We start from the raw sequence: 71,287 nt of genomic DNA, 5'->3' as shown, positions 1-71,287 counted from the left end.
ACTCTCATCAGTGATCATTGTTCATTTTTGCAACAATGGAGATGTGTGAGAAACACACTGATTTGTGGGCTCACCAGTAATGAAGCCAGGGCGTTTGTCCAGGCTCTGCAAGAGGAATGGGTTGCTTGGGAGCAGCAGGCCCAAGGCAGGGGACCCCATTGATAACAAATGTCAAACAGCTTTGTGAATTTATCTGCACCCTGTATGATCAATAAAATGTCATTGCAGCCGTTACCAAAAAGATTACTCAATAATTTTGTGAAGGTGGTGCTGTTACAGTGGTTTCTTGTGATGCTGCGTAAATAATGTGACATTTAAGGCAATGCCTTCACCACCCCCCCCCCCCCGCTCCCCCCAACCACCAGCGGTTATATGTGATCTGGCATTTCTCTCAGCTGTTCTGAAAGCCCCAGGAGTGACTGATTCAAATGCAGGAGAAATCAAAAAAGACAGGAGGCAGGCAGACGCAGGCCCACAGCACGCAATGTTAAACTGAGGTTTATTAAAGTCAAACCTGAGGTTTCTCACCCGGTGCTGTCATGCATGCAGAGAGTGAGGAGGCTGGTGGGAGATGGTGTGGAGGGAGGAGGAGGAGGGGGCAGAGAGGGCCAGAGCTTAACTGGCTGTGATAACATCAGCGTCTCGGCCTCGGCCCCGCTCGCTCGCTCGACTGCCGCCCCCTCCGCACCTCCGAGCGCCTTTGGAGACAAGCGGGTCCTGATTGCCGACTCTCACGTCAAATTACATTAATTTCTGTTTCCAGCGTACACAAAAGCGCTCAAGAGCCTGGCACTGCTGGCTGGGGTGTTGTTTTCACAATTAGGAAATAAAACGGCGGATTGGAGGTCTGGGTCTGCAGCATCTGGTGAATGATAAATACTGTGTTATAATAATAAAGGAAAATTGAGCCAAATCAATGGTGCTCTTGAAGCCCTTGGTCATTAGTTTTATTTCCATTTGGGCTGCTTGGATGCTGTGTCCAGGCGACCCATTCTGAGAGAGCGCATGCAAATTTTCTTTTTCATGACAAGCAAATTCCCACAAGGAAATTGCCAGAGTGCTCAAGCTATAACCCAGCACTGTGTTCTTACACCCATCATAGATAGTGAAAGCCAGGAGACTCGCACAGGACCCCAGCACTTTTTTGTGCAAAGACATTAAGGTTCTCCTCCATTCCATCGCCCACAATTGCCTCCTCCTGCAATATAGAACATTTCATATTTGTCTGTACACACACACACAGCTTTATGTACAGTTATATCTATCTCTTATTTACAGTGGAAGGTAAAATCACAGAACTAGAATAGTAATTATTGCCATTTTGCGCAAAGCACAGCAGGGCTCGCTGCCTTGTTACAAGAGAGAAAAAAAAACTATAAAAGCCTTCTGTTCCTCTCAGGGATTCAGAGTAACTATACAGCAGTAATTAAGTACTCCACAGAACAACAACTATATGGGACATTAGAGGGCGCTGTGGAGCACAGGCAACTTACATTCACCCCTCCACTGTCACCACAGTGCCACTGAGCAGCATCCATATACAACTATCATTTCCAATTTTATATAATCCCATTTAAACATTCAACGTTCTAGTCCTGGAGATCCAGTCCTGTAGAATCCCTACTTTCCTAACCCCTCTATTGTTAAATGCCACACTTTGCTAAAAACCATGCACCTGTTCCTTTGGAAAAATTACATTTAGAAACTGTGAGCTCAGACAACACAAATCTCAGACCCCCCCCGCCCCCCATCCCCTCATCATCAATTCGGGGGTCCTGCACAGCTCTCTCAGGCTCGTACTGGAAAATTGCACGCTGCAGGATTGATTGCAGCAATCTTGTGTTTTTTCTTCACCCTGTCTGAACATTTGAGGAGTTCTGGAGAAACAGAAAGATCACAGCGCGAGAAGGGCAGTAGACTAGTAGTCTTCAAGCTTTAGAGTGGGTCTTGTTTGAGCGGGGGGGGAGGAAGAGGTATTGGGATACTTTAGATCAATACTTTTGATTTTCTGTAAGGGCTGCCATGCTGCTCAGAAGATAGAGATGCTCTGCAGAGAATCTTATTGTGTTTTTGATGCTGGGGGGAGGTTGGTAGGTGCATGGAAATCCAGCAAAAACGACTTCTGCAGACAACAGGCGAAGTTGTGATCCCTTCCACTCTCCTAACCCTCCATTTCCTTCTGACTCCTAGACAGGAGCTGGAAGAGGTTCTGCATCTGAGTCCCCTTGGTTCCTAGCACCGCTGGAGTGGCGTCAAGATCTTTTTAAATGGGGTGCAGACGTGCCCTGGGAGAACCTGCGATCCAGTTGCCCGGTTGCTTTTGGCTCCCAGACGCCGAAGAGAGAGTGAGATGGTACGTGCTTTCCAATACATCTGCGTTCTTTAATAATCGTTAGCATGGGGTCTCACTAATTGCCTGCTAGAGGCAAAAAAAAAAAAAACTTTTCAAATCGCATCTCTTGCCCAGACACACTCACCATTTATGAGTAATGCTCTAACAGGCCTATCATCCAGTGACCTTTCTCATAAACGCCCAGAAATAAAAGGGAATAAACTTGCCTGTAGACAGGGACGCAGGCAGAATACCAAGATCTGTCAAATGCTTCAGCGCCACCCCTGCAATAGGGAGGAAACGAGATGAAAGGCAGGAGAGCCTTTCTTAACAGCTGTGCTAGAGGTAAAATCCCTCTGACCTCCACTGGGTTACTCAAAACAATCGCTTTCACGCTGGGGAAAACTGATGAGAGAACAATTCCCAACATGTAGAAGGAGAGTTTGGGGCAGCAGAGCTGCAGAAGGCAAAGACAGGAATATTAGACAATTTCTGCCACAATGGGGACAGTTTCAAATGGCAACAAGAAAAGACTGAAACAATTTAGAATCGCAATGGGAATTAGACAAGCGATCCCCTTAAACCTACTGAACTACATGACTATATGAAAGCAGGGGTTGACTTAATGGGTACAGTAGCCACCCCTGTGCTGGAGCACCTTGGCATCCCTTGGGCACTGTTTTGGCAGCTTGGGCACCTTTCACTGCCCGGGTCTGGGGCATTCCCCTTCCACAGCCCTGCCAAATTACTCTTCGATTCATAGGCCTTTTGAATTGTCTTTGCAATACCTGCAGTGTATTGTATTTGGGGGTTGCTGCATTTTGTTTAGCAGTAGTTTAGATGGGAATGGACACACAAGATCTGACCCCATTCACAGAGTCCGTCTGCCCACTCCTCTCTGTCCATTACCTACACTGAGCACCGGCGAGACAGGAGACAGATGTCCGAATCGCTCGTCACACCCCCCGCCCTGGGCAACCTAGATGGGGACCCACCCAGTCAGTCACAAAAAACACCCGCCCTACATCAGCACCGGCAAATTTAATCATTCTTAAATCTGCTTTTTTTCCACCCTGCTTGCTTAAACGCATTTAGGAAAATGTCCCAAAACAATTAGATTAAAACATTTGGTTCCACAACCTTGTTTAAGGTCATTATTTTGCTACCAGCTATGCTACCAGGAAATAGTTATGTCCTCTAAATGACATTTGAAAACATTTTTTAAGTCATTTCAATACATCATCAGATCTATATTTAATCTTCCCACACTGTCAGCTATACATAGAATAAACACAAAGCTACTCGTTTTCTATATTTTAGCATGCCCTTCATTTCTGCTGGTATATATTTCTGTACAACTCTGTACATTTCAATGTCCTTGGCCTTGAGCAAAGCCTACTGTTCTGTACAGATAACAAATTCGTCAAGTAGCTGATATTGTTCTTTGCTCGCTGCTGGTGAAATTGAGCGCGTTGTGAAAAGGTTAACAGTGATTTGCATGCAAGTCTCTAAATATGTGCGTCGCCTTTGCTGTTTTTCTGTGTCTCGTGCCCTTGTGGGATTCAGCACTGCGATTAATAAAGTGCCAGCACAGCTAGAAATAGCAGGCGAGCTGCTGGAGTCTAAATTAAGGCTGTGTTAATCCCAGGCCAGGGACCCAGAGTAGCACAGAGCTGGAAACCAGCCAAACTGGTGCACAGAGAGGAGAGAGGAGCTCTTATACACACTGACACCCTAGGCTAGCTAACACACCCCTGGTGCACAATAGCACTCACAGACTCCTAATACAGTGACGCACCTGTGACACCAGATCAGAAATTAATTTTGCTTACACTGACTCACACCTGACACTAGATCACATCCTCACTAGTACATTAATACATTAACATCCTGCTACCTGCATACTCAAATACTACAAATTAAACACATTGGCCTGTACTTCATTTGCAATTGAACACTCATGCCTTGATGAAAGCTTACCGTGGCAAAAGTACAGAATATTTCACAGTTTCTAATTGTTTTACCATTGGTACACTCTGCATTCTGCGAGAGTATTTAGCTTTCCCATACCTCATAATGCTTCAAGATATTTTTACTGTGGTACCATTTTCATTGTGATGTACTTTGATCGTGGTAAGGACACACACAGGAATCTAATACTCAAACACACTCTGACAGGCCTATAAGACGCATATGCAGACAAGAGACCCTACAAGTCCTGCATGCAGTCTTAAAATATCTGATAGTTAATGCACCAACTTTACGCCAATACAGTTACACAGGTACATACAGTACACACAGAGAAGCATTGCACGATTCTATAACAGCCCCTTCCGAGGTAAAAAAGACTTGCATACTCAAACCTCCACATGTCCAGGTGGTGCTCAGGGGCCGTGTCTATCACATGGGGGGGCTAGAGACCCCTCTCCTCTGTCTTTCAGCCCCCTCTATCCTACCCCTGCCTACATGCTGCAGTTATTCCTGCTCCTCTTCAATAAAGACATGGGGCTGCATGCCAATAAGAGGTTTTTCAAAAGGAGAAAGCGGAGACGACAGTCTCTTCAAGGGAGAGACGCTCTTCGTCTTGGCGTGTTTATTTATAACTCTGTCCCTCCTCTCCCTGTCTGATCCCGCAGCCCCGAGCCCTTCATCTAGTCCGGATTCAGTTCCAGTCACGGCCTCACATCTTGGAGCCGTTCCCTTTGGTCTTCTTCTTGGCCAGCGGAACAGAAATTAGAACCATGGAGACAGTACTTACAGGACAATACATTGAAATGGGTTTTCAAACTCTGCTAAAAGCGCCATTTCACCCAGCCTCCTGGCCACTCCCATTTCCAGGTCACCCACACAGAAATTCGCCATGATGAATTCATCGTGGTATTGCTATGGTTTCCAGGGATTTGAACATGTCTCTCTTTCAGTACATTATTCCACGGGAACACTGTGACTAATATTCACTGTAGTGCATCACGGCTCCATTCTGGGGCCCATGCCCCAGTGCAGTGAGCACAGTGTGGCTGCCGTGCCTCAGTAGGAAGACTCCCATCGATGCCCGATCTCTGACAGGGCGTGAAAATGTGGCCACGTTCCCTCATTCTCCAGGGTTGATCAGCGATCAGCCTTTCCTGAACACCCACTTCCATCTATAAAACCCCAGCATTGTTTCTTATTTAGGGCAGGGGCGGCCTGCCCTGGCTCTGGGGAGCCACAGTCTAACAGTTTTTAAGGGGTCATCTTTGACTCAAAGTAAACTGGAAACTATTCCTCTTGGACCGCGTAAGCAGGCAGTGTGTTCAATGAAGCATTTTAAAGATCATTTTCAATTAAAATATCAACAGCACATAGTGCTCAAGGACTGCAGCTGACCACTGCTTCCTTAACTGAACCAATTAACTCACTAATTAACCAAAACTCATGTTCTGTATTGTTACTGACTAATGATTTCAGTGTAAGCGTTCAGGCCTGCTGCACTGCGAGTTGGGATAATCAGTGTTATTCAGGGAAGGAGGGACAGAGAGAGAGAGCTGGTTTTGAATTTCTTTGTAAACCCAGTGGGTGGATTTCTTTCGTTTCTGAGATGTTCCTTGATGTCACGTGGCTTTTAGGTCCTGTTTTCCTGATAAAATCAATATTTTGGAACCATGGCCCATCACATTTCTGCTCATGCTTGGCCTTGAAGAAACCGCAACACAACTGCGATAAGAAGTTATTTCCAAAAGTGAGTGCAAGCACAAAAGCACTGTATATATTTCCGCAGGTGAAATGCACCTGATTGTGCATTTTAAATATTGCATTGCTGTGCACTGTATATAATCTATTAAATGTGCTTATTCTAAAGCATGCCTGTTCTATATACATAGTAAAGCACGGTTGAGTTTAAAAATACATGATCTGCGGTAGTCCTACCTTGTGCCCTGTGCTCTGGGGATAGGCTGTGGTCGTCACCAGAAATACGCAGAGCAGCTGTCTGCTAATGGATAAATGGTTGACGCTGGTGTAGGGAGATCAAAACCCAGGTGGGTTCTAAACCAGTCCCAGGATGACCAGAGTGTCCAGGTGCGTTATCCTTTACAAGAGAGTCAAATGTCTGTCCAGCTGGTGTTCAGATGCTTATAGGATTCACTGTAGAGAGAAACTATTGAGGATTTCTAAATATATTAAAACGCAAAGGATAATTTCAAATGTAGTTGTAATAAATGAGATAGGAGCATTGCGCAGTGGCTTTAGCGAGCCTCTGTCTGAGCACACCAACTATTTTCTTTGCAAATAGTGCTTCTCAGCATATAGGGCAGTGAGGGGTTTGGTAGCCTCTCAACCAGCAGACATTTCCGAAAGTGGAGTCTGCAATTCAGAGTTTAGTAGCACTTGGTTTAAGGTCTAATCGTGAAAAAGTGCACTGCCCCCCTCCCCATCTCTCCTGAAAACATGCTATGTTTTGCTCCTTAGCACACAGGCTGGCTTTTTAGTGTCAAAGACTGTTTCAGTTGCAGATACACAAAACTTTCATTTTTACATATCCTTCAAAAGAGCTTCATTTAGAAGAATTTAAACACACAGGAAAAACCTCACTAGGAGGAAAAGTGCACACCATACATATATAGAATGAATTCTCCCTTGCCTACTCATAGTTTGCAAATTCAGTGCTAGAGGTCATTAAGGAGAGACCCTAGACTCTTATCCAGATTCAAAGATTAACAGTGCAACAGTCGCCTCTGTTAAAGCCAGCCTATTGCACCTGCTCCTTCATGGGACTCATCTTCTGTTCACACCCTGAAGCCAGGCTTCTCTAAAATAAAATGCAACCCTAAGATACAAAATCAGGACACCACAGTATCCCACAGCTACAAAAACCCATCCAGGTCCAACCCTCTTCAAGCACCAAGGAGTAGGAGGAGAAGTCTACAGTACATGGGACAGGACCAAGAGAAAGATAACACGAAAAACGACAAGGAGTCCTTGCAGGCCAGCTAGGGAGTAACATACTCATTACTAACTACCTTTTTCTGTCATGCAGTGCGCCCCAACTTTGGCTTTGGTCAGCCGTTCCAAAGGCAAGAGGTGATCTCACCCCCAAGTCCAGGGTGACCGTGACCCAGGAAAGACTAAGGCCTGATGGGAAATCAGAGAACCGCCCGCTTCAACAGAGAACTGTTCTGGAACTCCGAAATCATGCCTGAGGTCAAAGTAGGTCAGAGGATCTCTCCCACATGTGCTTGCTGCAGTGTTGATTACAGTGATTCTAAATCTACCTACTAATGATTAGAAGAGTAAGATTAATAACACTAGGATCCGTGATGACAAGAGGAGGTCACGTAAGAGGTTCGCATTAGAAATGCCCATTAACTCCACCCATGCTGCTTCGCGAGTCGTGAGATTGGGTGTGGGCCCAGTCCTTCAGTGCCGATGGAGGTGTGTTAGGGCGGGATTATCGGGGTGCAGGATGCAGGGTGCTTCGGGGTACCCCCTCCTCGGGGCTCCTGTATTGCAGCACTGAGGGGATCTTCCACTGGATCGCCAAGGTGCCCTCCCCTCCTCCGTTCCCCCTCGACCCAGATGATGCAGCGAGGTTGCGGGGGGTTCAGGAATGCCCCGGGCTCAGCCATGCGCTTAAGGGGGCAGGGAGGCAAAGATTTTTAGGGGTCTTCAAGGCAGGCTCAGATCTCGTCCAGCGAGTCGTAGGGGACCAGGCCTCTTTTCTTCCCACTGGTCAGCTTCAGGAAGCCATTCACCTCCTCATTCTTCCCCACACAGATCTGACAGAGACAGAAAACAGGTGTTTTTCAAACTGTATTGTAGTGTAGTGAGGAGCCCTGACTTAAAGGGCTTAGTTAAGAGTAATCTGTTACACGTCCGCCCATCATTACAAAGCTGCTTATTCCAGGTCAGGGTCAACGCTACTCCGAGCTCCGAGCTCGTCCTGGAAGCACAGGGTGCAGAGCAGGATTACACCCTGGCCAGGATGCACAGAAGCAATGCAGAAACATCCGGCCAGTGTGGGTCTTGGATGTGGAGCATCATGCCCAGGGAGAAAAGCTACAAACACACTCCACACAGAAAGCATCCAGGTTCAGAATTAAAACCAGGACCCCAGGAGCTGACAATCAGTTGGGATAGAACCATGGTACAGTACCATGCCACTCAGGTCTCCTAATTTATTAATTTGTAGTAATAGTAGGATTAATATTTGAAAATAATTAATATCTACTGCCTAATCTGTCTGGCAGTAAGTACAGGGGCGGTCAAGTATGCACTTTTGCTTGGTGCTCTTTTGCAAGGAAACAAATATTTGCGCAAGAGAAAAGACACCAAAAGAAGGAGAATAAGCTGCTGTTTCTCCAAGAAATTCCCTACCCACATATTTAAAGGTCCTGGCCTGCTATAAACCAAGCTGTGTTACAGCACACAGACTGAGACAAGACTAGACTCACTACTGCACCACGAGTGCCTGCTTAAATGCTCCAATGCTTCCCCAGAAGGATAAAGATGAAACAGGCAAGTCAGTAATGAATGAGAGATGAGAGACCTCATCAGAGGGTGGTGAGCAACAGCCCTTCATCTCTGTGATCAGGAGTGTGCGTGTTGCTCTTACCTGGGACTCTTTCACGGTCATTTGCCCCAGCTCCCGATTGCCATGGAAAGGTTGGGTCACCCTCCACACCCGCTCTCCCGGCCTCACCCTCTGCACGAAATTAGCCGGGAAGAATCCCACCTTGTCTGCACTCTTTCCCTGCCGGAGAGACATAAGAAAACATTGGTGCATCTGTCGATCATCGCTCACGCTGGAAGAATCCAGCCAATAGCAGTGGCTCTGTGGATTGCAAATTCTGTTACCCCTTAAACATCATCAGCAGGTCATCGAAAACGTCATTCACTTTTTTTTAATGGACTGACATGCTGGTTTGAAAACTTGGATCTTCCATTGATCTTTGTTCACTTTGGTGGTATCATGATGTTGAAAGCTGAGTGTCTGCTTCCTTGCAGCAGTTCGTCTGAATTTGTGTGAGAAAGTTTCTCGGAGTCTGTGGGCGATGGTTTGAATGCATTTCACCACATTTGTGCAGGCAGCGTTTCTAATGGAGTGTGAAAGATGGAGTGTGTCCCATCTGTGATCTGTGGAAGCAGGGGTTCGTCACTCTCCCTGGCACTGCTAATGAGGACAACGTCCTCTCGCCCCGCAAAATGATTTGTCTGCCCCCTCCTCCAAGAAAAGTGTGTGCTATATCGCCAGGGTTAGCCCCCTCCCGAAATGTGGAAGTCTTGGTCCTCCACTGGGTGCTGTGTGGTCGGTGTGTCTTGGAGTCATACTTGTCTGCGTGTGTGCGTGTGTGATTTTCTCTGCGCACCTCTGTGTGTCTGGGTCTGTATTACCATCAACATGGCGAACGGAGACTCTAATGTCAGTCACATAGCTTCTTCTTTTAAATCTGAAACTGCCCAGGTCAGATGTGTGTGTGTCTGTGTGCTCAGATCATATGTGTTTGCGTGTCCCCCTGTCAGATGCGTGTACTTGTGTGTGCGTGTGCCCAGGTCAGATGTGTGTGCTTGTGTGTGCGTGTGCATGAGACTGAACTGCCAGTAGCTTCACTGACTCTTTCTTCATCCAGATGTCTCTAATGATTCCATTAAAGATATAGTTTGACTAAACCTCATTAAACTTTCATTAAATGTCATTCCAGGTCAGAGCTTTTACTTAAATCCATTATATTCTAGCATTTCTAATGCTTTCCACATAAATGGGACTTTTTTTTTGGCCTTGTTTGTGTTTAAGTGGAAGCTTCTGGGAGTTTCCAGGCTTCTATTAATAATCTAGCCTTGGAGAATTGGGGCCAAACTGGCTGATATTGAATGTCAGGCACCAGTACCCTGGCAATTCTGCAGACAGGATTTCAGTACAATCATATCATGTCAAACGAATTAAACAATGTCTCCTGCCTCACCTTCCACCAGTCCTCATTCGAGTCGTCCGTCACCTGCACGCGATCACCAGGGCTGGGGAAGAGAGAGGGAGACAGCAGGATGTTGTTTTTGACTTTTCCAAAGGGTTGCCCTCTTTAACCCAGGCACTGCCCGTTGGAGACCCGTCTGTGGCTGCGTTGTCTTTAAGAGTCGGCATGCAGCTTGGCAAGCTCCACTGGGGCTGGGTGGGCATGAGCTAAGCTAACTCCTTGTCTTACTACGCCACAGCGCCCCCTGGGGTTCGCCCGGTAGCTGAGAGCTTGCAGTGGCACGTGTGAGAACAGCATCAACCCTGCCGTCAGAGCCCGCTCTCCCATGGTGCACTGCGGCATGCCGCATGCCGCATGGCTCTGCGCGAGACGAGCACGTCTCAGCAGCACGTTAGCCAGTCCCTGCGCAGTAGAGGGGCTCATAACTGCAAAGTCAGGTTGGTCAATAAATCAGCGATTTCCAAATTGGCCGGGCGCAAGAATGGGAGAATAACCTGCAACTCGTTTTCAGAACAGAAAATAATGAAAAAGGCAAAAATATTCTGCAGACATAAGAGCGTTGCTGAAAAACTGGCCACCTGCACTTTTCTTAAAGGATGCTCATTTCAAAGTGATCCCTGAGGATTGGCACCTGTTTCCTAGATGGCTTAACCCCTGCAGGCCTGCTTTTCGCTCACTGCTGCAGGACTCCTCCCTCATCACGAGCCCCCATCTCCCGCTGCCTGCTCTCAGTCTTTACTATCTGTCCCTCCATATCTTTGAGCTGTAGGTGTCACCTTATCTGCTATTTCTCTTTCTCTCTCTCTTTCCTCCATTTCTGTCCAGCTAACCTGCCTTACCCTAGGAAGACAGAATCATGGTTTGTGAGAGGCAGGGACCACCTCTTCCCATCTGAGAACCTGTCCCATCTCTCTCTCTCGGTCTCCGGGACACAAGACCAACCTCATTCTTCAAAACTGCTGCACTCTGTTTCAAATGAACCTGCCTCACTCTTTGTCTTTTTATTTAGAATCATTGCTATGGAGTGCAGGAGAGGCATGGCTCTCACTGACAGCACCCCATTCCCGAACCCAACGGGAGGCCACAGGGGCCAGGGTGACCAGACAACTGTGCCACCCCCTGGGCAATCCCAGTCATCACTGCCTACTGCCATGACTCGGGGCTCGAACCCGTGATCATGAGGCTCGGCCTATGGGCTCAGGTAAGCACCTCTTACTGTTTGAGCCACTCAGGAAGCCCCACAGTGCATTTTTTACCCTTTCAAAAATGCGATCTAAAGCAGCAGACATTGGGCACAAGGGTACACTCTAGACTCACATGCAGAGAACAATTCAGAACCCTAAGAAGATACACAGCAGGTCTTTGGACAGTATGAGTATGAGGCTTGCACAGTCCTGGGAATAATATGCAAACTGTATGCTGAAGGTGCACCAGACCAGTGTCAAACCCAGGATCCAAGAGTTGTGAGGCAGCATGACTAATTGCCTTCCATATCACCGTGTCAGTAAGAGATGCACCTCTTTTCTGACCGGCATCAACTATGAGTTGCAGGGTGATATAGCAGCTGGTCCTTGCTACATACAGACGAGCAGATGGTGTGTGGGTGTGATGAAGGAGCGTGTCTGTAGATCATCATTTCCCCAACACGTGGACACATGGTCCAAGGCCGGCCACTTACTGCAGCTCCAGGTCGTTCTGCTCCTGCGGGACGAACTTGTACAGCACTACGTAGGTGTGCATGTGGGACACCTCAATCCGCGCTGGCGCCTGTGGGGGTGAGGGGGGGTTGATCATTGGACAGAGAGAGGGGCCGAGTGGAGCAGAGAGACAGGGGGAAAGTAAGAGAGGAAGACAGTAGGCAGGAGGGAGGGGGACATAAAGAAGAAAGTCAGAAAGTTCAACCTCCCTCCACCTCCGATCAAGTATAAGGAGACGGCATGAATAATTGAGAGGTGGTCTGTACCTTCAGGCTGACTCTGTCCTCAGACCCTGCCTTCTCGCTTTCTGCAGGGGGCAGAGGGGTGAAGAAGGAGAGAAAAATCAATCCAGTCCCACAGTCCCGAGCGGCACAGAGCATTCATTCCAGATCAGATTGTGCCGTGTGTATCTTCAGTACAGTGTGCTGAGTTTATGGGTCAGGTATTTTCCAACCCAGTGTCCAGTTGGGCTTTTTTCCGAATGCTTTGTTGTCACTGAGAAGTAGTTATGGAAGAGTTATGTAGTGTTTGAACATCAGTATATATCAGTAAACAGTGTTTATACTACAGTGTACCTTATTCTGTAGTGTTTAGTACTGTGAAGCAATGCAGTATTCGTATACAGTGGACACTGCGGTGTGCAGGATCTCAACTCCAGCAGTGTGCAGTGTTCCTATACAGTGGACACCATGCAGTGTGCAGAACCTCTTTCCTCCAGCAGTGTGCAGTATTCCTAGACAGTGTGCAGTACCTCTCCTCTTGTAGTGTGCAGTATTCCTAGACAGTGTGCAGTACCTCTCCTCCAGCAGTGTGCAGTGTTTATATACCATTTGACTCGTGCCCCACATGCAGAACAGTGTGTCTCTTACCCCCAGGGCCCTGGATGCCCTCCTCTTCAGTGCTGCGCTGACTGTCCTCCCCATCCTCAGCTCCCTCACTCCTCTCACTCTGTACAGAGAGAGCAACAGTGTTGGTGACTAAGTCCAGGCCAGCACAAGTCCTCCATCAGGGTGAAAGCAAAGACAAACACAGATGTGGTGCATAGAGAGCAAGATGAGCTGCTCTTAGAGGGAAGGTTTCAGCAGGCTTGGTGTAGGAAGACATGCACATGCCCAGAGAGGGTTACAACGTGAGACAGTGTGACAGGCCGAGTCTGGTGCCCCTACCATGCTCCTGGTGGGCGACTCCGAGACGCTGCCGAAACTCGAGCGGCTCATCTGTGCCAGGGATGTGCCATACCTCAGAGTCTCGTACACCGGGTCTATCCGGTTCTTCACAGCTGCAGCGAGAGGGGCGCGGTCACACTTGCACGTAGAAAACCAGCCAGTGCCTGCACCCACCTGCACCAGCTGGACCCGTTCAACCTGAGACCCCTCCCATCCGCCCCACTGCAGAATTCTGCTACTTAGTCATTTAATTGATGTTCAGCAGCATCAACATAAGGTTTCAGTTTGTTTCAAAGTGCTGCAAAGGAATAAACTGGAAGGCCTGCACGTTGACCAACTCTACTGGTATACTGTAGTGCTGAGGACAGGGGTTGCTTGAATTGCCAGAGAGGACATTCGCTCATTATACATTTAACACTATAAGCACAAAAAAAGCCCTTTAAGTACATTATCAAAACTAACTTTCACAGTAACTGCTTAAAACAGAGGCATGCCTGTAAAAAAATCTCATTCCATGTGGGTATGAAACCTCAAGGAAAGGGAGAGAAGGGCTTGGCTGCAAATCTGGATGTTAGTTATCTCGCTTTTGGACAAATGACCCCCGATGAGACCACTTCTTTAACTTGCGGCGTTTTAAGCAGGTGGCTTGCTGTATGGAATCACAACCCACAAGTGGCTTAGAGAAATCCAAAATCCTGGCATGAATTATGGATGGGTTGTCAGATCTCTGTGCTGCTCCTGTCTGTGCAGGAGAAGCTGGTGTCCCTGTTGGCACTGAGCTGGAGCAGTTGCCAAAGGAGGTGCGAGCCCGCCCCGTTTCGCCATCACATCCCGCTGCTTGCGCCAATAAGCTAATGAGGCTCGTTAAGGCACTTACCAGAGGGAGGGGCTTCCTTAACGACCCCGAGCTGATCATTCACCAGGAGCGGAGAGCTGAAGTTCCTTTTGAACGCCCCCGACTGTGAGAGAGAGAGAGAGAGGCGAGGAGAAAGTGTGACAAAGAGCAGGAGAAAAGAAGCAAGAGAGAGAAGGGGGATGGAGATACAGAAAAGTAAAAGTGAGACAGACGTATAGAGAGGGTGAAATAGTTGGAAAACAGCAGCAGACACATAACAGAGGAAAAGAGAGAAGAGGAGGTTATAATATCTGTGATAATCTTGACACTATTTACCTTGTCTCTCATCAGGTACTAATTCATACATATGGCTGGTTCAGCCAGTTCAGTCGTGCACAGAATTGTAATTGCACCTCCTCACTGAAGCAGCTTAAAAGTTCCCTTAGGAAATTGGCCCTCTGGCACAGGGCTGGCTGTACATCAGCATGCTCTAAGGAGGTGCAGTTGTCTCTGACATTACAAGCCTGTTTACCTAATACAGAGCGTTGTAAATGTCTGCCACTGCTTGACCCTGTCTACAACAGTGTTACCACTGTTCCGGGCCCCAGGGATTCAGTTTAACTGGGCTCCAACGTCATAGGGCTTCCTTCTTTTGAATAAATGCAATCATTTGACCTTACAGCTTGGAGTATAAGACCTAAAAGATATCTTTCGTAACTGAATAAATAGGCACTGATGAATTCTTAAACAAATGAGGCAGTATGTATTGTAGTCTATATACCATATTTATGATGCAAGTACACGAGAACAGTGACAAACGAGAGGAGGTCAGTCAGGCCCTCTTGCCCGTTTGGTAGTTAGCAGATAATTGATCCAAAGATCTCATCCAGCTGCTTTTTGAAAGCTGTCAGGATATCAGCAAGGCTGGGCAGCATGTTCTATACTACTCCCACACTCTTGTAGTGCCCCAGTGTGATGACAGGGGACACTGCCCTTTTACGAGATGCTGTCCTTTGAACAAGTCTCTCAACAGAGGTCCTGACTTGGTCTTAAAGATCCCAGGGCACTGTCTTGTTGGCAGAAGGAGGGGCACTAAACCTGGTGTCCTGGATAAATTCACCTCTTGGCTCGTGAGCTCCCTAAAGGTCCTCTTTTCATTCGATTGGTGAAGTCACTTCTCACTTCTCATTTCTCCTCCAGGCCTGCTGTGCTGTGGGGCTGCTGGCGCAGAATGATTTCCATTCTGGGGGGTACCACAGCGGTGTGTTTAGAGGGTCCCCTCTTGCGCATTTATGCAAATTCGAGCAGTTCTTCTTCCTATTGCAGGTGTGCATTCGAGAGCGGGTGCATGTGTGTGTCTGGGGGTCGCAGGGCTCCGCCAGCCAGTTCTCTCACACGCGCGGAGCCCAGCTCCTCTCCGCGCGCTGACTCCCCCTCCGAGTGCTCGCTGTCGCCGCGGGGGCAGCTCTGAGGAGACTCGCTCACCAGCCGCCCGCTGCCCGCTTCACGGCTCCTTCCCTGCCCCGGCCTGTTTCACACACGTGCGGGTTGTGCTCTTTCGTTGTCAAACGGCCTTCGTGTTGCGCGAGAAGTGCAGTTCTTCATCGCGCACTGAATTGCACATTCATGGGTGTGCAGGTTCGGAATTCATCATGGATTGCAAAACCCATCCCGAGAGCAAAATGGACAGTATCTTGACTTTTAAGACTCAATACCTCGTTGCCATTTCAGAGGCAATGGGAATGATATGCAATTAAAACTGGGATGATTGCCAGAACGTATTAATATTCGTTTTTTTATCATCATTATCTCTCATTTCATCAGCTCAGCGCAGAACATTACACACCCTACCAGTTCACATTTCCACCCCCTGTTTTAAACCAGGTCCCTTCTGGTTGTTGAAAAGGTCAGAAAATGAGATTTTTCCACCTACAATTTTACTTCCGGGGATAACAAACCCCACGCCGGCCTTATTGTTATTGAAATCATTTCATCACCTCTTGACAGTCAGCGCTGGCAATCTCAGACCTAGAGCCTTTCAGTCTCTTCTCCGTGAATTAAAGGACAATTGTTTCTAAAAAAACAAAGGGAGCTTGCAGGGAGATTAAATCAATAACTCACGGTCTGCGACCTGTCACTGCTCCGGGTCTGCAAGGCAAGCAGATTGAAGCTGGGAGAGTGGGAAAGGACTGCAGTGCACGGAGCATCGGCCTTAAAAACCAGCTGCCTTAATATTCTCCCATATCAGCCAGGGGGGTGTGGTCACTTAACTGGCCCTGGAGCCCCTCTCTCCCAGTGAGAGGTGCCCCAGCTCGGAAGCCCCTTGTCTCTGATTACCCAAATCCCCCTCCCTCTTCCCTCCAGCAGGTTCCTTGATGGAGCCATGTCTATTCAGACGTGAACGATCCTGGTGTATAAACTTCAGCCTATAAAAAGAGGTATTGATTTTCTAGCTGACTTGCGGCAAAAACTAACACGATGTCTCGGGTGGCAGAGAAATAAAAGGATCTGGATATAGCTCTGAGCCCAGGATCGACCTTCCGTGTCAACAGCGGTCCTGGTGGTCTTTATGACACTTTCAAGCATTATCAGAATAATAATAATTCCTTACACACAAATAGCACTTTCCACTCAAAGTGCTCCATCTCAGTTTTCTTTCTGATTCGGATCAGTTCCTCATCCTCTTCATTGTGAATCATCTCCATTGCTCAGACATTGAAGTGACGGAAATGCACACAAACACAAATCCTTTTTACTGGCCCTCCTTCTGTTCTTCTCAGTGTTTTTTAAATCAGAAGCAGGCACATAAAACTCATAAAATCACAAATTGGAGCTGCCAAAATAACAAGCCAGATAAACAAGTTATTTAATAATCCATTTCACTTGAAAATGCAGTGCTAATAGCACAATAAAATGACTTTTTTGCAGTTCGATGTGTAATACAGTGAGATAAATAACAAATTGTCCAATGTTTGCTGATGTCGTCCAGCTTTCTTTGGTATGGGGATAGCCTCCTAACCACATTACAGTTTCTGCTCATTTTTCAGATAACCCTCCAATGGTCAAATGGCTTGACCGATATTCCAAAACATTGATCAGCTTTCCCAGACATTTTATCCTGGTTTCTGAAGCTGTGTTAAGACAGCACAGCTGCCATTTTCGAGTTCCAGAATCAAGCAGGTTTCCTAAGGTCATTTTACATCCTCAACAACTGGAGGCCTTTGAAAATTGTTAAAGTGGTCCAGTGTGGCCAATGATCACTTGTCACAGGCCATCAAGAGCAGAGAAGGAACATTAACCTCTAGGACCAAAGCTGAACACCAGTGTGTTCTGCAGACTGAGATTACATGGACATGGACCCACAATCTTACAACTGGAGAGTGTCTGGAGCCCTGTCTCTATGCTGAAAGGTGGGCGGTTGAAAATTAAGCACAGAAAATGAGGAGCCATGTGCTGTAGATCGACAGACAACAAACTCTGGTCACCCTTGTTCTCGCCAGCAACATTCCAGCCAACACTCACCTTGCCATTGCACTGCTGCTGGGACAGTTCCGACGAACACCACAAGTGGGCGCCGAGCTTGCAGGCTTTGCAGCGCAGCCCTTGCTTGGAGTTTCCTGTGGAGACAGAAGCCCATCAGGAATGGATCCACACACAGCCAGGAAGGTAGGAAGACACAGAACACCAACATGAGGAGCAAGACTCTGCACGGTATTTATGCACAGACGGAAAATCCTTCGGCTGGTTACAGTGTGCAGTGTGCACGCGGATAAAAATTGCAAACGAGACTTCAGTAAACCCGCAAGAATATTTTAAAAGGGCTTTAAATATGTTGATGAATTGCTAACATGCTGCAATCTACTTTTCTATTAACAGGCCTCATTGAATTTGGAGTTACTGCCCTAAACTGAAAGAGCTTTTTAACAGGGAGACAATAGAAAGTGATCTTGGCAAGGGACATTGTCACACACAGGTTTTGTCCTTTTTAATTGAAATAAAGGAAACTACATTACATTTTACTCATTAAGAAGTGAGTGATGAAAAGTGTGTATTATCTGTTCTTTCACGTTGTACTGTAGGTGCTTAATTAACCAGTGTGTGTCATTCTTTTCTACATTAGATTAAGTTTATTGGCTATTTTGGAAAAGGAATAATACAAAATGTTCTGAAACAGCAACAGTCACAAGATACTTCTTGATTCTTGACCCTTTGGGGTGTCACACAGTACAGTAAAACAGATCCAATACAAATTCCTATCTTTTTCTTCACACCTGGGCAGGAATGACAGAGCCACCGTGTGACAAGCAAGAGATGTCATTCTGTGTAAAAACAGATCCACTCTGTGGGCTGCTCTCTACAGCAAAGCCTGGGTTTTGTGATTTTTACTTAGCGGGTCTAAGCAATAGGTTTCTGAAGAGAAGCTTTGGAGGAGGCATTTCTGCTCAGGTAGATGTGTTGCTGCAGAGACAAGTAAACGAACTGGCTCGTGGCTGCCAGAGAGGCGTGCAGGCTCACCTACAATCATGTGCTTGCAGAGCTGGCAGTATGTGGGCCGGCGGAACACGTGCTCCTGGAAGAAGTGCGTCTTCAGGGGGCGGAGCTGGGCGGAGGGCTTGCTGGAGAGGGAGGGGCTAGGACTCAGGGAGGAGGTGGGGCTTTGCGAGGGATTGGGGCTGAGGGAAGGGGTGGGGCTGAGGGAGGGGTCTCCGTAGATAAGGGGAGGGGTCTCCATGGGCAGGGGTGGGGACGGGGGCGGGGCAGTGATGAGGTCGCTGGGAAACTTGATCTCGCTGTTGGACCTCTGGAAGAAGTTCTCCACGCTCTTGCTGCGCATCATGGACTTGAAGGAGAGCGAGCGCTTCAGCCTCTGCAGCTATGAGGAGAGAAAAGGAAGGGAGTGGGTTGCAGGGAAACTACTCCATCTTGCTGGGAACTGGAATTAGTTCCCCAGAATGATACATTTGTATACAGAAATCCCACTGCTTAGTGCAGTGTTCCATTGCAAATGCTCCTTTGACCAGTGTCAGAAAGCTGTTTATTCTTAGTAAGAATTCCAGCAGGCCAAAGCCTGTCCTGGAAGCATAAAGGGGCACCAGTCAATTAGAGGATATACACAAGTACACCTTCGCAATGCCAGTTAGCCTAGTCACCGTGGTTTTGGAAGGTTGGAAGAAACCAGTGCATCTGGAAAAAAAAACAGGCAAATTCCTGGAATCCAACCCAGGACCCCACACTAACCTCACTTTTCCACTGAACAAGTGTACAAAATTAAAATTAACACCACGTTCAACGAGACTATTATTTAGCACTACAGCTGTCTTTAAATGCATGTACATCCAGTTAAACAGCTTACAGTTTTATTGCTTTAAAAATGATTAGAATTCTGTAGTTTAAACACCAGTCAGTCAAGGACCCTCAGGGAAACCAAATCGATTGAAACGCTTTGTAACAGTATAGATCTGAGCATGATGCCATCATTATTAATGTGTTCCTGCCGAACTACTCTAACTGAAATTGTGAACACTGCGCCCCCTAGTGTATCGGAGGGGTCATCGCAGCTCAGACTCCCACAGGGTAAGGGCATGACTGACCTTGAATCGTCCCTGGCATGGGAGGCTTGGCTTAGTGGAAGTGTTCCGTTTCACAGTCTTAAGCAGGAAGACAGCAGTGAAAGCCAATAATCTCGCGAATTCAATCCTGCTGATAGTTAATATTTAATTAGTTTTATTGACCGGTAGTTTTCACTGTCACACAGATCAGGAGATGCTGAAGACTGTAAGGTTTTATCTGCATGTCATGCAATCTAGCCAGCATAATGCCTTCAAACAGAGGCTATGTGATCCTGTAACAACATTCCTACAGCTATTGTTCAAAAAGACATGACGGGTACCTACTGTAAATATCCAAACTCATATAAGTGCTTTGAGAACCCACCTTTAAAAGGCGCTATATAAAATAAAGTTTATTATCATATAGTTTGGCAAATCACACATACAGCACGTATAAGTGTTAAGAAATAAAGTTAAACGAGTACCAATTCAGAGCAATCTACGCTGAAACTGCCTGGCTTAGCTATAGAGGGGGTGTGAAGTTCAGAATGGCTAGTGCTTTATCTGTTAATTAAGATGTATTATCCTTCATACTTTATCTTTGTCCACATACTTACTATTGTTATTCATCCTACTCCGTGTCCCTTTGCCATCAGGCTGATCCCTGAAAGCTCTTGCGTGACAGAGCCCAGCAATCAATGATTTAATACTGAGCGCACCATAGCTGTGGGGCTGCTCGGCCTCTGAAGTGAGTTTGCAGCCCTGTTATCTCAGATACCCACAGAGCGACCTTATAACCCGAGTCTCTCCGAACGCTGGGTCTCCAGAAGCCTACAGATCTCAGCTGATTGCTCCAGCTACAGTACACCATTACTGTACAGACACTGCAGCGTGCTGGAAGAGGACCTGGTTTAGAGCCTATAAATAGCTGTTTCATGAAGATGGACACATAAAACCGAAAAGTAACCAACTGGTGGCATGAAAAGTGCCTTGTGTGGCATCTGAATCAGGGGACTCTATTCAATCGTACGCCCGATTGTGGAGATCGTGTGCAGGGCTTTATGGATCTCATTCCATCCAGGCCCTCAATTACCCAATCAAACCAGAAACCAGCTTATTCAACCTGTTTTTGTGCCACTGATTAAAGACAAGGACAAGGCTGTCTGCACATCCTTTTACTTCAGCTGTTTCCAGGTTTCGCCTGGATGTGAAAGCAGCTTTCTGTCTCCTTGTCCCCTGCAGTGGGATCCCTTTCCTTATTTGTAGGACAGGTTACAAATGACCTGTTTGTTACAGGGGGTACCTGCTGCAAAGGGGTGCTGTTTACTGATTTGGCCCATGGATATTGCAGTACTCTTGAGTTTGCTGGAGTAATATGGGTGAAGTACCCTTCTGGAGGGCATAGGAGGAGTGACCCCACCTGAGATGTCAACAATCCCACGATACTCTGCTCAGGAGACCAGGGGACATACATTACTGCCTACAATTCTCTTCTTATCCTTCCAGCACAGGTGTGAGAGTTGTAGTGGCGAGCCGAGACGATTAAGAATTGGTGATTGCAAATTGGGTGCACGTGTGCATTTGGGACAACAAGAGCAGCGCTGCGTCTGATAGCTGGCAGAAGCAGAAATGACATATTGGGAAGGTACTGACTGAATCCAGCACCCGTTTGAGCCTACAGGGAGACGCTATGAAAAGGCACATGTATTATTACCGCTTTCTGGTCTTGCACACAAGTGCTTAGAATCCTTGCTCTTGCATGTCCCACTGGGAGCTGGCAGCAGAGATGTGCTATTTCTAATCCCCTGACCTACAAATCCACCGCGCTCCGATGCTTCCTGGTCTTAAAACTGCCCTCAAATTAACAACACGCTGCGTGAAGCTGATTACAGCTCCTGCAGGACTGTCAGCTCTGACAGAGCCCCCCCCCCCCCCCCCGAAGCTCTCTGACACATTAGGCCGCTGACGCCCCTCCCTGTTTCTCTTCTGTAACGTAGCACTGCAATTACATCAGCCTCCTTGTCTTTGCCGTGTGAAGTCATCGGTGCCCATCACCCCCGATCCAGCTAGCTCCTCCGTATCCAATCCAAGGTTGGCCTAGATGTGTCCTTGCGTATTCCCACATTCCAAATGCAGCGCGGTCTTAGAAGGCCGGCAGTACCTTGCACATGGGATTTTTTCCCATTGGAAAGAAATAGCCCATCATCGGCACAGCACAAGGAGAGACTGGGAAAGCACAGCGGCTGGCAAAACCTTTTGAGGGGAACTAATCCAATATGCCAGACCTCCTGCTTGCTATCCCTTCCTATTCCCTCATGTTACATAACGAGGTTTATGCAATATCCTGTACTTGTCCTAGACTCTGTAGTGTCATCTAAAGCTGCCATCACCTTCTGTCCTGTCCCCCGTGCACTCTCTGATTTGACATGCAGTTGGAGTGCTCTCCTTCTGTGTCTCTCACTCTCAGGCTGTCTGAAGCACTAGAGCTCAGTCAGGCCCTCAGTCTGTGTCAGGGATGTCATGGTAGCAGGAGGCTGGCTATGGCAGGAGAAGGGCAGCATGTCTGCGTAGTGCCAGTGGCATCTTTCCCCCTCAATGTCCTTTTCACAACATAAGCTCCCACTCCTTAAAATCCTCAGATTCCACTTGCTTGTGCCACCATCCTTTCCCCTGGAGATGGAAGTTACACCGTGCGGCTTTGGGCTTTTCCTCGCCCTCTTCCCCTCCCCCACACTCCCTGTTACTGCCTCCCACTGGGCCGGGAAACCATGCTGATGACGACGATGACAGCGTGCTGCAGAGAACTGAGGAAACTGCTTGACTTTGTTCGCGGTCAGTATAGCATCCGCAGCTCTGCTCTGGCTTCAAACAGCCATCTCAGGTGCGCTTCTGAGCACGTGACCAAATGTGGGTCAAACCTGCTATGCTAAAAGGCCAGTCCCCCGCCATCTACCCGGGGGTTGAATACTCGCTTGACTCTTGGGAGATGATGTCACTCTAAAGGTTTCACATCGTTCCGAGCACATGGCAAGAATCACCTATGAAAAGCCTGGCTCTATTTGATTTTCTATGATCAAAGGTGCCACACACAGCCTTACTCCTCTCCCAAGCCCCCCTCTTTATCCCCGCTCACCCCAGCCGGTAGAAAAGATACACCAGTGAATCTGGAGAACCCAGCAGACAGCAGACACACACAGGGGAGCAAGAGCCCTGGTAACCAGCCACGCCACCAACACGCAGCACAGTCAGACAACAGCCAGGCCCCGAACTAATGGCCAAAACTTCATTTTAACAGAAACCCTTCACCGATTTATTTCGAATACGGACGGCACGGCTGGATCAGCAGCACTGTCCTTTTACAGCGCGGAGGTACGGCGGCCACATGACGCTCAAGTGCACAGCATCACACTGCTGCCGCGCTTCCACATCTCGGTGGCTGTGCCTCACCGCGCTCCCTCATGCTTCCAGCAACGGCTGTGCTCCTGTGGCTTTGCGCACTGTGCCCTGTGTGCAGGACAGGGGACAAGGCAGGAAGGAGGAGTGGAGGAGAAGGAGTAACTGGAAATGGGAGAGGCCGGTGTGAGGCAGGTAGAGGCAGAGGGGGGGATGTTAAAGTGTTGCACCAATTGGACTAGGAGGCAGGAGAGGGAGTGAGAAGAGAGAGGCACGGTCTGTGGCAGAGCAGCGCTAATGACGCAGCCGGTGCTCAACAGCACAATAAATGCCACTCAGTTGCTCCCAGCTTGGGCTCTCATACCAATTACTCAGCATTACGTAATGTGCTGGCTGTCCGCACCCTTTCCCCACCGCCTGCCAGCAAATCACTCTTATTACAGGACACTGCTACTGCTGTCTCCATCTCCCTTTAGCATCACTGTACTCCAGCCTGGCCTCCCCAGCTGTCAGCGGGCTGAGATAACATCTCGTCTGTGTGTAGATCTGACAACATTATCCCGATACCCAGGCACTATTTTTAGACATTCCCCTCCCCCCCAAAAAACAAGCACCTAATTTTTAAAAGCCCGCAGCAACACTTCTAATTAGTATGTAAGGGCTCTTTACTGGGACTCCCTGAGGCCCTCTGACAAGCGCTATGATAAACTCATCTCATTTAAACCTGCTACAGTATCTACAAACTGATCAAACATGCCGTTGTCTTAATAAAGCTCAGAAGAATATTGAGAAGAAATCTAGGGCACAAATCTCAGAAACGGCAAAGAAGAGTTTTAAGAAGGAAAAAAAAAAACAACCACCCAACTTTGAGAAGCCCGTTCTTTTGAAGGGGCAAGCTTATGGTCAACCCTAAAGTTGTTTCTCACTGATGGGCCAAGGCAGGTACCTGCTTAAGCAGCAGAGGAGGATATATAATCATTTAAAAATTTTACCCATCGCCCACACCAGCCCCTGCAGGAAACTCAGCCGACAGCAGATGCGATGCCTCTTAGCCCTTCCTGCTACAACTGACACCCCCTTCAAGTATCGAACCCAGGGCATCAATCTTGTGGACTTTCCAGTAATGGCGCAGCTGGGCTTTGGAAAGAGAAAACTCATTTGGACTCCTGGTATGAATTACACTGCGAGACGAGCGCCCTGCAGCCAGGGGAGCAGAGCAGCAGCTGATGGAGCTATTGCACGCTTCACGAACTACACAAACCCAAACCAATGCTCTGGAAACATAACATGACAAAGACGAATCTGGAAGCAGAAACGCTAGCATTTTGGAACCGCTCCTGGCTCTTTTGCGTGTCACACCTCTTGGCTCCTCCACACAGTTTTCGAGTCCCTCCATACCCTCAAGGGCCAATTCAGGAGCTTGCCAGCAGAAGAGGTGGTATTAACATGTGCCCAGCAGCTATCTTTCTCAATCTCACCAGCTCAAGAGCTGGCAAATGTTGGAACAGCTGTTAGCCAGACTGAGCTGGAATTTTCAAACCTCTCCGAGAAATTTGCCGAAACACAAATCTTCTTCTGAAAAACGAGGCAGAAACGGACATACAGGCTTTAGCAATGGGTCAGCTTCCTTGGACCACTGTCTCCTTTTTGGGCATCTGTTTTTTAAATTCAGGGAACTGCTAGTTTGTCGCATGCTCTCCCAATCTGGAATCTGCGATTGTGTCTGACCTCACAGCAGCAATGTCTGGGCCCAAACAGGGAGAACGAGGAAGCACAGACAGGCTCTCCTGACCCGCCCACCCACCGAATGAGCCAACCATCTTTGCGCATCACTGTGATACGCAGCAGGTTGGGTGCCTACTGGAAGAGGGGCGTGTCCCTTGGGGCATCATCCAGGCTGAGCTCATGAAGTCTGGATCAAAGAGCCCGACCTGCAGACAAAGCAAGCATCTTAACTAGAAGGGCCATTAGTGGGAGTGATTCAGCTCTCACTGACAGCATCAGAAGGCTCAGATGTGCCACAACATGTCACTTGGGAAGGCAGGTGTTGTGTTATATTAATCCAAGGATATTTCTAAACCCGGCAGTCACCTGTGCACTACTATTTGACAGGAATCCCTGTCACAGGCAGCTCATAACTGAGCCAGCAATGTGCAGGCTATACATCCAAATGAGCATCTACTATGCTTGAATACCTTGGGAGCCTGCATTCCCTTGAGTGTCTGCAGCTGTCAGCAAGTTAATGGTGTATATCAGTGGACAGGGTGATGCAGTTCCACGCCAGGACTGAATGGACAGAAATAGACTGAAAAATTAACAAGGACTATAACCTGCGCCAATCCCCCGTGAGTCCGGCAATGCCGCGCTCTCGGTCTCTAACGAAGAGAAGGTCAGGCCTGCTGCGTGGCTCCTGCAGTCTGCCTGGGGAGGGGTGCAGGTCTGAGGGCTGACAGGAAGCGGATCAATACTCGACCACACACACAGCCCCGTGCGCTTGGACTCCCGCACGCTTCCTAGCTCTCAAGCCATTAGTGGAGCAGGGTGAGTGTGTGACGGCGCACGCCTGACACTCCAAATGTGATTCTCTCTCTCTCCTCCCATCTCCCAGACTTTGTGTGGCTCCACTAATCAATCAGCACATAAGACCTTCATCTCTGAAAGCCAGGCACTGCTGGCACCTGGGGGACCAATGAACTGAGTTTATGAGGCTCATGAGACACCAGATCGTCCTCTGGATACCCGCTGTGGCACAATCTCCATTCCCCACAAGGCTCCAGTAGGACTGTCGCCTCCCTATGCACCACACCGCGCTGAGCAGCTTGCTCCTCCAGTTCACCCCTGATTCACATACTGTACATCCTGCCCCTCTGCCTTCTCAGTCCATGGCTTTTCCTCCATTCCATGTACCCTCTTGCTCAGTTCGGCTTCTTTCAGATTCTCTCCTTCCTCCCGTTAGACATCAATCTAAGGTAGTAGGACATACGGATGCTGAGGCCTTTTGGTCCATCTTGTGCATGGCTGGTTTGTAATTCAGCTGCAAATGTTCTTGAAAGAAGCCAATCTGTCATCTTCAAGAGCAGCATGCCTTGCTCCACACTCCCACCACCCTTTGTGTAAAGTTGTGCCTCCTCTTCTCAGTTTTAACCGGGCTTCGAGCCCGCTTGCATCCTCCCTCCCAAAGACGATATTCGACAATGATGTTTCTAAAGCTCTGCTTAGACATTACTTGGGGAATTACGTCTTCAGTTCAGTGTCGTTTCATCCGATTACTCTACTCATCCTTTCTCCTCACTGACCCCGATAAGTACGTGCACAACTCGTAATGGAGTCAGGGTAAATTTCTCCCTCTCCCCTCCTCTTCCTCACTTCCCACACCTGTCTACACAGCAGCTCCCTCTGAAGAGCACCATCGCTGTCTCCTGGCACACACTGGCGGGGGGTGGGGGTGGGAGATGCCCGCTAAATAAATCCACAGATGCCGCCAAACAAAAATAGATTTCAGAGCCGTGGAACAGAGCCGAGGGAGAGGAGCTGGGCGAGGGAGAGGAAGAGCAGGCGGCACAGCCCATGAGCATGAGCTGCAGAAGAGCAGCTGTGAAAAATGAGCCGAATTCTTCTGCGGTTTTGGAATCGTTGTCTGGTTTCCCCCCTGCGACCTGTGTTTTATGGTCAGGTTGACAAACACTCGGGACTTGAACAGAGAAAATCATATCCACAAGAAGCTTCACTCGTGACCTGTTGACTATGGACCTTTCGGAGAATTCCGTATTTCTCAAAGGAAAGTCATACCCATGCACTTATCCACATGCCGTTGTCTCCCTGCTCCAGGACAGGTGTCCACGATCGGTGCTCAGCTCTCTGCCCTGCAGCAGGCCTGTCTGAGAGGTTACTCTCAAGTACCACTTGCCCCATATGCAAGCTTCTTTCCATTTTTTTGCCCTTCTTCCTCTCATAAGTCATCTACTTCATTGGCCAGCTTACAAGGGACGGCACAGCCTGTTCCAAAAAAGGACCACAAAAAAAAAAAAACGCCTCTGGCCCAAAAAAACATTGCGCCTGCTGCTTTTTTTCTGACGGTTTCACCAGAAATCGCTGGCGTCAGGGACTTGTATCCTAGCAGCAGATGGGCGTTCCCTACCAGCCCTCTCCCCCCAGAGTCATGCCAGAGCTGGATCACACCCTCACCTTCTAAAGGGCCTTGGCGTCTTTTTTCCCCTGATGCATCATGGGAAAGTTCAAAGTGAATTCAGGTGAAGCACTTAAGCTCTCCCCTACACCTGCTCTCCAGTGGATTACCCTCCTTGCAACCCTGCTGCTCATTAATAAACTGTGCTTCCTGTATGCAATTAATTCCTGACAGATATGCCGTTTATAGGCGCAGAACTCCTGTTTCAGTCCCTCGTGTCGGATGCTGCAAGCAGCAGAAATGGAAACGAACGAGCTCTTGGGGAGCCAGGCAGGCCTCGGAGGGCTTGTCAGGCTTCTCTCAGCAAGCAGGTCTTCGAGTTTCACAAGCAGCTACTCGTGATGCCTTTTACAGAACTGTTAGGAATAAGGGGCCGTTCGATTCATCGTGTTTCTATGGCTCTACTGTAATCACATTTTAGAACTGGTCATGATGGGGACACCCTTCCTGTCCTGCCTCCCCTCAAAATCAAATACAGAAACCTACAGGGAGAACTTGCAAACTCCACACAGATAGATACCCCCAAGATGGAAATGAACCCAGGACCCCCCAGCTGCTTAGCACCACTAACGTCTTGAGATGAGTCCGATTTGTTCCTAGATGCTCTGATACTGTACGATGAGCGAGCGGGGTGAAATGACCCTTAGGCGTCTCTGTACAGTATTTGGCACCCTTTCTGGGCACCATTTATAAACTCCCTTCCTGACGACAAGCACCAAGAACCCCAGCCAGCGATGTCAAGTTGACCGTCGTCTGCGTGTTTAAAGGCGGCTCCTGGCTTTCCCTTCCTGTGTGCAGGTATTCTGTGCTGCTCGTATTGGAAAGAGCTGCAGCCCAGGCAGAGGGCTGCGCTGGATGCATTGCAGGCAGTTCCTGCGCAATATTTTCTTTTTGCAGGTACGATCGTTCGAAGAAAAAAAGACAAGAACTTACCATTGAGAACTGCAATATGGAGGTGTTTTTTTAATTCCTGGGGTGTTTTTTTTTACCATTCCATATATAAAAAGTGGATAGAAATGCGCATGTTTAAACATGATGCAACTCTCAGTTTACCATGACAGATTTTCCACAGGGAGAGAATGGAGCTGGATGCCCCTGAATTGATGGAAGAGCACAATAGGTTGTGAAGGTTCTGTCTGGTCAAGTAGAACCTGTCTGGCTGTCTTCTGTAGTCCCTGGCGGTGTGCATGAGCTTATCTGAGCATGCATGACTCAGTGTGTGTGTGTGTTTGCTTGTGTGCCCATCTGGATTGTTTGTGTGTGTGTGTGCAGGTGCAGGTGTCTGAGAAGGGGCTACAGCTCAAAGCGCAGTCAGTTTCATAAGCGCCAGCTACAGAGCTTTTAAAGTTCTACACACAGTCTATCCAGCTCCCTGTTCCCAGTTGGGAGACCTAATCAGTACAGTTACAGGCCTCACAGACCCACTATCCTGAACCCTTCTGCAAAGTTGAAGGGACTTTCACAGGCCATGCACCGAGCAGGGGCCGCCCAAGCAGCGCTGTGAGAAAAGTTCCCTGAATTACTGCTTCTATTTCAGAACCATCGCCCTCAAAGCCAGTCTTCACACGCCATGAAGAGACAACATCTTTTAAACCGAGTGCGTGCCTTATTCCTCTGTGTTTCAGCTGTACCCACACAATAATACCAAGTGTAGCAGAACTCACATTCTATGCCAGGACTCCCAGATATCATCAGAACACAGCATTCCCACACTACAATTAGATTGAGGCACAAGCACAAAGCACAATGACACGGGCACGTCTCCTCTGCCTCCTCGGAAAGCCGCCCTTTGCACACGAACGACTGTTCGGTTGGAGAAAAACCACAAAGCCGAAGGCACTGAACACAAATTCCCCCACATTTTGTGTGAGACGAGGCTTTGTTTTTCTTTTCGGCGAAGAGACGCTGTGCTGGTGCGTCGACAGTACCCACACCTACATTCCTTCCGACATTCAATTCACTAGGAAGATTTAGAAGCCGCGTTTCAATTTAAGACGTTAAATGACCACCTTACACCGTCAGGATTTGCATTCAGAAACTGCTGAGGGTGATTTCCAACACGGTGCTTTTTATCAGTGTGTAAATATTCTGTATATGCTACATTGCAGGCTGGACCCCAGCTCAGACGTGCTGTACAAAGCCGGGATATTCTAGCCGAGTATAAAAGTGACGTTCAGTCTTTGTCTAAATCAATTAATAGGAAAGGGTGGGAAAAGACTATAAATGTAACGAGACGAGCGGCGAGGCGCGCGGACGATCTCTGGGGCAGCTCGTGATGACATTTCTTAGGCCTCTTCTTTATTTTTCCCTCCTTTCGCGCGGGACACCTCGAAATCTCCGATGACACAAACGGGGAAGCTGCCGTGCCGGCCGGCCGTGACGCAGTACTGTCCTAGCCGGGCGGATATGATTCAGACTGACATTGCTCGAAGGGCAGTGGCAAACATGCATAATAAATTAAACGATGAGGGGGGAAAAAAAGGATGCCGTTGCAAATACTTCTCCTGTCACTCATAAACTCATTGTTTCATAGAGCCTGCTCATGCATCCATTTTACTAACTGCTTCATCCAACGCAGGGTCGCGGAGTCGGAGCCTATGTCGGCAAGCAACGGGCGCAAGGCAGGGTACAGTCCATCACAGGGCAGGCACTCTGGCCAGGGCCAGTTCCCCCCCCCCGGAGAAAACACAGAGGGGCTTGGGTAGAACATGCAAACTCCACACAGACAGCACCCCGGCTCTGCAATTGAACCCGGGGCCCCAGCGCTGCGAGGCAGTGACGTGAACCACTGCGCCAGCGTGCCGATCGCTGGTCAGCTCACTGTGGGTTTTTTTTTTTAAACACGAAGATGTAGCCAGTCGGCTGGGTCTCTGGAATCAGCGCTCGGGCGCTGCGAGGACCCGCGCCGTGAGCAGCTGGAGGGACTCGGATCGACGGACGAGACGGTGCCGGTGGTGCTCGGGGTCAGCCTGGGCACGATTACACCGCGGGCGGGAACTCGGCAGCCCGTGGTCAGTGAAGCACAATTACAGCGTGACAGCCGCCAAATGTGGAAAATCAGGTTTTACCTTCATCTCAGCAGAACAGAAATGACGGGGGCTTGTAATTAAGCATTTTAGGATTCTATTGTGGCGGACGCCTCTCGATTGTCCGTAATGAGCCTGTGAAAAGGCTCCAGATCGTAATCACTTGTACTTTTCCCTCCTTCTCCACAATTTAGACTGTAATTCGCGAGCTGTTAGCTAGCGCAAATCGCTGGAAATAGTACTGTAAAAGACTGAACCCCTCTGGAAATGGACTAATCTTTAGAAGAAGGCACTTAAATCTTATTTAATGCCTGGCTCTGCTAGCTCTGTGAAGTTGCCCCCTCTGCAAACAAGACACACCCCCCACCCCAGCTGTTCGTGCTCCGTGCTGGTTTGAGCTGTTAAAAGCAGTGTTGTTGTCGCTTTCGTTCCCGAGATATAGCGCCCCTCTCTCGTTCTTTTTTTTTGCTCAGTCTGTGCAGGATTGCGCAGTTCAAAAGCAGCGTGTGAGGTGCTTGCGTTCCCCGGGATATAGCGCCTTGTCTGGCTCCGCTACCAGGTGAAAAAAACACAGCCCCGCCCGCAGGCGCAATCACGCGCAGGAGCCCGAGGCTGGGCGCGCGGAGCGAATCGGTGACAGAAGAGCACGCGCGCACGCCAAGGGGTTTTAATTTCGTGGCAATTACACAGACCCTACAGTAATTGGCGGTGATTTACCAGACCCCCACCCACACTAATCTTGGAGATTGTGCCGAGGCCCAGTCGCTTCCGGCGCACGTGCTGCTCGGGGTCTGTCCGCCCGGTCCATAGAGGTCAATTCAGCCGATAGCCACTCCTATGCGTTCATTCAAACAAAGACGTCACAGCACTCCTCATGAGCTCAATAATCCAGTGTAGTTCACACGTCAAGGTTCTTTCTCGTCAGCGAGCTGCTGTATGACGTCCTGTGTCGTGAGAATTGAAATATAGATGCAAGGGAAACGGTATAAATATCTTCCCCGAGCTCGTTTATTTCAAATGACAGGCAGCTCTCCACTCTGGAGAACAATTACTCACTGCTTCCTGAGTGTAGTGACGTTTCTAAGGTACAGGCTCTAACGGAACTGAATATCATTACCTGGGAATGTCAGTTCAGCTATATGGTGACGCACATGGCTACAGAGGAAAACAGTATTATTCCATAACAAGGAATCGTTTCGTGGAGTTATACTGTACCTATCGGTATAAGAACATCGTGACCCCAATACACTGACAATCGACTGACTAGCTGTGCAATTTAACCAACCACAGAGTAGTCTAATACTTCAGGTCTGAAAAAGACGGTTGATAATATTTTCGATTGCATGTTACAATATCTAAATTGACCCGTATTGGGGAATCAGCGATGTGTTTTACGAACCAGGACTCCCGAGAAAGACACGGGGCACATCTGAACTCTCCGGGTTCCGCCTGAATGAGCCCAGCCCCTAGACCAATAGAATTTATAAACAGACTTCCAGAAAGCGACCTCACTTTCACAGGCGTCACGTTTCTCTTAATAACGCTATAGGTCTGCGGTGCCTCTTAATACCCTGCCATAGGCATGCAATTTAAGAGAAAAAGAGAAGGCGAATAAAGATAAAACATCTTTGAGTAGAATCTCAATCAAATAGGCATGATAGTCTGTATCCCAGTGGGAGTATTCGGAAGCCTTCAGATTCATTCCTCGCCGCTGTGATCTGACAGCACGGATCACCGCCGGTGACGGTTTACCTGCCAATGTGTTACCGCGACTTCACTTCTTCGACAAGATTATCGCTCTACCTGTCTGCTAATATGTTCTAGGCACGGTATCGCCGACTGATTCCAGTTCCCATTGAAAGACTTTAAACCTTTACTTTCAAAGGCTTTTGCATGGGCAGGATGCAGACAATATTACATTAGTACTGTGACAGGTATGCCGGGCCACCTGAGTCCGCGAGGCACGCTCTGCTACTTCGAAACCAGCGCACAGGTTCACAGACTGTTAGAACCAGAGAGGTCCATTCCAGTCAGAACAGCCCGCAACTGATGTCATAAAGGGAACGCGAGCAAAGGCGTAGTTGCAGGTTTAAGTGTTAATCTCTCATTTACATTCTGATCAAGGCACCCTTTTAAAACAATAACTCGCTATCTGAGGTGCACTCATCAAGTTTTATTCTCCTGTTTCAAATCGGACAAATGTCATGTTACAGGACGCCATATTTACAGAGCCTATACACAAAAAAAACCCCGACAAAAGCTGGTCACAGATGACTTGAATGTGTCACGACCATAAAGACAAGGGGGGTCATGCGTTCTCATCGGGGTCGTGTCGCTTGTGCCACACGCCTTCTGGCGACAGTGGGAACCGGCGCCTATTGTCGGCTTCGACAGGTAATCAGAACCTGTCCGCGTCTCGCCCGCGGGAGGGGCAGGTCTTACCTTGGACTCGGGCTGGACCGACACGGTGCCGGGGGAGCGCTGGAGATCCCGGTTCTGGGGCTCGTTCTCCTTCTCGCTGTTCTCCGTCATGGCTCCGGGGTCCCGGCGCTCGCTGCTCGCGTCCCGGACGGTCTGCGCCGCGCTCGCGCTGGCGGCCGGCGGCCGGCTCGTGCTGCGCCCGCGAGCGAGTCAGCCAGGAAGCGGTATCCGGCTGAGCCTGCTGAGTGCAAGTGGGTCAAATCCTCCTTTTTATTCGCAAACCATACTGACGATTCTCCTCGCAGTGGATGACAATACTAATGATTTATGGTTTATGCCGTATTGTCTCTTTCACTTAATGTACCATTTCGTTCTGTTCAGGTTAGCGATGCCCGTATATATATATTTTTTTTAAAAAAATCAATTATTTTTTCAGTTTCTTGCGCGGCAGTCACTTTTTGCAAACTGCCACACGCGTTAGCATTGCCTTGGTGTTCTGTAGCCCCATGCACGGAAACGTACACGCCGCAGAGGATAGTAACACTGGTAGCAACTCTCTTTTTCAGAAAGACAAGAAAACCAAGCCGTAGCGGTCTGAATCCCAATGAAGCGCGCCTGTCCAGTGATTCAGACAGATCAGTGCTTTTAATTGCAGCGCTCTCAGATATACTGGCCTCGGTGGCGCTATTGATTTATCAGTTCGCCCTTAATCGTGCCCAGGTGCTGTACTGGTGGAGATCTGCAGCCCCACACGCGCCTTTGCTACAAGTTTGATTTAATAGAATGCCCGACCACGCTTCCGCGGCTCTGTGATTGGAGCGGGTTTCTCTTTGATATGCTAATATCGACCAGCGTCCGCACGGTGATTGGCCGCTGTGTGTGACGTCACCGCGCCGGGGCGTGTCTCTGGGCACAGGTAGATGTTTTGGTACCCATTTAAGGTGGTCCACAGAAAGGGAGACGTGCTTTGTTCTAGAAAGAATATTGTGACAGTAATAGGAGAATCACAAATAAAAAATATGACTCCCTTGGTTGTGCAAACATTCGTACGCACGGTTGATTATCATTAGTGAAATTTAATCCATTTTGGCACCAATATGAACTGCAGAAACAACATACTACACTTTCAAAGTCAAAGGGCCTGATAAGACGAGTATTCACCACAATGAAAGACAACGGGTCCTTAACCAAATGGCTCTACACACACAGGAGCGCTAGAATCAAGCCAGAGAGCATTGCCGCGTGTTGCGGACTGCACCCCAGAGAATGGGGAATGCATTTCTCTCGGCGAATGATCAAGTGTTTTTCATTGTGGTGAATACTCGGGGACATGGGCGAGAACACTGACTTACAACCCTCATCTCGAAAACCCGCTTCAGGAGAAACTCGCACGTCATGTAAGACTCGTGATATTTCATGACCTTGCCCATTACAAAAAAAAAAGAGAGAAACCGTCCTCGGTTTTATCAAATTTTGTTCTCAGTGAGCTGCAGAACGGCCTTTGCCAAAGCAATAATTCCTTTACAGCATTAAAGCAGCACTACTAGACCCGAGCGTGCACTTAACCGCCTTTCCCATGAGGAAGACCCCCAGCGGCAGCTGCAGACGTGCCTCCGGAGAGGACCTGATCGCCCCCCAGGCGTTACTAGCAAGGCGCCTCGCGCGCCAGCACACCCCCCGCGCGGAGAGGCGCTTTACTGTGCCCGATGACTCAGTCGCGCGCTAACTATGGAAACTACTGAACAGGAATCACAGGTGTGCGCCCGCAAACGGCGCCTTTTGAACTGCTCGACCAGACAGCCTGTGGACGCGCTCTTAGCAATTTTGTTTTAAGAGGAAACACTTATGGCGCAGTGCAGACAGCGGTCGGTCACCCCATACAAGAGAAACGGGCTCGTTGACTCAGCGGGATGTATTCGGTCCCGTGCATCTCCCATCCAGGAGGGGGTTAGGGCGCGAGGTCTTCGACAGCGCTGCTTTGATCGGTCTCTATGGGCTGTTCTCGTAGTTCCAGGCTGCACACTCCACAGCAGCTGACCGGACTCTGGCATAACGGAATGACTCGACGTTACAGTAAATACCAGAGAGAGAAAAAAATCAACTCAATTTGTACAACAGCTTGGGAAAAGTGCTTTAGGGAAAACGTTCCAGCGTGCACCCATCTCCTTACCGAGATTCCAGCATTTTCTCCCGCGGGACTGGGAGGGAAGCACTAGTGACCAATGAAAAACGGAGCGGGAACAACATGCTTGCGGTCGACTCTAGGTGCGCCAAGTCAGTAATCACGTGCTCTCCAGCGGCTGTTCTAGAAACTAGAAGCATCGAAGTGATGGTCGCCCGACTCGCTCCATCATCGTGGTGTAGCAGTGGAATAGTCTGAAGTGCATCATGTCAGTCGACGTCATTCAATCGGTGTTTACCCCTCTTTTTGCACATTTCGGAGTGAAAGTGCCGAGGGCCGACGAAGACCAAACTCCGGCCCTGTGTGTAAGACAGCGTTCCCCTGCGGGGGGGTCATGTTAGCAGGAGACTTGAGTGGACAGGAAGAGTGTGACGGCTGTCTGTGCTGCCTCTCTATTGCTCTGGAGAAGGCGAAGCAGTCTGTCTCAGCGTCGGGTTATTACAGACGGAGGCTATACTGCTCACCACCACGCTCGCTGTCTTCCAAGCAGAGCTATTTTAGAACACTAACTCCTGTCTTAGCTGGTGCCAGCCTTTCATATTCTCGGGGGGGGGGCATTGTGGTGGGGGTGGTGGTAACACACATATCTCAAAGAACTAGAGCACTCAAGGCTCCGTTCGTCTCTCTGGAGGGGGGCAGCACGAGGGAGGGACACTGCGTGGCTCTCAGGTGTGCTGCCTCTGGGACTGGGGGTGGGGGAGGGTGCAGGAGGGCTTTCGCGCAGGGTGGCTGGGGCAGAGGCAGCAGTGGCCAGGTGTGGGCGCACGGCGTGTCTCCTGGGGACGTGCAGGGCCACCGCCGCCTCCTCCAGCACGGGCAGGGGCAGGGCTGGTGGAATGGCGCAGTTTCTAATTAAAGCCACTGTCATGTGTGTGCGTGTGCTCTGTGTAGCACTGTCGAGATACAACAGCACACAGAAACGCGTGGGATTAGACAGTCAGCCCGGCAAAGCAGCAACAAAGCCTTTGAAATATATCATCCTCTTCCCCTCACATTAGCATAACACCCTTCTCTGAAGCCCCTTATCAGTCCGCTTTGCAACCACAGTCTCTCTTCTCCAGCGCTGCGCGTTTATTTACAGAGGAAAAGCCATCACTACCAGTGGCGTGCCAACACACACAGCAAAGGCTCACTCCAGGTCACCTGAATGTTTAACAGAAGCGTTTTAATGAGAAGTCCTTGATCTGCGTCTGTGCACGTATACACACAGATGCCTATTTTGCAGTGACGTCTGCTACCGTTTCATCTCGGGCTTTTCAGAGATCACAGTGTCGCTACTGAAGGATTTAATGGACACAAGGTCATTCTGCATTGTGTGCATTCTTGTGCATTGCACTCTAAAGCATCACCCTGATTTTTAAAAAAATCTCTCTAACATTGCAAACAGAGGTCTTCACCCCAAAACTACACGTCCCCATTACCTGTACAGCGCTTTGAGTGGAGTGTCCAGAAAAGCGCTATATAAGTGTGAGCAATTATTATTAATGTCTGCAAATGATAGTGACTTTTTCCAGAGTTGCCCAATATCTCCCTGTGATAGTTCATGAAGGTGTTGACTCATCCCGGAGACAAAGTTCACTTACGCTATCTTACTATATCAGGGGTGGGCTCTCCTGGTGCTGGAGGGCCAGTCTGTCTGCAGGATTTCTAGGTCTTTTCAAAGCAGCTGATAAGCTGGAAGAAGCAGTTAAACTGGCCCTGATAAACTAATAATGAGCTGATTTAGGAGCTGGGATGGACACCTGCCCTCCAGCACCAGGAATGCTCATCCCTGTACTATGAGGTAAACTTAATTTAGCCAGTTTTCTTCTATCTCAAGTATTCGCGGGTTGCACAATGACTTGAGACATAGAATAAAAGCATCCATACTTTTATGCAATACCAAGCTTCAAAGGATCTGCTGAGAATCATGTTTCAAAATAAGCAACAAAAGTAAAAGACAATATTCATCTCTGCTGCTGGTAGCAGTTGATGCCTCTAAAAGTACCCTCTGCCTTCATTTTGTGGGGTGTGGGATTGGGTAAAGGAATCATATGAAACTCCTGATTTGCAAAACCTCACAGTGCATTACATATTTTTTAAAGACTATCAAGTATCTAAACAATACAGAGCAAAACACCGACATCTGCATTTCATCTGCTTCTTGAGTTCTGCAAATGATAAGTACCGCAACCCCCTGCAAAGACCTGCTCACACCCTCTTTGCTCATTGCAAACACTGAGACATTTACATGCAAATGAGCATGCAAAGAATAGGGGAGCGCCTCGATACAGCACTGATTCGGGTGCAGACGTGAGACGCATACCGTCGACTGTCTCCTCCAAAGTGTGATGAAATGAAATGATTGTGCATAAAACTGGGCCAGCGTGCTAGCAGACAAATAAGAGTGAAGAAAGAGGAGCGCGTGTTCATAACACCGCTGAAGCTGTCCCTTGTATTCAAATCAAAGAGCGCTGTGTTGCTATTTATACATGAATGTCAGCATAAATTGCATTCATCAATTATCACTGACTGTGTTGTTATGGTTGCTGTCTATTACATTTAATGCATCCTTCTTTCAAGGGACATTTTACTGAGCTTACTTACTCAGCTAATAAACCAAATATCATCCATCCTGCCATTATCTGGAGACTGCTGGTGAGGATAGCAGCAACCCAGAGCCTGTTCTGGAAGCACAGGATCAGATGGAGTTAGCACCGCTGCCTCACAGGGCTGGGTCCCTGGGTTCAGCTCCAGACCTGGGGTGCTGTCTGGGTGGAGTTTATATGTTCTCTCCATATTCATGTCACACAGTCCAAAAACATACTGGCAGCTTAACTGGCTTCTGGGGCCTGGTGTGAGTGTGAATCTGTGTGTGTCCTGTGATGGACTGGCGTGTCCTGCCCTGTGCCTGTTGCTTGCCAGCTCTGGCTCTCCAACAACCCTGAATTGGATGAAATAAATGAGTGGATGGAGGTGCAGTATTCATCCTTGATGTTGTAAAAAGAAAAAAAAAGGAGACGAGAAAAGAGAAGACAAAGGAAAAGAATGAGTTTTAAATAGAGCACTTTAGTTTGCTATTCAGTCAGATGGATTCATTTTTTATTCATCACTTTGAAGTGATTTTACCGGTAAGATAGTCTTCCTGGGATTTGCTTTTCCATTTCCTCTGTGTGCATGCAAAGATAGTAACTCCTGATGGACGGACAAAGTGGGGGTGACCCACCATTAAAACTGGGGTTTTAATAAACCAAATGGCTTTTCATCTAAATCTAAAAGTGTAGAAAATACTGCAGGAGTGTGTGTGAGAGAGACAGTTACACGTATGTGCATCTGTGTGTGACCGAGTGAAAGGCTTGTATGAGGATGTGCGTGCTTGCCGAGATTATATCCATGAGTGCATCCGTGAATTCCATGCCGTCCTTCCTTTCGGATGAGGCTGCACCTTGTGAGTCTGACGGAGGGAGATGATGTGAGGATGGTGTTCTGAGACTCCTGTGTAGGACAAACAGAATTTCAGTTTTGCAGTTTCTTGTTATCTGCGTTGTTTCTGGGGGGCTCAGAGCCTTGAGGCTACTTCAGGACCCCAGAGTGATCCTGACAGAAATCTGAGTTGCCCCTCACTACCTTTGACCAGGGGGTCTCAGTTTGAATGCAGCAGGTTTCCTTGTGTCTTTTTAGACCGTCATCATCTTGAGGCTGTTGAAGAGGGATAAACAGGTCCAATTACACCTAATTTGGACTGATACAACCCTTATCCCAGGTGTAGAGACCTGCTGCATTCTAGACCCTGAGGACCAGGTTTGGAAACTGCTGCTTTAGAGCAAATTTTAATTACTGCACTGATTCTAGACACTCGAAACCAAAACAATCTCACTTCAATATTTCACAAATTCACCTGCTTTTTTGTCTTCATATTCGCCTCTTGTCTATTGCCTTTTCATTGTTTTGGGCTTTCCTCTGGGCCACCCGCTGGGCTATAGTTTGCCCCTACAACAGCAATCAGATCATGGCAGTGCCCTCGTGCATTCCCACCCAACAGCTGGCACTCATGTGAGGCTGTACTTGGAGAAACGCTCTAATGCACCACAGCCCATAATTTCGGGGAAAACATCAAACAGTGAAACAGAGTAGCCTTTGTAAGATCAGTCAGAGGTACCCTGCATGCATTGTGATTGCAGGTTTGTATCGCCTCTTGAGGAGACAGTGCAACACACTTGTCTTTGTGCTCTCTGTGTTTCATCCTGCCTGGGCTCTGCAGCATCAATACGGCGATATTTTACAAGACATCCATAAAGGCTCTGTGTGCTGTGAGTGGCTCACCCTGTCACTCTGCTGGGCTTTGCTGCAGCGCCAGCTGCTGAGGGTGGAGGTGTGCGAGCTGAGGATGATGTGGGGCATTGCAAATCTTCCTCTCTCTTTCTCTCCTGCCCGTGATGATCCCTGTATTCTGCGTATCAGTGAGCAGGCTGATTGCTGACTCCCTGTATAATAATAATAATAATTTTCCTCTAAGACAATTAACCTCCCAGCATGTCTTTGGACTGGATCCAGAGAACCAGGAGGAAACCCACACTGACATGGGGTGAACATACAGATCCTCACAGACAGCACCCCAGGAACTGAACCCAGGGCCCCACCACTGCAAGACAGCAGTGTTCACCACTGCACCACTGTGCTGCCTAAAAGTTTCATTCACAGTGCTTCATTCTAGAGAAATGACAACTAAAGGATGTCTGACAAAACCATCTGCAGAGAGAAGACTCATGTCACATGCATGCATGCATGCATGCACACACACACACGCACGCACGCACACACAAGCACACACACATGCACGGACGCGCACACACACGCACACTCCGAGCTTCTGTTACGGGCTGGCTCCTGGAGTCTCCCTCACGAGCTGGTGCAGAAAGGGAGACGGGTTCTCTCTCCTGTGGATGTGCATCCTGACACTCGTGGGCTTACAGGCTCACGCCCTCGGAGGCAGACTGACAGACAGACACAGGGGCTGCAGCAGGGTGGCCAGGGGCTGCTGAGCCCAGCGAGCTGCTTTCTGCTGAGCCCAGCAATTGCTGCTGTGCGGCAGGCTCCCTGGAGGACAGCTCCCAGCCTAGAGCTGAGAGATAGCAAGCTAGAGGAAGAGCACAGTTTACTATCACAGTTTATTTAAAAAAAACAAACAGAAACATAGCAATTCATTAAAGGCTTATTTTCTAATAAGGAGAGTAAAAACGCACTTAAATAACTGGAAAGCTCTAGCAGGATTCAACAACTGCTCAGTGCCTTTTGTACAATTACAAACAATATCATTTAAAACAAGAAAACAAGCAGTGATTGCTCTTCGTTAAAAGCTTAGTTAAAATAATGAGTCCCGGGTGTTAAGCTCCTGGACTCTGCTTGTGTTCTTAGCTTGCCCTGGTGAGCCTGTGCTGCTCTACACTATCGTGTGTGTGCTGGAGGGGATGACAGCAGACCTCAGCAGTGAAGGTGCAGATTACATAATGCCTTCCGCCAAGTTACGAGTTCTTTCTTAAAGGGAGATCTGGGATTCTGGCAATGTTAGAATCTTCTGCTGACAGCGCCCCCACAAAGCCTGGGCAACATTTTGACATCTATGCTATTAATAGAACCTACTTCCTGCAAGATAATTGGAGGATAATTGTAGGATTTTTTTAGAACATTTATTTTATTCCTAAAGATCTTTTTTTACATAAGGATTCATAATCAGCATCTCGGCTCTGGCCTCTGAAATAGAACTAGGGGGTGTGCAAGGGGGAGAGTGAGGGACAGCCTCCTGCAGGCCCAGATGAAGGACAGACAAGGGGGTTCTAGGGGGAAGTATCAAAGACGCCTTCCTGGTTATGAACTAACTGGGGGAGGGACTGGGGTATTTGTTCAGATTTTCTGTAGCAAGAAGGAATAGTTGTCTCTTCACTCTTTCTATAATGGGGTAGCCTGGAGGGTTGTGTTACTGTGCAGACTGTAAAGGATCTAGCAGGGGTTGACTGCGAGCTGAAACGTAAAAGGTTAAAAGACAACAAATGTTTGACTGCGGAGCCATCATTCTCCTTCGATATGTTAAGAATCATCAGGGTACCTTTCCACGGTATGCTTGTGGTTTTAATGTGCTTAATTTAATTCGTTTGTTTTGCCATGGTTCATGAGTGTATTCCGTTCCTGTCCATATATTTCTGCCTTTTCCTTTATTGAGTTTTAACACACTTTCCCCTGCATTTACACTCCCACTGAGCCCGTACTGGCACACGTCAAGTGAGGTTACAAACTACAGAATAAAGGCTTCAACACAGCAAAGTCCTGTCCAGTACATGCCAGTTTCAGACGCCTGGCTGGACAGATCCTTCCTCGTTTGTTTGTGTACATAATTGATTATTAATGTCCCTCCTTAATGGATTTAAACTTCATGTCTCTTTGGGGTTCTTGCTCTTTGTAGCTGAGCTAGATGGAATACCGTAACTGAACCCTGTCAATATCTCAGACGGTTGAGGAAACTTGAATCACATCCCCTCTGTTCAAGACTGAAGAGAAGCAGTGCCTGTCCGGGAAACTGATTCTTACAATCTGGAGGCCGAGGGCGAGTAGAGCATTCTCACCGAGTTCACTGTCATCTTCCAGCACAACTTGTCTCGATTTAAATTCTATGCTTTTCCAGACATCAGCACCTGCATTTGTATTAGAATGGATTCCCTGAAACATTTGGGATACAGTTTATTAGCTTTCAATTTACTCACTTTTGGCATGAATTTGTTCTGTGCTTCAAGAAGAGTCTGTTTTAATGGCTGCCATCCATTTTCCACTGATGTCATTTCTCTCCTGTCCTATCTTAGTTCTCCTAAATGTCTCAATCATTTGAAAAGACCAGATCTACACAGGATTTCTGCTTGCAGGTGCTTCTTTCCTGATTCAGCTGGGACTAGATGGGACACTGCTGTACCTCTGTGTGCTTCCAGCTGTGTGTGAGAATATGTGCGAGCTTGTGTAGATGAGAATTTTCAAAAGCTTCACAGTGTCAGCAAGTGCAAATCACCTGCCGTACAGACAGGTGCAGCTGTCTGGAACCTGCGAAGAGTGTGTACATATTCAGCTGCGAGTGCCATTACTGAAAGCCAAGTAGACTGTATTGAACAGGCACAGGGGATTCGGTTTGATTTTTTAAACACAAACAGACATGCGTAGCTTCCACACTCTGTAGAAAAGAAAAGCACGTACATCAGCCCTCACCAGCCCTGCTTCCAGGATAGATGGAGATGAGCAATGCAAGCACTGCATTTTTCCCAAAATAAAAATGACCTGTGCGCTGCAGCGTTCCAGTATGGATCATCCTTCCCCGCACATTTTCCAAAATCCGCTTGACGTCCGCATGATTAACGGCAGTAACTGTCCAGCCCTCGGTGGGGAGGCCCTCCCACTCGGAACAGGCAGCTGGCTGCCTCGATCACACTCGGCTGGCTGGATTGACAAGGCCTGTCCTGGGAGCTCCAGAAAGGTTAGGATTGGGGAAAAGGCCACCTAGTTACTTGTGCTTGTTCGCGTTTTAATGAGCTGGCAGGGTTGTGTCTGATCCGCTCTTAAAAAAACACTCCGGGAATGATGGGACCCAGAGACTAACCTTTTCAAGATATACAGAAATGCATTTAGAGTTTCATTAACTGCTCCTGTCTGGCAACACAGACAGGTAATAGAGAACGAAAGCCATAATTAGTCTCTTCTCTATCGTCCTCAATTATGTAGTCTGCTTTAGATTTATATATATTTTTGAGAAAAATTGGTTCTCAAGACTGGGGGGGACCTTGTGACTGCTGTTTTTTTTTTCTCCAGCCAAATTCACAAGCTGCTTTGTTTCAAAGAAGTGAGCGAGGCCTTTTATCAAATTTGCTTTCAGCTCTTAAAAAGCTCTGTAATCTGTAATCGCACACAATTAGCAATTTCCACGACGGCCCTCATTCAGGTGTGAGAGCCGAACTATAACCAACTGGAGTGCAGCAGAGGGAAAGAAACTGTGGCTGTGACTCACACAGCATCATACCTACCTGTGTCCGCTTGTCAGCTGATATCTTGATAAGAGCCGCTCAATCAGAAATAAGGGAGCACATTCTGAGTTAGCAAGCTGAGAAGGAACTGCATGAAGTCCCAGGTGCTGAGGCTGTTAGAAACAATGTACCTGGAGGTATTTTTGACACCTAGATCTGAGTGCAGATAAAAATCTAAACTAGTGAGCAGATCAATTATAAGCATCAGGTAGCACTGGTGATTAAGGGCCCAGGTGGAACTGGTAGACACAGGACTTGTCCAGGACTGAGAACTTCTGGTCTAAACAACAGAGCCTGTTGTCTTCCCAAGCAGTGGCCAGTCCTGGCCCTGGTTCTGTCCTGGACCATGACAGGCCAGCAGGTGCTTCAGGACACACCTGAGCTGAGCTCCTGTCCATACACTTCCACTAATGGGCTCTAATGGGCTGTCGGAACATGTCTGGGTGTGGCTGCTTTGTGAATTCACGGGATTCCTTAGCTGAGCGCCTGAAACGCGCGTGATGGCCGCCTCGGTGTTTCCACAGCCCCTGGACCGTGTCTTCTCATCGGCTGCTTCCCGATGCATTTATCCCTTTTATGTGTGTTTGCGGAGCCTGCAGGGCGCTGGTCGCTGTCTTGCACGCCAGGCAGTTAACCGTGCTCTGCCCGTCGGCTTGCTCGCAGGATCCCCTGTGACCGTGTGACCTTCTGCGTCCTTAACTAGATTTCGTAACGCCGATGCCGGTGAATTTACAATCATTTTTTTTTTAATTCAACTCCCACACCTGCTTTCATCCCAAAGGATCCCGAAGCATTTTACAGGAGGGGATCCGCTTCATCCACCACGAACGGCCCGACCCCACTTAGGGTGACGCGCAGCGGGCGATCCGCGCCAACACCGCCGCACATCCAGGGAGGGGACATTAGCTCGCCCAGACTGTGCAACCCCACAGTGAAATTGTACCAACACACTGGATTTCACACCCCTACTCTTACGAAAAGGGGCTTTAGGGTCTTCAGTGCCGTGCCGAGCGCTTGCGAGCAAGCTCTCGCAGCACAACAGCGACACCTTCTGGCCGGGCTGCAGCAGTAAATCTCTGTATACCGGCTTCTGCACTACTGCAGTAAAGTTTCTATTTCTCGGCAATGTTTCTCAGCGTGCGACATTCAGCGTACCTTGAATGTGTGTGCACCTTAGTCTGGCTGAGCTGCACATATAACCAACAAGCAGACTTCTCTGTACAGACGCACAAAATGGTGCTTCCAGCAACGACTAGCTCTCTCTTCCCAGAACATTTAGTACGGAGCGATTCTGTCCAGTTTAAAGTTACTACTCCGGTTTTCGTCATCAGAACAGACTGTATTCCTGTCTTCTTATACAGCTGCTGTTCACAACGCTCCTGGCGCCTTGAACACCGTGTTCTTCACCGAAGCAAAGAGAGCTGCTCTAATTTTATCACGCGTGGGTGTTTGACTCCAAACCCTGACATTCACTTTTTCCCCTCCTTTTGGGGATTTGTAGAACTTTCAGCTCGAGATCGGCGAATTCATCCTTTTCCCAAAGTAATATAATCACATAATACTCCATTTATTGTCCACATACCATTCCTGCAGTTTTCTCTAGCTGCTGTGAAAACTCTGATGCAGCTGCTCGATCTTTCACGGTGTTTGAAGTGTCGAAACCCCAGCAGATAACAGTGTCCCCTGGGGATGCAAGAGGTCTTTTCAGGGGGCTGGGCTTGGGTTCATCATGAACAGGCGTATTAAGGCATTAGACCCCCACGTCAGCCAGCGCTGCAGACACTAGCATTCTCCCCAGACACACGCACTTGGATTCCTGTGTTTGAATAGGTTTCTCTAACCAATTCTGCAGTGCTCCAAATGATACCCCAATTTGAATTTTGGAAAATGAATGTAGTTAATCTGTCAGTAATACTGGGTTGACATCATATTCACAAATAAAAAAAAAAGATCTATGGCAATTTCTACTGGCAGCGTATTGTTTTGTGATTTTTTGTTGACTTAGCTACTTGGACACCACTTCTCCTTTGGTTGTATTATTTGATGTTAAGTAAAAAAATATATATATATATGCAAAAAAAAATGCAAAGCCGATCGCAATGGTCCAGAACGGAAAATTCAATCGTATTCGGTTTCTCACAATTGCACACGTGTCCAGGGGTTGAACTGCCGCAGGCTGGATTCTGTGATCGTAGGCTGGAGCCGGTCTCCTGTCGAGAAACGACTGAGACTCCTCACACGTTGGTGTCTCTGCGCTGCCAGCGTGCAACCACAGCTCTCCGCAGCTAGTGAGCACGTGCTGCGATGGTGGCCAGATGGGCGCCTCTCCTGCAACACGTGCTGATCCTCTTTCACCTTGACCTGACGTACCTGTGACGTATCTAAAAGCCCATTGGCCGGAAGGGGAGCGAGTGGGAGGGGTCTACAAGTCCTCATTCTGCCTCTGTGTCCAGAACACGCCATGGGCTACTCCACATCGAGAGGGCCCAGCAAAAAAATAAAATGGCCATTTAAACTTAATTACATGTAATACGTTAATTAGCCACGCAAACTGGGCAACAGAATAAAATCTTCATCAAGTAGCAATAGTAAAATCAACAAAACTTGGAACAGGTATTAAGAAAATTAAGTTCATAGTTTAAGACAAAAAATGAATTCAATGTTGCACAATCTTAACACAGCTGGTTTCCGTTTGCAAAACAGGCTCCTTATCTCAAAGCGCTGTGTGCAGATATTGCAGACAACACAAGGCCACCCTTCTTTAACTCTTGTTTTGCAGAATAAGGCTTCAGCGCTTTAGCGTTTATCTCCGACGTGCCAGCTCTCCCACCTTCCTTTCCTGCCATCTAGACTCATTAACCAACAATTAACACCTCGGTGCTTCTAATTAGCTCATCTGCTGATTAGGGAGTGAGGCTCTGTGTGTGCACAACTGTGTGAAGCCTGGTGCGTTCGATCTTCGAGAGCCCTTATTTTCTTCCCCATGTGGAATTCTAAAAAAATCCCTTCACAATTCATTCCCTGCATCAGTATACTGCTTTTCATCCTAAAGGACCCCACTTGTCTGCTGAAGTGCACAGCTGGTTAGGTAGAGAAGTGGGAGACTGCTACTCCTTCTGAATTAAAAGGAGAGATGAAGAAGAGCAGATCACACAAACTCATAGTGGCGTGAAGGCAGGGCAGCAGGGCTTCAGGCTCTACTCGCCCCAGCAGTGCCATGTGAGCAGTTAGGACTACGGCTGAACATCTCTTCTCAAGGCCAGCTCCTCCTGCAGTGCAGGGCCTGAGGGAAAAGCACCATTTACTCATCCACCAACAACCAGATTGCTGCTGCAAGCTCATTTCTGAGCGGGCCCCATCCTTGTTCTGAAGCTAGAAAAAAAAAATCACAGACCCGTCAGTCTCTTGTCTTGCAGCAGTGCACCTCTGCCCAGCTGTGAAAGAAGAGGGTGAGGTGAGGAAGGGGGTAATGAGTTTGCAAGCGATTTTAATGCCAAATTGATTGCCCTGAACACAGCGAAAAAGAGGTCAATATCGCTGTTCCCTGGACCCACTGACTTTCAGAATCAACAAAGTTAGACCATGGGCAAGCTGCCCAAGCTCATATATTTCAGACTTTCCTATCTGAATGCTGGCCCTGGTTTTGATTTACATGGGAGCATTTCTTTTGAGAACGATGCTCCCAAAACTGAAATAAAAGATGTGACCTTGTTTCATTTTCCCCCCCAGAAACTACAGCTCAAAACTCAGACATAAAGCAACAATATTAATAATATAGTTATATATTTATTTATACATATACATTTATAGTGATTAATTGTAAAAAAAAAGAATAATTTACAGTAATTATAAGAATTGTCATCCTCAGGTGTATTAGCCCAAGCAGAGCACATCGTCCCTCTATTGCCTTCACAGATTGGGGAGTGACTCTGGCTTCACACTGAATTCACATGAGGTGCACACAGAATCCAGATTACCCAACATTCTTTTCCCGTCTCGGTCAGTGAGCACGTCCCAGATCGATGCAAGATTTTATAGTCACTTTCCTAGCTAACTGGAAAATCAAAATGGAGCTTGGATTGGAAATGTCAAAAAGATTTCCCCCCCTTTCAAAGTTCTTGAAATGAAATCTTCCAACACTATGAAACATCTTGGCTACTGTCCCAAATCCCAAAAAGTTTGTTCTTCCACTCACGCCACCCTCATGTACAGTCCTTAGACAGCGAAGTGCAATAACTGGATTTCAAGGAGAACGCAAGTGTATCTTTCCAATTTTGCTTAGCCGTGTCGCGAACAAAAACACGACTGAATAGGAATTTTCATGTGCAGGTGGATCCGCAGGCTGTGGGATGCAGGGAAAAGGGAACAGCGAGCTTCGGGGTCATCATTCAGAACAGGAAAAGCAATATTTTCCCCAAGGTGAGCAGCTGGTTTTCCACATCTTCATCAAGCGCACAACAGCTGCTGTGATGGAGTAGAGAGGGGAGGACCAGAGCAGAAAAAAATCACAGTGGAAATTTCCCTGGTTTGCTACAACATGGTCTACCAAATCCAAAAGGTTTGTTACTAACTCTCAAGTTTTCCACAGGATCTAAAACTGAGAAGGTTGTGTAATGGAAGGAAAAAAAAAAGATTAAACCTAAGATCTTCAACAGAAAATCCAAATCACATCTATACACATCCTTGTTTCAATTATTCTTATTAAAAACGGGATGAACTGGGGTAATAAAATTGAATTCAAACCATTCTTTTACCTCATTTGACATTTGTTAGATGTACTCAGGAGAATAAATAACACTGATGCCCTCCCTCTAACTAGCTTTTACAGAACAGTGAAGCAGCACTGAGTCATACAGAATAAGGATGTTGCTGTTTTTCCAGGAGAGAATACTGCAAGGTTTAGTCACCACTAGTCCCACTGTTTCAAACAAGGACAGGAAATTCACAGTGACTGAGGCTCTTAAAACTATGGCTCAGCTGGGTTCAGCTCCAGGGAAGAAGAGCCCCTGCTATTCTGAGCCTTTTTCCAGCTGATCGCTTGACATCAGGGCTGAATCACCTTTTAATGACAATGCTATAACACGCAGGTACTGCACTGCTGCTTTGTGCTGTGGGTCCATTACTGCTTTTACCACATTCCTACTCAATTCTACTTCCAGGAATGACAAAGGGACCTAGAACCGGGAGCAGGTCTGGAAAAGGTAATTGCGAATTGAAAAGCTTGGAACCGACTTCCCAGCTCCCGCAATAAGTCTACAGACCTCCGTGCTTCTCCTGTTGGGCATCCACCCCCCTTTAAAATGCGATTAGCTGCCACTGCATCCTCACTGGGTCCCCAACTCAGCACAAAATCACGCGTCAGAAAAATAAACAGAAAATGCGGAACACTAACTATGGAACACCTTCATTAAACTGTAACGCAAGTGGAAGGGCAGCATACATCCTGTCTGGACAGCAATGGAAAATGATATTTTTTCCTACAGATAAAAGAAACAGGTTGGTTTTCTGTTATTCTGTTGTTTTTCCCAGCGGCCTGTCTGCGAATCCCCACACCAGACGAGCAGGTACACGTGCGACGGAACACCCAGGACTGTGGACAACAGCAGAATCACACAGAGGGCTACACAGCGCCTAGAGTGAAGTGGTTCCCCCGTAACCTGCTGCTCTGCTATAACAGCCCACATCTCGGCGCTTAAGCCAGCTGTGTTTCATTTTACACTGACATAGCCAAGGGCTTCTTCTACCCTGCTAAGACACTGAATTCTTCACCTGTGGGCGACAGGGGACAACAGGGCACTCCTCAAATTAGCTGGCGTTTTGAACACGCACATGGGCACACAGTACTTATTCCCCTGGACAAGGACAGTAAACACCAGAGTATTCTGCACCTGCTCAGTGTGATAGGTCCCTCATGGTCCCACTGTGGGTGAAAACCACATTTCACTGCTCTGCATCTCTGCATTTTCTTCCAGCCTCTGAATAGGCCAACAGTTAGCACCCCATGGGCTTTTGCTAGGTGGGGAAGAGGGCACTCTGTCACTCTTTACTTGATGTACATTTTATTACTTTCCTAGTTGCAATTCCCTCCTGGAATAATGTTGCTTTTCAACAGAGACCTAAGCTTTTTTTAAACCTCATCACTCAGACCTTGGCTGAGAAGGTGGTCACTGCAGAACTTCCTGAAGTTATCTTGCCAGTGTTTTTTAAAGCTAAAACCCTTCCTTAAGAAAGCACCACAAACTCATCTTATAAGAGTCCATAATTCAGCACAGTGACAACAGAACAAACACCACCTATGCAAGAACGGGATCCAGTTCTCTCATTGTGTGCACCGGCTCCCACTGAACGGCCTAACAGGACAGGAATCTAAAGACAGAAGAAACTGAAAAGTTGGCAGCAAACATCTCGCCTCCACTTCCCAGCAGCGTAGCCTCTATAGTGCGGGATCAACGTGCACAACTGGCCGATAGAGGTGGGGACCGCTGTTCGGGATGCCCGTAAAAAACACACAACAGGAGATACAGTGAAACAGAGGGCAGAAAAAAATCACAATGAAACATGAAGCAACAGAGAGAGGAAAGTGCTGAAAACCACAGCACAGTTCGACACAGTCAGTAACCCACCGGGACAGAACCTTCCCCTGCTTCACAGCCGGGTGGAAATCTCGGCACTCTCTCTGCACTGGCGCAGTTTTGGGAGAGGTCGCTTCACCCTAGGGCCATCGGAGAGGATTCCGGGAGAAAGCCAGGAGCGAACGGGGAGGGCTGGGACCCAGGAAGTTGAATGAGTGCCAACGCTCCAAGTGTCCTCCCAGCTTTATGCTGTCCAGGGCTCCAGAAACAACACAGGGAAGAGTCTCGCCCCCCTTTCTTTTGTTTGTCCCGATGGAGACCGGAAAGTGGGGAGACCTGCATGGGAGCACGTTCCCCCAGTCCGGCCTCCTGCCCACTCGCTGGACGGTCGGTCAGTTTACACAGCCCGTCTTCCAGGCCTTCTCTTGTCAGAGCCCTCGGGGTGGGGAGGGCCTACAGCATGGGAAAGCTCATTGAGGTTTCGATCTCTTACTGGAGGGTTCGTTTTGTTTCTGTCGCAGTGCATTTCGGAGTCCGCAGGCCGGGAGAGTCCAGCAGAAGTCTGTGTTCATGTGCAAGCCCACGGTCCCCTGAGCTTGAGTCTCCTCCTTTGAACGGGGGCTTTGATGTCTGACAACGCCTACTCCGGCCTCCAGCACACACAGCCAGGGGCTGAGGGGATCTGATTGTCCTGCTGGACAGCCCTGCCCTGTCAGAATTCCAGTGCAAATTTCTCTCACTATTTCCTCCTCCTCTGCTTTGAAGAAGAACAACAGACCATGGTCTGTCTCCACGAGCAGAAAGTCAAAACCTTCAGAAGAAGCCACTTATTGTTTGGAGATCTGTGTAGCTGTTGAGCAACAGTTTGCTACACAATTACTCTCCTAAAACTAAAAAGTACTTAGACTTCACTCAGAAGACAATAATCCTGTTTGAGAAGCAGATGAGTGTCACTGGACCCAAGAACTTCTCCTTATCCACAACACCTGCAGCAGGAGGCTTCCTCCACCACCTGAAAGCTTTCTCTTTCGTTTGAGCAGAATGAAATCCCCAAGGCTGGAAATTCAGATTCTGCCAAGTCGAGTCTAAAACAGCTCTGGAATCTCCCACGGTATATCACAGATGAGATACAATATATACAGTACTTTTATGGTACATATGTACACAATTACATGGAAACAAAACTATAATTGAAACATGCAATGTTTGGCATCTTCAGATCTTTTTTCCTCTTTAAATTGCATTTGTCTCCTTATAAAAAAATATATGAATTTCTTCAGTCCTATGGAGAGTCAGGCTGTGGGATGGAGAGCAGAGAAGCTGTGCGTGTGCGTGCGTGCAGCAGACTTGTGATGGGGCCGGAAGCCTCTGGTGACACTGGTTGGTACAGAGGCAGCAGGACAGCGTGCTGTCCCTCAGCATAGCAGATGAGGCAATTTCAATGCAACAGGCTAAAACCCAGCGGCTCGGGAAGTATTCCTGTACGATTCCCCGTTTTTGCCAAGATCAGTGAGCACATTTCCCACCCAAGAGGCATTCGGGGTGTCAGGAGGAGGGAACAAAAAAATAAAATCAATCTTTGTTCATGGGTTGAAAGAGTATGGGGAGAAAAATTAAACATCTGTCCAGGATGTATAAGCCTTTCACAGGACAACAAGACAGGCTTACAAAGAAGGGGGTCACTTATACCACCTTTTACAGCACTTCTGCTTGTATATTATTAATCCCAAATGCCCCATTGTGATTTTTTTTGGGTGGGAGGGCTACTAGTCTATGAGAACGAGTTCCTCTCAATACGCTCACTGCCCTGTGTTCAGTTCTGTTGTTCCTGCATGTAAAATTAGAGTTCAGAGACAAAGGTCTCTCATTGGAATCAGAATGCTGGCCTCTTTACTATTCACTAAGAGGGTAGGGCAAGGCCCCAGATCTCTGCCTTCCAGTTTCCAGGAAAATCCAGAGCCTGTTCCCGCATGCTCTTCAGTGGGACTTCAGAAAGTTTCTCCACAAGGAAAGGGCAAATTCTTTAAACGCGATTGTCTTTTTCTTTTAAATTAAATCCAAAAAACTCCACCAGGAGTTATGAGTAGACTGTCAGACAGGTGTCGCTAATTTAAAGCCCACAGAGAGCCCTGTGGTCTGTTGCATGCCAGCTAAATGTCACTGATGATTCTATTTGTAACCATGGGTTATTATTTCTATATCCTGGGCAGTGAAAACTTGGGTAGCTTTTGCAGCTGGGACCCTAAAGAGAGAGAGTTTAAGGTGAAGAAGAGACCTGGATCTTAGGGCACTGCGAATGAAGGTCTTTGATCCTGTGTAGAGAGCTGAAGTACTTCAAGATCAGAATTCAGGGGCGTTGAAGGTGCAGTTTTTTTTGACCGGGGATGGGGGGGTGGGGGTGAGATCAACAGTAAAGAAACAAGTCTTGCGAGACAGCACTTTCAAGAAATCACCCTAAACAAGAACTGTCCACATTTCCACACCATCATCTTCGGCACTCTTAATGCATGTGAGGGGCGTGGGGTCAGACCTCCAGGGTCTACTGGGTTTTGACCCCGCTGAGCTCTACTACTTAAACCCTTAACTGACGTGCTAACAAGCTTAGTTAGAGGATTGTCATCTTTTTCAGTTGTTGAAGAGTTGCAGACTGTAAATGCACACAAAACACTCCAGCAGTCGATGTGAAACCTGCAGCAGATCCAAGAGCCGAAACCAGTGTTGCAGTTCTAATTAATCAAATTACCAGATCAATAAAGCAGTCAATTAAGCAATAAGGAGCACACCGGATGAAAGCCCTGGAGTAAGGAATGCAGGACAAGGAAGGGCCTTGGGTTCCCTCTAAGTAAAAGCGGGGAATGTTTGACGCTCGAGAGGCGGCGTGCTGTAGGAGGGGATGAGGAATGTGGCAGATCCAGATCTGCGCGTTCGTGCTCCGGCGTCCTTACTGTTGCTGCTTCCAGCTCCCAGACAAAGCCGGCGGCGCAGCCGAAGGGGACGTCCCGCCCGGCACACGGAGCAGGGGGCAGGGGCAAGCCCACATGCCTGCGGGCGGACACTCGCACAGCGACACGGGCTCTCCGGGTGTCTGTACGACGCATGTAGGGGGAGGGCCCATGTGACATCATAGCAGGATGCAGCAGCGGCAGAACCTCTGGCGACTACCCCCCACCGAGGGGGGCGGGGTGACGGGCGCGAAGTAGGCGTGCACTTTTATATTGGGAAGGTGCGTCTGGGGAGAGACAGAGAGAGATGAAGTTAGGGGGAGAAAAGGGCCAAAGAACTGCAACAGAATGATAAGGTTGGAAGATATAAGGTCTTTTTGAACCCCAGTTCCTTATGACTCCACTGGTTTTAGTTCTTTCGTTCCAGGTTCCTCTGGAATAACTTTACTGAGCCCAAGATTAATTAGCAAACAGTTCCCTTATTACCGATTTCCTCTCTGGAACTGTTCGGAGTTTTTGAGTGACCTGTGATATTTTCTAAGAAAGCTTGGAATGAGCAGGAGCTATAGAGTGGAGCCTTACCAAATCAATAGCCTGTTTTGTTTTTTTTTCACACATGGCAACAGTGTCTGCCTCAGGCCCAACTGCACGTTACAGCACACACACACACACACGTCAGGTTTTGTCTGCTCCCTTGCATGCTAGGTGTTGGATGGCACGCAGATTTGCGCCCTCTCTCGCGCTACGCTTACCCGGAGTCTCTTGATGCCAGCCCTGGTGATCTGCTGGCAGTCGTACAGCTCGATGCGATCTAGGGAGTGGCAGGTCTTCAGGTGCTCCAGGGAGGCGTCGGTGATCAGGGGGCAGTTGTCCAGCTCGATGACCTCCAGGCGGTCGTGGGCGCAGGGGCCACTGCCCAGGTGACGGATCCCGTCGTCCGTGATCAGCTCGCAGTGAGACAGGCTCTGCGAGGGGAACAGCACATGCTCAGGAACGGCTGGCCAAGCTCGTGAAACCCCTCTCGTCATCCGCGCACTGAAATCCTACAGGCATGGCAGCTCAGCTACAAAACCCTTCCTGTAACCAATGTGATACACAAGCCCAGATGGATACACGCTTCATCAAACCAAATCCACAAGCACGTGAACCGTGTTAAAAATGCCACGGATGGCACAAGGAACATTCCAATCACCTCCGCTAGATGGGGATATTGTACCGTCTTTTTTTTTCCCCAAACCACACCAACACGGCAGCGCCCGCCTCTGCAGCAGGAAGCCCAGCAGACAGCTCCCGCTCAGCCAATGGCAGGACACTGACACCCGACCACACAACCAGGCCAGGTCTGTCACATGACCGACAGGGACGGGAAGCCAAGCTGTGTTCCACTTCAATACTCCACACCCCAGCTCTTCTTTAGGACCTCATTTGTTTTAGACTTAGAAAAGCCTAAAGTAATTGGTTTAAGGAGGAAAATAGAGCACTGATGAGAATAAAAAGAAATAACCTCACTGGGGGTTAAGACAGGATTCACTCAAAGCACTGCATGCAGACCAGCCCAGCTCCACTCCCCAGGATCCCCTTAACAGCTGGGGCTTCAAGAGAACCAGAGAACGTGCAGGGCTGTGGATCTCATGAGCCGAGATCTGCAAAACATTCTGCACCCCTTTCTTTTCCAACTCATAATCGCCACTGGCTTTTCTTCCCACAAGCTGTCAGATCACTGAACTCTACCCCTACCTCTGGCACACACTGATGTGTTTTTTCCTCACACTGCTTGTCAGACTTCTTTTTTTTAAGCTGCAAGTTATTTAACTTGCTGTTGCTGCTCTTCTGCGTTTACGTTTTTGGCAATTCCTTTAATGTCTTTGTATTGGACTATACATGCAAATAATTACTGCACTTGTGCATGTGACAAACAAACTGAACTGAACCTCCCGAATCAATCAGAATGCCCAACTGTGCCTTTCAGACCCCGCTGTGAGGCGGATCGATTCTGTGGGCACGCAATAAGCAGCGAAAGGTTAGCCAAGCCACACCTCCCTATTTCAAGGAGATAAATCCGCAGGTCCCTGGCTGGAACGCGCCAGCTGTGCAGGTAAAGAACAAGCTTGCTAAACCCTCGGCTTCCCCTGGAGCGGACTGACGCGGAGTCCGAGGTGCCGGCGACGAGGCTCTGACTCACCAAGACCTGCAGCTGCGGGCAGTGAATGGACAGCTGGATGAGGGTACTGTCCGTGATCTGCAAGAGAAAGACGGCACGCTGCTATTTCACCCTTCAGCAGCAGGGGGGTGGGGGGAGAAAACTCACATTGGTCACGCTGGGCGCCCCCCTGTCTTAAGCGGGGAACAGTCCAAAACACATGACGCCAATTCTCCAGGGCATCTCTTGGACCACTATTTGACCACTGCTAACGAAAGGCTAAAGTGAAGTCAACTATTGAGATCAGCGACTGCGTCTGGAAGGGGTAACATTAATGCCTAGTACATAAATATGACGTTATTGTTTGTAATTATATTATAATCCTTTTCCAGATAATGATATTCATTCAAGATGTTGATAGAGAGTAGATGTTAGAAGGGGTGTAGGCTTTTCTTGAGGGTGTTTTGGGGTGCACAGGGCAGTTTCGAAGGATTAAAGAGCGTGTGGAGGTAGCTGGGTATCGAGTGGGCGATTACAGAGCAGGCCAATGGGAGCTCACAGTGTCTGAGGGAATTTACAGGGGAGGTTAAGGACGTGCAAAAGCAGCTCACCTGCACACACTCCTCCAGGTCCATCTTCTCCAGCTCATGGCAGTTCTGAAAGACGGGAAACCGAGAGGAGGTCATGGAGAGGCACACTGCCAGTTACCATGTTGTCATTAGGATTGCCTTTGATGGGAAGTCGCAGCAATAAAAGATGTCAAAGAATTCCCCATTATCAGCGGCTGTCTTCATTTTTAAGGGAAACGACAGCCCCACTATTTTGGAATCCCTGAATAGATCAAGTTCCTTGAAATCTGAGGATCCAGGAGTGCACCCCTGCTTTAAATAAATAATCCTTACACCTACATTGTAGACAGCACTTTTACGGATAGTCCACTTAAAGTGCCTTACAGATAATGGGGACTCCCCTCCTCCACCACCAATGCGTAGCCCCCACACATTTCCAGTCTCCTCACCACACATCAGCTGTAGGTGGGGAGGAGAACAGAGTAATGAAGCCAGTTCATAGATGGGGATTATTAGGAGATCAAGATTGGTAGAGACCAGAGGGAAATTTGGCCAGGACACCAGAGTTTTTCCCAGGTGGTCTCCTGTCCAGGTACTGGCCAGGCTTACACCTGCTGAGCTCCAGCGGGCGGCCAGCTGGGAGCTGCAGGGTGACGGAGCTGCTGACTTTCCCAGGCCACGCTGCCATCTCTGGCCTTGGCCACTCCGCCACCTTCCAGGCAGCCGCCGCGGCTTTGTCGCGGGTTAAAGGCACGAACGGCACCAGACGGCGGGTGATGCCAACGGTCACGGTCCGGGCCGCAGCAGTGAGGCGGTACTCACCCGAGCCAGCGTGGTGAAACCGACGTCTGTGAGCTGGGAGCAGCGAGCCACCTCCAGGATTCTGACAGAGACGGGGGGAGGCAACTGATTAAAAAAATGTCTTGGCTGAAAAATGATTTAGTTTATCCAGGGTCAGAAGGAAGGAAGGAAGACTCAATGCAATGGGGGGAGGTGGGGGGGAGGAGAAGGGGGGTGGCTGTCCACTTGTGTGCCTTGATTAACAGCCCGCCCCCTACACCAGCCAGGGGCAATTCCCTACCTGAGCCGGGGGCAGTTCTGTCCCAGGGCGTTGAGGATGGCGTCGGTGATGTTGGTGCAGCCGGACACACACAGCGACTGCAGGCGGTGGCAGCCGCGGCAGATGGTGATCAGCCCCTCGTCCGTGATCTGCTGCTCGGACAGACAGAGGGAGGAGGTGTGTTGAAGGGCAGCTGTTCCATGTGCAGGTCAGACTCCCACTGTGCCATCCCTGTCTCTCCTAGTCTATAATACTCAAACTGCGTGCGCTTCCTTGAGCCAGACCTGGGATACTTTTACAGTGTTTCTCATCGAGTTGGAAATGTGTTGTCTTAATGTCATTTTATAAATGATTCTCAGGAGTGTAAACCAAACAGCCTGATGAGGCGAAACTCACACTGAGCTACGTGCAGATTTTCCCAGGCTCAAAACCAGTTCTATGCCATAAAGCACAATCATATTCCAGTTGTTTGGTTTTTTTTTAACAGCTGAAGAGGCCGACCGATCGGAACCAGACTTACCGAGCAGGTCTGCAGGTTTAGCGTGACCAGTTCTGGGCAGTGGGCGCCTATGTATTTCAGTGCCTCATCTTCCAGCTGCAGGGAAGGAGAGAAGCCGAGGCTCGCAATCAAGAGTTTCTGCCGCACACACGCCCCCCTCCACCCCCCGGGGTCCAGGGGGCAGATCCTAGGACACTTACACGGAGCCAGGCATGTAACGCACGTTAATCTGCTGCCCACTGGGGTTTGGGCTACAAACAGCTTGGGAGTGATTCTGTGCAAGTGCTCAAAAACTCATGCTGACTGCAGATGGGACACGAGGGTTAACTGCGCTAGTGACTCTGATAGAGGACAGCACTGACAAACGTGGGTGTAAAAAAAGGCAACCACAAATGTTAGGATGTATGAATGACAGGACGTACAGTCGGAAGCACAGAACTAAAACCAAGAGTGCAACTAAAATTGCACATGCATTTGCACACGCAACAAAGATTGCATGACACGCTAGTAAAACTTCTTGTGTAATGTGTACAAATTCGGCCATCACATTATAAAAAAGGATAATGCTATTGTGGAATCAGTCCAGGGAAGGGCAACCAGACACATTCCAGGGCTCACGGGGTTGTCCTACACTGACAGGCTGAAGGAACCGGACCGTTTTAGAAGACGGCGAGGGGACTTGATTCGGGTAATCAGAATCCTCAGACGCTTCGACACAGCTGACCAGGAGGATTTCTTCAGAAAGAGCCGTGTACCAAGAGCAAACTCTGTGGAAGTGCATTTACAACCGAGAGCAGTAGGCACTGCTTCCCTTGAAGGGTTTTTGGGAGTGTCGAACGAGCCATGCAGCCGTGCTCTTCAAGCTGATACCCTGGCTTCTTTCGTGACACAGCTGGGAGAGATCCTGGGGTCAACAGGCCAGATGGGACTAACGGCCTCCTCTCATTGGTAACCGTTCTCATGCCATTAAAAATGTCAGAGACTGGTATCAAGTTCTCTCTTTCCTTATTTCTTCTTAGGAAAAAGAAATCATTTTTATACCAGCCCAACCTTGAACTGGCATGTGCTGACGTCTCAGGCTCTCTGTCAACAATCCCTGTACCCACCTCAGCAGAGAATGAGGTCGGTCCCGATCCTGCGACACGCCCAGCCGGCAGCAGAGCTGCACAGAGGAGAGGCAGGCCTCTCCCAGGCCACCCTGCAGGCCTGCAGGCGCGCTGCATGACCGTACTCACAGTGTGCAGGAAAGCCCACAGAGCCCTACCCTTCTCCTGCTCTAACCAAGCCTGTCAATACGGATCAGCCAAACGTGAGAGCTTGGTCTGCACAGTGGGCAAGGGGAAAGGGTGGTGAAGCCAGGAAACTGATGAGGGCCACACATCCTGCTTTGATCAAGCCAAGGCCCCTCATGCAGGTGGCACAGCGGATGGTCACTCACGGAAGGGGAGCTGGGAGCATGTGGAGCCCCTGCTATGCTCAAACGCCTTGCCCCAGAGGTAGCACGCACGCAACACAGTGCCGAGCACAGAACAGCTCGACGGTTCAAATGAGACAGTATCTGGCAGCTTGGCTTTGTAAGCTGTGCAGGGGCTGACTCCTCAGCTGCTTGTGAAGAAGAAGGATATTTATGCACTAGAAAGGGTGCCGGTAGTGTACCTGGGTGCAGCCCTTAAGAAAAAGCCCCTTGAGTCCTGGGCAGCAGCACACCAATGCCTGGATCCCATCCTTGGTCACCTGATCACACCAGGAGATGTTGAGCTGCTCCAGCAGGGGGCACCCTTCACTGGGGAGAGACAGAGAGACAAGGCCAAGCGTGGCTGTCAGTCTTGGTCTGACCTGCACAGTAAATCGCCTACAAAATGCTCTAGCGCACCAAGGGTGGTGGGAGTGTGGAACAAGCTACCCAGAAAAGCTAAAGCTGATACCCTGGCTGCTTTCAGAAAACAATGGGTGAGATCAGATGATCCTCGGATCTGTCAGTGACTGACTGCCCACTGGGTCAAAAGGTCTCCTCTTGTTCATTACCTTTCTTGTGTTGCATGTTAAAAACATAGATGTTTTGTCTACGAGTTTTCAAATGTGGTTCTCCCAAGGATGGTTTGTTTACATCTACAGTATGATAAATAAAAAAAACAACTACAAAATGGTATTTTGAGCACGTGTATTGGTGTCACGCAGTGCTCTAAAACTCATGATCAACGCCCTGTATTGTGCACTCACACACACCTGAATATGCAAACAAATCTGTAATGCTCTCATTTTACAGTGGTTTTAGTGGTTGTTAGCACTGGTCCTGGGAGGGCTTATTGATCCCTTTAATTGAACATTTTTCTTGATTAGATCTTATTTCTGTGCTCAGTCTTTGGATACAAAAAGACTCTGCTGCAGTATTACTCAGGAAAAACTTCAGCACGCGATGCTCCATCTGCACATGAGGACTGGTGTGAAACCCACAGATTGTTTCAGGGTGGATTCTAATAACCCTTTTCCAGGGATTAAACATCATCAGCCTCCACTAGCGACAGATTAATTAGCCCGACTGATGAAGAGCTCGTCTGGAATGAAAACCAATAGACACTGGGGTTCTCCAGGACCAGCGTGCTCTGGAAAAGAAGGAAGATCCCAGACAGTGGCGCTGGATCTGAATCTGGAGTTAAAGTAAATATCAGTGCCTGTGGCTCAGGACTGTGACTCAGTGTGAAAGCACCAGTCACTGAGAGGCTAGCGTGGGAGATGTCAACGTCTCGCAGTGTCTGACTTGTCACAGTGCATCGGGGTCGCGGTGTGTTAGTCAGACTGTCTGCGAGTGTGAACCTGCTCTCCCCGTTTCTCTGCGTGGGGCCCTGACTCACCGGGTCTAAAGGGAGTGATGCAAGGGTGTGAGGAACCATTAAAATTCGACGGAAGCACCCTTGTCACTCCATGAATTGATTTAAATGGACTTGTGGCTACACATCACAGCGCCTGTCACTCGCTCATGTCTGGTTCAGAGACGGCCTTGATGCACCGTGAGCGTGCACGTGTGCGCACGTGCACTAGTGTCTTGAGGCGGCTGTGCACAGGGTGACTGACCTGAGTGCCTTGAGAGACAGGTTAGTGATGGAAGTGCAGGAGGCCAGGTCCAGGTGCTTCAGCTTGGGGCAGAATTTACTGAGGCTGGTGCTGGTGCTGGAGGAAGAGGAGAAAGGGGAGATGGTGAAGGAGTTTAGGGAAGGACAGCGATAGGAATGGAGGGGGTGTGGTGTCCACTCCTCCCTCATCTCAGATATAATCAATCAATGCATGGAAAGGAGCGCAGAAACGGCAGAATGTTCTTTACGCAGAACAGCTGGATTTCGGGAGAAGGTACCTCTTCGCTCTCTTCCTCTCAGTGGCAGAAAGAACTCTAACAGGCGACCCAGTGTCTCCCAACACAAACCCTCATTGCTTGGACTTGCCATCGAGCCCCAGAGCCCTTTGCTTACTGTACCCAGGACTAAATCTCAGACTTTAGGAGGTCCTGCCTCTCCTGTCGCTGCTCCTTAGTTACAGAATGCCCTTGCTGCATCTCGTTGAGAGACAAATTCTTTGATTCTCTGCAAATCCAAACTCAACACCCACCTTTTTGACTAAGTCCTATGTCTGATGGCTGCATTTCATCCTGTATGTTTGTTCAATTTTTTAAAACATTTATGTACAGAGTACACAGGCCTTTGGAAAGGCACTTATTATTAATTAGTTTATTATTATTTAATAATAATAATAATAATAATCATCAACAAATTGACTAGACAAACACTGTCAGGGGGAGCTGGGTTTGCGCCAGGCAGTGTATCCCCAGCTTGCTGATCCGACAGCAGACAAACTGTCAACCCCCCCTGTGCCCTGCGCCCGAGCTGGGATTCGCAGGCTGCCAGCGACAGCTGAATCAGCCCCCCCCCACACCACTGATGCCAGCTCAGCTCAGGGTCTGGGTGTGCAGGAACAGAAGAGCAGAAAGGTGGTGTGATTGTCTGGGAAGTGGGAAACGGAATTCTTCCTGCCTATTATCATCCCCGCCCGGCACTCACGCGTCCGTGATCTTGGTGCAGCCGTTCAGGTTGAGCACTTCAATGTTTCGGCAGTTTTGGGCGAAGGTCCTGCAAACAGAGCAGCAGTGAGAGAGACACTCATTTGTTATCTGCATTTTATTTTATTGCACAGGGGTTCCCGAAAAAAACCAGCAGCAGAGTTATCGGGATCACAGTACAACTACGAAAACCCTTGTTAATTAAAAAAAAATGGCACAAACAGTGCAAATCAGTCAATAAGCCTTTGTCAATAAGAAAACAGGAGAAAGATATTTTTAAAAACAAAGTAGTAGGTGAAAAACTGGAAAATAAATTTCTTTAGTTTAGCTCAGATCTGCAGTTCAGTGATCAAGGATTCCCAGAGAAACTTGGGGTTTTGGATTCCAAAGAGGGTACAGCTCTGACCAATACTCATGTTTGCCCCTACCCATGTGCAACCCAACCACACCTGTGTATGATGTACGACACCAGTCCAAACTGCCCAGGTCCTCCCACACTTACCAGGTTGGCCGAACACCACCCCCCATGCCACTCCCTGGGTCTCACCTCAGCGCGCTGTCCCCGACCCCCAGGCAGCCCCTCAGACTCAGCTTCCTCAGGAAACCCCCACAGCGCTTGGAGATGTTTTCCACCACACGCCCCTGCAACAACAATGAACCGTCACTGCACTGCAACCCTGCGAGAACAGGTACAGGCCCACCCCCTGCAGCAACACAGGAACTGTCACTGCACTGCTGCTCTTCAAGAACAGGTACAGGCCCACCCCCTGCAGCAACACAGGAACTCTCACTGCACTGCTGCTCTTCAAGAACAGGTACAGGCCCACCCCCTGCAGCAACACAGGAACTGTCACTGCACTGCTGCTCTTCAAGAACAGGTACAGGCCCACCCCCTGCAGCAACACAGGAACTGTCACTGCACTGCTGCTCTTCAAGAACAGGTACAGGCCCACCCCCTGCAGCAACACGGGAACTGTCACTGCACTGCTGCTCTTTAAGAACAGGTACAGGCCCACCCCCTGCAGCAACACGGGAACTGTCACTGCACTGTTGCTCTTTAAGAACAGGTACAGGCCCACCCCCTGCAGCAACACGGGAACTGTCACTGCACTGTTGCTCTTCAAGAACAGGTACAGGCCCACCCCCTGCAGCAACACAGGAACAGTCACTGCACTGTTGCTCTTCAAGAACAGGTACAGGCCCACCCCCTGCAGCAACACAGGAACAGTCACTGCACTGTTGCTCTTCAAGAACAGGTACAGGCCCACCCCCTGCAGCAACACAGACATGTTCTATTCTATTCTTCCTTACTTAATTACTGTAAATTCACTTTGATAATGTAGTTACATGCATGTAGATAACAAGCACACTTCACTGACACAGGAAAAGCTGAGATCGGCCCATCAACGGTCAGGGATAATTAATCATGCTGCAAAACGAGCCATTAAAAATCTGTTTTTCCATACAAAAAAAATGATGGAAACAGGAAAGGTGGGGATGCCGAAATGGGAAACTCTAAAAGAGGGGAACTTGAAAGAGTGTCACACCCAGCTGTCTGACCTCAATGTCTCTCTGGAAGTCGAAGAGGTCAATCCTCTGCCAGTTGCTGCCGTCCAGCGCGAGGACATTCCAGGCCTGTGGGGGGAAAGAGGTTTGAGGGGTGGGACCCACACCGACGCACAGCTGTCGTAATGCCCCAAAACCTAGGCGAACAACGCCCCCGAGTGACTGAAACAGTACAAGTCACTCAGAGAGGGGGTTGAAATGTCCGAGAGTAGACACATGCTCCTCCTATCAGCACTCATCCTCCTGCTAAGGGCTCAAACCTAACGGCTCTGCGGACATGCTCCCCGAGTGGGCACGGGAGATTTTGCTGGAGAGCGGAGGCTTAACATGACGATTGCCTAATCCGATCTGGGTGGGCAAGTCACGAAAAACAACTGGCAATTCCAAATTAAAACAAAATCCAGAAGAACAATGCCTGGTAAACTCTCAGATGGACTTCTAAAAAACCTCCACCTAGGAGTCCAAGCAGAGCAGGTGAGGCCCTCAGCAGATCCACCTTCACATCCACATCCACATCCACAGCCTAGGGATTGTGATTTCAACCAGCAGGTGCAGAATGAGTACACAGTCATGAGGGCTTCCCTTTTTGCAAAATATCCCCCCCTCGAACCCGGAATACAAAACACAAAGAAAAAAGGACAGGGAATTTTGTATCCGTTTCATTAAAAAAAAAAACTGTAGTTAACTCACATAGCCCTGGACTGTGCAATGTTGGGCCCTTTGTTTTTGATTAGGGCAAACTATTTGCTTACGTACAGCTGTACTTCACAGGAGCATGCAGTGAGAGATTAAAACAGTTCTATTATGTGTGATGGACTAGAAGAAAGTAAGATAAGGACTGTCTGTATACCAGACAACACGTTCACCTAACTACAAAAGAACCAGAAGCCAGATACACAGAGACGTGCAACCAGAGCAGCTTCTGCAGCACACAGCTCAATGCAGATTTACTGTACCTGTAAGCTCAGCAGCACAGCTGCCACTGACAAACAGGGATTCTTCCCCACTCTGCTGACAGGGCAGCTGCGGAGCTACAGGCTAGGTCACGTGCTTCACGACAGCGGGGAAAGGGCCTGTCTGCACTCCAGCAGCCACCTGACCCTTCGGGAAAACAGGCTGACTCACCCGTGAGACTTGGGCACAGCGGCACAACGTCACCACATCCAGGAATGAGAAGATCCTGGACAAAAAAAAAAGATTCCTAGTCAGACCACGAGGCTAGTCCCAGATCTCCCTGGATCATTATTGTGCATTCTGCATTCCGACGCTAAATTGCTTACCAAACTCAGAAACATGTTCCAGCTGGACTGCCAAAGATGCAATTGTTTAAAATGCCAAGTCAAAGGGGCAACTTTTCATTTTGTGTGAAACATTTGGATCCCTGCACAATGCAGAGTACGTTTATAAACCATTTTAATTTCAAAGAGTTATGTCCTGCAAAATACCAACCCAAGGTGCCCTGTAGCCTCTGCTGTAATCATCCAGTAATGCTCAGTTCTAGAGCTAAAAAGCACAGCAGGGAAACTACAGAAACCAGACTGGTACTGCTCTCTCCCACATGCATCTGGAAACAAGGCATTAGAATCCCATAACCTACTCTCGGCTCTGACACTTTGCACACACCTTTCATACAGGACTAACCCAAGGCAAGCTGGTATATTCCAGCACCAGTGGTGCTCTAACTGGCTGCCCCGTGCCTGCAGGACTGATTTCAAGCTGTTTTTGTGCAATGTCTCTGAACCAGCTCTGCCCATCTGGTCCAAACTGGACAACGAGAGCTCAGGAGCTTTCTTCAATTCATGAAGGATTCAGAGACAGTGCATCTCTTTCGAAACGGATAAAATTTCTGTGCCGAAGGAAAAGCTGATCCGCTTTTCGACTTTTCTTTCAGCAACCATTCCTACACAGGCGGATGTCCGAGACATCGCCTCTTGGAAGAGCTGTTCCCTTTCCAACGCGCTTCAGCATCACTGCTCCTGAGAGGAGTTCAAGCCCCTGCTGAGCAACCCGCCTCTTACTGATGCCACTGCCAGCCTGCACGCTCCCAGGAAGTCCCTGTTCCACTCAGAGCTACCCAGACCCTGACTGACAATTGCTCTCAGGACTCTAGCAGTACTTTACCAGCTGGGCTCAGCCACTTTGGGAATTCCAGTGTCTCTGCCACTGGGCTCACGCGATGCCTTCGAAATAATCTCCTTGACTGGTTCAGCCACTCGAGATCCCCCAATTATTTCTTTTTTTACCTTCCCAATCTGGAAGCAGCTCTCGTTAATCATCTTAGTGCAGCTCACCGCTATGAGCCTCAATCCAACAGGCAGCTAACTTGACACAGCATCCCCAGGAGGGGCCAGGCCTTGCAAGACCTGATGAGCTGTTGCTCTCCAGGAAAAGTCGCTCACTAACAGACTCATATTCCATGGCAAATTATTCATTTCATTCCTTCTGAAAAAGGTTTCTCATTTCGGTCGATTAATTTTGTTTCTCCTGTACAGACACCTTTTCTCCAAAATTCAACAAGCCTTCTCGGATTAACATCCGGCCACAGAGCTGACAGAGCGATCATTTCTGTATCGTATCTAGCAAAAGTTTGTTGCGATTTACTTCCTGCCAATCTATTTTGTTCAACTGCAAAGCATTATGGTTTACAGGAGGATTCAACCACAATCAATCATCCAACTAGCTCAGCTACACCTACAACCGTGTTCGAGACTCCTTTTCAGCATGGCGTTTAACAGGATGCAAGCCGAGTTAAGGGCTTTTGAACTGGTTTTGACCTGATCACTCAACAGACAGGGCCTAATTTGATCAGAAGTTTGAATTTCCTCTACTCACGGCTGGTGACGCCGAATGTGCTATTTTAATACAAGACTGGGATGGCACTACAGTACAACATGGCCAGCCTTGCCCCTTGAGGGCATGAAGGCTGCAGGGAAGAGGCGAAACTCACCGCAGCAGCAGCTCTTTGGGAAGCTTCTTGTTGATGACGGCCTCGTCGCTGTTCGAGAACATCTGGGGAGGGGGAGCGAGAAAGAGATTCAGGGAGATCGAGAGAGAGGAACAGCTGTGGGGACCGTGCTCAGCTAGAGCCACTGTTACGACTCTGCAAAGGACCAACACCCACTTTCCTTGTGTAGAATGAACATCAATAAGGTATGTCGTAAGATTTATACACACATACAGAAGCAACAATCACTTGATAATAAAACTGGCCTAGATTTCATCTCCATCCTTCATTTCCAGTGCCTGTTTTTACAAGAACTTGAAAGCTCTAACGAACAACAGGCCGGCCATTCATTCAAGCGCATTTAGATTTCAGTAGCTAATTGATCGGTGTCTTACCATGTCGTTTCTTTAAAGAAGCCAGGAAAAAAGCACCCTTTGAGCTGTAAAACGCCTCACAGTGTGAGAAAACAGTGCGACTAACTTTCTGCTCTCATACCTATCAGGTAATGACTGAGATAATAGTACTCTCTACACACAGGCAGTCACATGTTGAAGAAAGGCGTGCGTTATCTGCTCTTTGTCTATTTGTTTTACACACTGCTCGTTTCCATGAGATCTGTTACTTTTTTTTTACAGTCCAAGCATTATCTGTCAATGTAAAAAACTGTCTCATTATTACAGTAAGGATTTCTCAGAGAATACTGAAAGGAAGTAAACAAAGGGGAACCTAATTAGTGTTGCACATGGCTAAAACGTCCACTGGAAGGTTTTCAGGTAGACTTGGCGCAACACTAATAAACTTCTCTAGTGTATGACAATCACAAATAAACAATTCTGTGCTTTGTTCCTAGCAATATGCAATATTAAGTGGGTTTCCTCATGCATTAAACCCCTCTAATCTAACCTCTAATGCTATCCAACATTGCATTTTCTAACCACTTCATCCAATTCAGGACCACTGGGGAGCCAGAGTCTATCCCAGCAAGCAATGGGCACAAGGCAGGATACACCTTGGATGGGATGCCAGTCCATCACAGGGCACACAGATACACAGAAACACACACCAGAGACAGCTGTCGATGCCAATGAACCTACCAGTATGTTTTTGGACTGTGGGAGGAAACCCAGGTGAACACGAAGAGAACTTACAAACTCCACACAGATAGCACCCCAGGTCTGGAATTGAACCCCAGTGCCAAAAGACAGCAATGCTAACCACTGCGTCACCATAGTGCCTCCCATAAAAACCCTTCTGTACAAACGGGTACTTTCCAGGTCATCACTGCGAATGACCTACCTGGGTATATAAAAAAACTTTAAAGAAATTTAAAGCGAACCATGCAAAGCAGACAGAATTAATGTTAAACAAAGCCACAAGACAGGAACAAATAAAGGAGACTTCTGGTTTTGCATTATATTATAAAACCCATTGCAGAGCGGCAAAGTTATATCCAACATTTTCACTTGTCTTTCAGCTTTCGTATTTTTCATTTTTATCCAGATCGCTTATTGGTTTATAATATTGTTCTATTAAACAATATAACCGAGTTCGCCTGAGCAACCTGGGTAAATTGCTCAAGGGTACTGCAGAAACCACTACATCTGAACCCATAACCCTCTGAGCCAAACGCCAGAGCGCCTAAGCACTGCTCCAACTCAAGCAAAAACAGTGGTCTGCACACATACCTGTACAAAGGGATTAGACCTGTAAACTAGAGATTAACTAGAGATTCTGGGTCCTGTGGGTGCTGTCGTTCTCAACAGGAAACGGGATTAAAAACGGGTGTCAACAGTAGTTAAAACGGTTAAAAGCGGCAATGACTGCCAAACCCACGACTTTGCCACAGAGAACGCAAAGCAGGCCAGTGAAGTTCTCTCCTTCACTGGGGCTGTCTTCACACTTTCAGTTCTCTTATTTCCTCTTTAACAGGCAGCCTGGGCCCCTTGCTGGCCTGCTCGCTCGCTCGCTCTCTAACAGGCCTGAGCGGCACAGAGGCTTCTGACTTGCAGACTGGGGGTACGAGGGCCCCCCAGGGTCCTTAAGAGGAAACCAGGCTGCAGGGGGATACCGGCACCAGTGGGAGGACAGACCAACAGGAAAGGAGACGAGCTGTATCCCGGATGAGACTTGCGCTTCCCCCCTGATTCCCAGTCATCGGAGAAACACACACACACACACACACCTCCCCATGCGCCCCTGGTATCGAGCCTGGCCCACTTACGCCTCGCCTGCAGAACCATCTTAAAAATGATGAGCCTCCTGCCAGGAAAGCCCGTCCCTGCAATGGTTTAACTGGATATCAGAGAGTGACCTTCCCTGTGTGCTGTCAAATCAAGATTCAACACCACCTTCTTTAGAAGGGCTTTTATTTAACTGGATCTGTGTCTGCCCCTTTGCTTTCCCACTGTGTTCCAAACCCTTATTGTAATTGTGTAATTCTGTGCTCTCCCCTCATTGTGTGCTTTTTTTCTTACTGTAAAGCGCTTCGAGAAGCCACATTTAAAGGCGCCATATAAAACAAAGTTTATCATTAATTGGGGAGGAGGGGGGATGGGGGAAGGGGGGCAGTTTTGATGGAAGTGGCCTGTGTCCGTTTCTCACTTGTCCAGCAACAGATAAGGACTCCTGGTCCCGCCTTTCCTGTTGGGGAACAAACTCTCTCTGCAGCCCAGAGACCATTAACGATGGTACCTGCCTGGGCTTGCCCAGAGATCTCCTGGGGTGGGGGAGGCCTGCCTGACAGTGAGACTCCAGGAAATTCATTTGGATAACCCTAACTACCCTGTCCTTAGTTATTTTCATTACCAAACACAGACCATAGAAAGAAGAGACTATAGAGGTTTCCATTTTGCCCTAAACAGCCTTTATATTATAAACAATGACAAAGAGGTGTTGGTGTTTATATAGGACACAAAGGGTTGTTGTGCAGGTCATTATTTATTGTTAAGCAAAATTCTTTTGGAAGAATAGGAAGAAAAATTGCTTGTTTTTCTCTTAATACAAAATACAAAAAAAACAAGAATTTTGTGTTGGATAAAATAAAAATAAAGGTTGCTGCAGTACATTCAAGATACTTTCTCCCAATTTTTACAACAGTAGTGTGTGCTTAAATGACCAAGGCACTTCGCCGTTTAGCCTTAGAGTACGTATAGGCTCGTCGAATGCGGCTCGATTCTGGCAAACCAGTCAATACACGCAAAATGCATTTCGGAGCCGATGTTTGTTTTGAATGTATCCCTCTCTGATCAGATCCAGACAACATGAAAATAGAACGAGCACCTCGAAACCTTTGTGTTGTTAATTTCTTACTGGAGCCAGCAAGAACGGCCACAGTAACAACAACAACATCGGCTTCTTGATATGCGACCAGGCACTCTTCACCAGCAGACTGTCGCAGATCTCCTGCGCCTTAAAGCCTAGCCTCCGCCCCCCCGGCCGTGCTGACCCACAGCAGTGTCTGGACACCCAACGGCCCAAACTTGATTCCCGGCACGAAACGTGAAGTCGCCGCTCCGAGAGATAACGCGACAGAAGGCGGCTCGTAGTGTCTGGGCAAACCCGAGGCCTCTCTCTCTCTCCTGGCGGCGCAGGGAGCGGAGCTACCTGTCGACCACCGAGTCACAACCGAGCTGACTCTGGGTGTTCGTCCAGAAGACGGCGTTTCATTAAACAAAAACTAAAGTTATTATCTGGACCGACGTCAACAGATATCGTTAATTAATGTTACCAGTGAGAAGAAAATAAACGCAGTGCCACTGCGCCTTCAAAACATTCGGTTCAATACAGTTTTGCCAGCGTCACTAATTTCACACTTTAGGTTCACATATTGTAAATACTTCGTAAATATAGTGTAAGGAATTACAAATCAGTCGAGTATTCGTTACATTCATTTCAAATTATATCGGTCGGCCCCTTTTACGCGGAATGACTACAGTTAACGCTTCTTAACCACAAAGCTTTAAACCGAAAGTACAGCAGTTCTGCCACATTATAAAGACACAAACATACTGCGATGGGGGAAGTAATGATATTTGATATATGCCTGATATTTGAACACAACTCCAATACAAGCTATTAACAAAACAAAAAGACGTGAACTTGTAACACCAAATGAAGAAACTCCTGTTCCTAACACACCGTGAGACATCGATGGATTGCGTGAGATGATCATTGTGCACTTTCCTTTTTTGACTGAGACTGGGCATGTTGTGGTCGCACAGCTGCTGGGTCAGGTGGGACGGTGTCCCATATTCTGAGTCCCATCAGCTGTTGCTCGGTTAAAAATAAACAAAAAAAAAACCCGCACTCATCTCCAAGGTCCAGGGGATTAAATCGACACCAGGGGAGCCGTCTGACAGCAACAGTCCGGCCACTGAAAGGCCGAGGGCTCCGGTGAATCCGGGCTCCGAAACACACAAAAGCCCTCTTCCCCCTTCCTATACATACCTATCTAAAATACCATCTTTCCTACGCACCCTCTAGAGCCACTACTGCACCAGCAGCAGCAAGGGGGGGGGGGGGTTGGGACAAAACAAAGAAAGCAAGAAAAAAAAGTTTGCACAGACATTCAGAACCACCCCCCACAACGTTACAGAATCCAGCTCGCGTTTCTGGAACGTGGTTTTAAGAAACTAAAGGTGCTTTAAAACGCGTAAAACGTGTCTTTCAGGTGTTGGTCGACGAGAAGCCAAAAAACAAGGGGGGGGTGGTCAAGAAAATGAGGACTTGTTTGATTTGGTCTCAAGGGGCCGACGGGGAACCCGGCCGCAGCGGCCATTAAAACAATATCACGGTCCCGGGGGGAGAGAGAGAGAGAGAGACAGCAGTACATGAGCTGGGGGGGGGGGAGAATGGACCGACAACCGTCCCGTCCTGACCCGGTTTTCTAATGGAGCTACACGCTACAAAATCCCCCCCAGTGACTGGGGGGGGGGGTTAATGCTTTGTGTTGTTGTTGTCTAAACGCAATTTCCTCTTCCCTTTAGAAACGTGCTGTTCTCCTTACCTTTACGTTACAACAACAAAAAAAATAATTGATTAAAATTAAATACAACCGAGGCCGTCCTGACGCCCGTTAACATAAGGTGACCGCGTCACCAACAACAAAAAAAAAGGAGCACTTGTTTGTTTACGACTTGTCGCAGAAAGGAGACCAAACAAATAAACACTCAAAACGCGAGAAGGACTCGGAAACGCACGACCGAATGCCTTTTCGATAAACCCGACTACAAGATCCCCCTCGACCGGTTAATTTAGTTTGTTTTGGTTTTTTTTTAAAAGAGAAAGACTGCGTTTATAAATGTTCGGGATAGATGGACGTTGCAGCTACTCCCCCCCCACCAGTCTTTTTCTCTCGGCGGACCCGTCACCCGCACAACTCAAGCGAAATTCGGCCCCGTGGCTTGCGTGAAGGAGAGAGGAAAAAGGAAAAACTACCCAAACAAACAAAAGGTCGGCTGTGCGTGCTCAGTTTGTACCCCCCTCTTCTCCCTCTCATCGCAACCCCCCGTAACCAGCGACAGGGCCGTGCTCCCCCACACGACCCGAACCCACCTCGAACCTGCTCCGCGACACCCCGTTCACCTCCTTCCCCATCCTGGAAGGCGCAGTTCCCGAGTGGACCCTGGCAGCCGTGCCGTGCCGTGCCGTGCCCGCTCCAGCGAGTCCCCCCTCCCGGCTTCACATCACCAGCGCCGCCGTGCCGCTGATCTCGGAGACGCCGTCAGCCCTCCGACTCGCCGAGCTCTCCAGCCCTCTCCTCAGGATCGCGCCAGACGTGTCCTCGGCGACTCACGACCGGGTCCGCTGAAATTATTCGGGCCCCGGGACCAAAACATGACGCCTTGCTCTTTAATATTGTTATGATTATCCGCCCCCCACCTTCCTCAAAGAATTACTTAGCTGACTACAGCGAAGTGTCACTTCCTGCCGACCTCCTCATTTCATCTGGTCTAAAAGCCCAATGATTCAACGCGTAGTAGGTTGGACACTTTATTCGTGTTCCTACTTTTGTCACATTCATACACATTTCTGAGGCCCTTTTTTAACGGAGAAGCATCTGCTTCCTAGACAAAAAAGGTGTTTTTTTTACTTGATCTGTTTTATATTAAACAATTCGAATGCAAAATACGTTTATTTTTTATTGTTGACGTATTTCAGTATCCTTTTATCGAAGAGGTTC

General features: G+C 48.4%; 2 protein-coding genes across 2 annotated transcripts; both read right to left on the bottom strand.

Moving 5' to 3' along the window:
- Positions 1-6,846: 6,846 nt before the first annotated feature.
- LOC148814704 (SH3 and cysteine-rich domain-containing protein 2-like) lies at positions 6,847-33,219 on the bottom strand. The gene is made up of 11 exons (XM_088906196.1): positions 32,573-33,219; positions 18,492-18,849; positions 17,499-17,593; positions 14,019-14,100; positions 13,142-13,254; positions 12,845-12,923; positions 12,242-12,282; positions 11,957-12,045; positions 10,270-10,321; positions 8,922-9,059; positions 6,847-8,085 (listed from the first exon to the last, which is right to left on the bottom strand). Exons 1-11 carry the CDS (start codon positions 32,660-32,662, stop codon positions 7,987-7,989), a joined length of 1,236 nt encoding a protein of 411 aa, XP_088762322.1. The 5' UTR covers positions 32,663-33,219; the 3' UTR covers positions 6,847-7,986.
- A 13,316-nt stretch (positions 33,220-46,535) lies between these two features.
- Positions 46,536-71,018, bottom strand: fbxl20 (F-box and leucine-rich repeat protein 20). The gene is made up of 15 exons (XM_088906449.1): positions 70,660-71,018; positions 65,110-65,171; positions 63,288-63,342; positions 62,157-62,231; positions 61,144-61,238; positions 60,598-60,666; positions 59,621-59,716; positions 58,205-58,331; positions 56,570-56,644; positions 56,071-56,201; positions 55,812-55,872; positions 55,032-55,076; positions 54,463-54,519; positions 53,033-53,245; positions 46,536-52,567 (listed from the first exon to the last, which is right to left on the bottom strand). Exons 1-15 carry the CDS (start codon positions 70,699-70,701, stop codon positions 52,460-52,462), a joined length of 1,311 nt encoding a protein of 436 aa, XP_088762575.1. The 5' UTR covers positions 70,702-71,018; the 3' UTR covers positions 46,536-52,459.
- Between the last annotated feature and the right edge of the window lie 269 nt (positions 71,019-71,287).

Source organism: Atractosteus spatula, chromosome 26, assembly GCF_055471065.1.
Source record: "Atractosteus spatula isolate fAtrSpa1 chromosome 26, fAtrSpa1.hap1, whole genome shotgun sequence".
Lineage (NCBI taxonomy): Eukaryota > Metazoa > Chordata > Actinopteri > Semionotiformes > Lepisosteidae > Atractosteus > Atractosteus spatula.
This window is presented reverse-complemented; position numbering and strand designations above follow the sequence as displayed.

Coding starts and splice junctions, on each gene's coding strand:
- LOC148814704 (XM_088906196.1), bottom strand. CDS start 32,662: ATGACGGAGAACAGCGAGAAGGAGAACGAGCCCCAGAACCGGGATCTC. Junction 14,101..17,498: donor AGCAGCAGTGCAATGGCAAG/GTGAGTGTTGGC, acceptor TCTCTCTCACAG/TCGGGGGCGTTCAAAAGGAA. Junction 9,060..10,269: donor CGAATGAGGACTGGTGGAAG/GTGAGGCAGGAG, acceptor TCTCTCCGGCAG/GGAAAGAGTGCAGACAAGGT.
- fbxl20 (XM_088906449.1), bottom strand. CDS start 70,701: ATGGGGAAGGAGGTGAACGGGGTGTCGCGGAGCAGGTTCGAG. Junction 56,645..58,204: donor TTCTTAAGGGCTGCACCCAG/GTACACTACCGG, acceptor CCTTCCCTGCAG/CTGGAAGATGAGGCACTGAA. Junction 55,873..56,070: donor CAGAACTGCCCCCGGCTCAG/GTAGGGAATTGC, acceptor CGTCTCTGTCAG/AATCCTGGAGGTGGCTCGCT.